The 72,089-nt window shown below is 42.0% G+C and overlaps 1 protein-coding gene across 1 annotated transcript; it reads right to left on the reverse strand.

Moving 5' to 3' along the window:
• Positions 1 to 27,034: 27,034 nt before the first annotated feature.
• LOC103299724 (nuclear RNA export factor 2) lies at positions 27,035 to 37,983 on the reverse strand. Its single transcript, XM_028132753.2, has 21 exons — positions 37,851 to 37,983; positions 37,080 to 37,260; positions 36,697 to 36,847; positions 36,290 to 36,373; positions 36,076 to 36,180; positions 35,881 to 35,961; positions 35,694 to 35,763; positions 35,459 to 35,547; positions 35,233 to 35,340; positions 34,952 to 35,061; positions 33,093 to 33,129; positions 32,516 to 32,587; positions 32,384 to 32,439; positions 32,197 to 32,304; positions 32,018 to 32,076; positions 31,798 to 31,913; positions 31,661 to 31,703; positions 31,038 to 31,110; positions 30,323 to 30,505; positions 27,214 to 27,274; positions 27,035 to 27,079 (listed from the first exon to the last, which is right to left on the reverse strand). Exons 1-21 carry the CDS (start codon positions 37,981 to 37,983, stop codon positions 27,035 to 27,037), a joined length of 1,965 nt encoding a protein of 654 aa, XP_027988554.2.
• Between the last annotated feature and the right edge of the window lie 34,106 nt (positions 37,984 to 72,089).

Here is a 72,089-nt window from a genome sequence, read left to right on the forward strand (position 1 = left end):
GAGGCCCCTTCTGTGCCACAGCACAGCCATGGAGCAGACGCTGAGCTCGCACCACTGCTGGCGACGCGAGCTCAGTGTCCCGCTGGCCCAATCGGCTACCCCAGCCACCCCGAGTCCTGCCCCCCATGCCTCCTGGCCAATTGTGGGCATAGCGAAGGTACAGTCAATTTGCATATTTGTCTATTATTAGGTAGGATGAGTTATCCTGTCTAATTTTTACCCTTCAGTTTAACACCAGAGAAACAGAGGAACACATGCACATACGCATACTCACTCCACACAGGTAGAAAGGAATTGTAGTTGTTTTCCCCAAGTGAGTATGTTCTGAAGGTAATGAGAGTCTGGGAATGATCAGAGATAAGAGTGGGTGGACAAATGGACTCAGTCTAGCAGTACCTTTTATATGTGGGTTGAATAAATCAATGGTTATGAGACTCAGCTTTGGGAGTCATTATCAACAAATGAAACTGTATATACACTTTCAATCTTTATATACAGATATACACATGCATATATGTAATAGATAAAATTTTCATATACATTTAGAACTATTCATATATGTTAGTATATTTAATTAATATATATACAATTTTCAAACATATTTAAGACTTCATTTTTTTCCTTTTTATTGAATTTATTAAGGTGACACTGGTTAACAAAATTATATAGACTTTAGGTGCACATTCTACAACACATTATCTGTACACTGTATTATGTGTTCACTACCCCAAGTCAAGTATCTGTCAGGACTATTCATTTCATATTATCTGTCACTACAAAAATTGATACCTTTCCTTTGCAGCAAAAGTAACATACTGAGATAATCATCACCTGCTGGCCAGATCCAGAACTACATCTCTCAACATTTCTGGGAGGTTATGCAAGCATTCAGGGAGGGTGGGTCCCCTGGTCTGACCCACCAGACAAGGCTTGCTAGAAGTTTGAATAAGATAGGCAGACCTTCCTGCAGAATCAGATGCTCTCTTATTCTCTCAGCTTCTGGCAGGAAGTTCCACATCTCTCTCATGAAGAGAAAGCTGTTAGCATGAGGGTGTGTGTGTGTGTGTGTGTGTGTGTGTGTGTGTGTGTGTGTGTGGCACAATTTTTGGTCATATCCTTTTAGACATATTTGTTTTATCCAAATACTTACACATATCCATAGGAATAGTATCAATAATAACGAATTATATTGTACACATATCATGTAACCAGTTTTTTTTGTTTTTTAAATATATTTTTATTGATTTCAGAGAGGAAGGGAGAGGGAGAGAGAGAAACATCAATGATGAGAGAGAATCATTGATTGGCTGTCTCTTGCATGCCCCTTACTAGGGATCGAGCCTGCAACCCGCGCATGTGCCCTGACCAGGAATTGAACAGTGACCTCCATAGGTTGATGCTCAACCACAGCAACACCATCTGGGCATAACCATTGTGGTGTATTTTTTTTCTTTACAATTAACTGGGAATTCATTTCTAGGCCAGTAGATTGATATGAAATCAGTTTCTGGGGTTGGATCATAAGGTTTTTTTGTCCTGTTTTCACAAATTTATTTCATTTACTCCCTAAATTATAAAACTAATTTTGTTTGTAATTAATAGAAATGAGACAATAAAGATATGTATATGTGGAAACTGAAATGATCATGTATTCACCTTCTTTCTCTCTACTGAGATATTCTTTGTTAATGGCGTGGAGCACATTCTGCAGATGCTTTTCTCAAATATTTATGTACAAAATACATGCAGATGCATAATATGTATGAGAAGATGTACACATTTTTTGTATGTGTTAAAATGAGATGACAGGAAACTTTATCAAGCAATTTACCTTTTTAAGCTAAGGATAAAATTACCTGTAATTTATTTGTATGTTTATTGTTGGGGCATCTTTCATAAGTTTAATTGCATTCCTATAGCTTTCTATGAGATTTTTTTTTCATTTTCATTTATTTACATTTTTCTTGGTTCAAGAGAGTTTCTGAGATATATGTGAATAATTCCCTCTCTAAATTTTTCATACATCTTGTAATCTTTAAGTCTCATTGATTTTTATAATGAAATCAGTACAGTTCATTGTCAAAGCTTTGAAAATTGTTTATGCTGAGTTAAGGAATGAATCATGATTCTATTTTATATACTTTTTAATAATCTCCATTCAAAGTAGAATTTGTTCATTTTGCCAAATGAATATTTTTCTTTGGAAAATAAAATTAAAATTGGAGGTCGGTGCCATCTGGTGACCGAATCCAGAATTGCAGCTTTGCACCACCTTTAGCAAGATGTTTAGGAAGGAGTGCAACAGGGAAAGAAAGAGGGCTTCCCTTGTGGAAAACCACCAAAGGAAACCTTCTAGGCCTTATCTAACAAAAGAAGTATTAAGTGGTGATGCAGACAGAACCCATGGATATAAATCCTGTGACAGGAAGTTTCATTTGGCCCTTCTCTCAAAACAAAGGCATGTGTGTAGTTATAAATATAAATGGTTTGTAACCTTTTTATTTTACAACTAGAGGCCCAAAGCACAAAATTCATGCAAGAGTAGGCCTTCACAGCCCCAGCTTCATCCAGAGTACAGATGGTCATTTCACTGTTTGGCCTTTCAGTAGATTTGCATATTACGCTTTTATTATTATCAATATAGTTATCATCTTTTAATGTACAGAGTTATATGCTAACATAATTAGTTTGGTAAATAGAAATATAATTAGGTTTATCTTATGTTGTCATAATTCTGTCTTAGTTATTATGCAATTAAAAATCAGTGTAGCTGTGGCCCGGTTCCATTGGTTGGGCGTCATCTGGTGCACCAGGAGGCTGCCAGGGTTCTCTTTCTGGTCAAGGGCACATGCCTGAGTTGTGGTCTAGATCCAAGGTTGGGGACATGTAGGAGGCAGCAGATCAATGTTTCTCTCTCACATTGGTATTTTATCTCTCTCTTCATATCCCTTCCTTTCTAAAAATGAATAAACTATGATTTAAAAAAATCAGTGTACATGTTCCCCCAAGCCCCTGGAAAAACTATGAGACATACATTTATAAGATAAATTATTTTGTATCTCTTCTCTTCAATTTATATTTCCCACCTCAACATAACCACTGAATATATTTGTTAATATTCTCTAGGTAGGTTTGTTTATATTTTAAATATTGATATATGTATACTTATGAAAATATATATTCTTCAAAATTAGATCATGTTGTATATAATGTTCTGTATCTTATTTATATAATTACTAGAGGCCTGGTGCATGAAATTCATGCACTGGGGAGGGGGGTGTTCCTCAGCCTGGCCTGCAACCTCTCCGAACTGGGACCCCTCGGGGGATGTCCGACTGCTGATTTAGGGATCGGGCCTAAACCAGCAGTTGGACATCCCTCTCACAATCTGGGACCACTGGCTCCTAACCACTTGCCTGCCTGATCTCCCCTAACTGCCTCTGCTTGCTGGCCTGATCACCCCCAACTGCCCTCCTCTGCCATCCTGATTGCTCCCTAACTGCACTCCCCTACTGGCCTGATCACCCCCTAACTGCTTGCTCCCCCATGCCGGCCTGATCGTGCCCCTAGCTGCTTGTTCCCCCATGCCAGCCTGATGTCGCCCCTAACTGCTTGCTCCCCTGCTGGCCTGATCACCCCTAACCGCCTCTGCCTTGGCCCCTACCACTGTGGCTTTGTCCAGAAGGAAGTCGGAAGAGAAACCAAGATGGCGGCATAGGTAAACACCTGAACTTGCTGCCTTGCACAACCACTTCAAAACTACAACTAAAAGACAAAACGGACATCATCCAGAACCACAGGAAGGCTGGCTGAGTGGAAATTCTACAACTAGAAGGAAAGAGAAAAGCACACTGAGACTCAGAGGAGATGTGGAAGTAAAGTGCTAAGGTACAGAGGCGCGCACATGGAAAGGGCTGGCAACTGAGGACGTGGTTGTCTTTTTCAATTGGGAGGGAGATACAAGCTCCCGAATGCTCTGAACTCTAGTTCCGGGCGAGACTCTGGTGACCCAGACTCATACGGGGAGAAACTGGACTGTCTGGCTTTGGGCGGAACTTGAGGGGGGCTTTCTCTCAGAGGTGCTTGCAGTGATTACCGTGGGACACTGAGACCCAGGGGCCTCTTAGGGCAGGGCTGATGATCAGTCATTGATGTTTGCTCTGCCCTGTTAATTCCCTGAGACCCTGCCCCACCCAATTTACAACCCCACCCCAGCTGTGAGCAGAGGCTTTTACATATGAATGGCCTGGCCCTTTGCAATCTAAAATTACCTAAAAAACTGCAGCTGGGTCAGAAAGCCCCAGAACTTCCAAAAGAAAGCCCAAGGCTCCACAGCAGCTTGCATTGCTTCACAGCTGGGCTTCTTCTGGGAACCTCCAAACCTCAAACAAAGAAGAGGAATCTACAGATCTCTCCATAGCTCCTGCTGGGTGGCCTCAGGCAAAGTCTAAATTTGCACCTCCTTGGAGATCCAAGAGCCAGTGTACCCAGTGGTCAGAGTGGGACCATCCAGATTACAACTCCTCAAATCCATAAGGGCACACTCAAGGGGCAGACTCAGTGAGCACCAAAGCCCCACTGAAGCAAGTTTTGCCGCTTAAGGGTGTCTCCAACACAGAAGTTCTCCCATCGTAGACACAGCTGGTCCTCACAGACAATTGGCCTGGAGGTCAATTCCTCCCAGTGATACCAACAACAATCAAGGCTTAACTACAACAAGACTGTGCACACAGTCCACAAAGGGGTGCACCAAGAGTGTCCACCTCAGGTAATTAGGGAGGCTGAGCCACTGGGCTCTATAGGACACCTAGCACACAAAGCCACTCTATCAACTCAGGGAAGCAGCCAAAGTGTGGAGACAAAGAAACAGGTCACAAATGACAGAAATGGAGGAAAGCAAAGTACTGGATATAGAGTTCAAAACCACAGTTATAAGGTTACTCAAGAATCTTCTAGAAACCGCTGATAAAGTTAGTGAGACCCTCAAGGATATGAAAAAGGACCAACTAGAAATTAAGCATACACTGACTGAAATAAAAAATATTATACAGAGACCCAACAGCAGACTAGAGGATCACAAGAATCAAGTCAAATATTTGAAATACAAAGAAGCAAAAAACACCCAAACAGAAAAGCAAAAAAGAAAAAATAATCCAAAAATATGAAGATAGTGTAAGGAGCCTCTGGGACAACTTCAAGTGTACCAACATCAGAATTATGGGGGTGCCAGAAGAAGAGAGAGAGCAAGACACTGAAAACCTATTTGAAGAAATAATGACTGAAAACTTCCCCTACCTGGTGAAAGAAATAGACTTACAAGTCCAGGAAGTATAGAGAACCCCAAACAAAAGGAATCTAAAGAGGACCACACCAAGACACATCATAATTAAAATGCCAAGGGCAAAAGACAAAGAGAGAATATTAAAAGCAGCAAGAGAAAAACAGTTAGTTACCTACAAGGGAGCACCCATACAATTGTCAGCTGATTTCTCAACAGAAATTATTCAGGCCAGATGGGAGTGGCAGGAAATATTCAAAGTGATGAATAGCAAGAACCTTCAACCAAAATTACTCTACCCAGCAAAGCTATCGTTCAGAATTGAAGGTCAGAAAAGAGCTTCACAGATAAGATAAAGCTAAAGGAGTTCATCACTGCCAAGCCAGTATTATATGAAATCATGAAGGGTATTCTTTAAGAAGAGGAAGAAGAAAAAGGTAAAGATAAAAATTATGAACAACAAATACATATCTAACAACAAGTGAATCTAAAAATCAAGTGAATAAAAAATATGATGAAAAGAATAAACTGGTGAATATAATAGAATCAGGGGCATAGAAAGGGAGTGAACTGACAATTCTCGGGGGGAAGAGGGTGCGGAAGGTGCGGGAAGAGACTGGACAAAAATCGTACACATATGGATGAGGACAGTGGGTGGAGGGGGTAAGGGAAGAGGGTGGGGTGGGAACTGGTGGAGGGGAACTATGGGGGGGGGGAAAGAGGAACAACTGTAATAATCTGAACAATAAAGATTTATTAAACATAAAAAAATAAAAATAAAAAACAGAAGGAAGTCAGATGTCCAGAAGATGTCCAGTTCATCTGGTCTAATTAGCATATTACCCTTTTATTAGTATAGATATATCTCAAAACTTTTATTACATTTCTTTAATTTTAGGTGTGGTTGAGCAATCCTATATAATAGAAGCCTAATATGCTAAGTGTCTGGTCGACTGGTCGGCCATTCAACCAATCAAAGTGTAATATGCTAATGATATGCTAAGGCCACTCAACTGCTCACTATGACATGCACTGACCACCAGGGGGCAGATGTTCCAACTGGTAGGTTAGCTTGCTGCTGGGGTCTGGGAAATCGGGACTGAGAGAGATGGGCCAGACATGCCCTGGATCCCTCCCACAGTCCCTCCCCTGCTGGCCAACCTCCAGTATCCCTCCCCGTCCCTGATTGTGCACTGGTGGGGTCTCTCAGACAGGTCTGTGCTCTCTCGCAATACTGGACCCCTTGGGGGATATCAGAGAGCTGGTTTTGGCCCAATCCTGCAGGCCAGGCCGAAGGATCCCACTGGTGCACAAATTTGTGCACTGGGCCTCTAGTTTTACATATGTTCGATTGCCATTCATTTTCCTTCTTTGAATCACCTTTGAATCACTGTGTATATGTGTACATGACTCTTTCCATTAGTCAAATTTACTTACATGGAAATTAATGGCATATTAATTATGTGTAAATTATGTTGCAAATGTGTTATGTCTAGTGCAGAACCCTGCCTCTGCACTGATCCTGTATCTACCTCATTTCCTCCTGCATAGACACTTTATGGGTGCTCTACTGGGAAGAGGGTGGTCTGGCATCCATACTGGACTTACTACTACTGAGCTGTGACTGGTTCCTTCTGTCTTCAGGGAGATGACATATATTGGGAACCCACTGTTTACTTCTGAGATCCAGGCCACTGCTCAAGGAGCATTACATGTGTGTGCATTGTGGACCTTTTGCTCTGACCTTAATCAGTTTTGTCCACTGGCTTTCTCAGCATAGAATTGTAGCCATTTAACGAAGGTAGCTCATAATATGAATTATATATCCTACCTAATAAAAGGGTAATATGCAAATAGCCATCACTCCACTACGCCCACGATTGAGCTGGCGGGAGGCTGGGGGGTGGGACTCAGGGTGGCCTATCCGGCTGTTGAGAGGCACCGGATGCTTTTGGCCAGGTGCACGAGTGGACACCCAGCTCCCCTGCCATTGCAAGTGGGGAGCTGGGTGTCTGCTCCGGCTCCAGGCCAAAAGCCCCTGCCGGAGGCTTTTGGCCTGGTGCACCAGCGGACCCCCTGCCATTGATTGCAGGGAGCTGGGGGTTTCTTCAGCCTGGTACACCAGCAGACCCCCTGCGATTGATCACCTGGGCAGGGAGCTGGGGGTCTGCTTTCAGCCTGGGCAGGAGCGGACACCCTGCGATTGATTGTAGGGAGCTGAGGGTCCACTCCTGCCCAAGAGGCTTTCGGTCTGGGCAGGCCTGGGCAGGGGCTGAGGGAGCTGGAGGGGCCTGCCCAGGCCTAAAGCTTCGGCCAGAGGCTTTAGGCCTGGGCAGGGCCCAGCCCTCCATTGGTGTGAACTATAGAGAAAACACCTTTTCTGACTGCACATTGGCTAAGCTTCCTGTATGCCACTGGTAATATTCTTAGTAACTTGGGTAACACGAATCCAAAAAGGTGATCTAGGGTTTTTCCACCACACTTCTGGAAAAAAAAATGAAGGTCCGCTGCTGGAAGGCTAAGAAATGTCATATCCTGCCCTAGCCAGTTTGACTTAGTGAATAATGCCTTGGCCTGCCGACAGCAGGGTCTGGGTTCATTCTGATCAAAGGCATGTACCTAGGTTGTGGGCTCCTCCCTGGCTGGGGCCCAGATCAGGGCTCATGCAGGAGGCAACCTATCAAAGTGTTTCTCTCTGTCTTTCCCTTTCTCTTCCACATTTTCTAAAAGTCAATGGAAACATACCCTCAGGTGAGGATAGAAACCCTACCTAATAAAATAGTAATATGCAAATCGACCGCACCTTCGCTATGCCAAGCCATGCCCACCAGACAAAGCCACGCTCACCAGCCAATCAGGGCGAGTATGCAAATTACCCAACAAAGATGGCGGTTAATTTGCATACACTGAGGGAGGGAGGGAGGAGTGAAGACTGAAGACAACTTAGAAGTAAGAGGGAGGAAAAGCAGAAAGCAAGGTGGCTGCCAGAGGGAAAGCCAGGGCGGGGCAGAGTGCAGCGGGGCGGGGTGGAGTGGGGCGGAGCAGGGCAGAGCTGGACGGGCGGCAGCGGCGCGCGGGTGCAGGCCGGTGGCCGAAACGGCGGCGGCAGCAGCGGCTGCAGCGGCCGCTTGCAGGATTCTTCCTGCAAATGGGCTACTAGTAGATAAATAAATGCATATCCTATGAAAGACACATCTTGAAAATGGCTAAAGAAAGTTGTCATTTTTTCTTGGTGAAGGGACTGCAGTCTGTGTTGATGAAAACACCTTGGTGGCTGCGGTGACTAACAGTGGCTGCAGCAGCAGTGAGGTGATGGGGCTGGTGCCTTCCCCTGACCAGTCCAGTTGCCTCCCACAAAGGGAGGCCAGACTGCGGCTTAGGTACGCTCTCTGTGGGGCATGGGCCTAAGCCATCAGTAGGACATCCCCTGAGGGCTCCCAGTATGTGAGAGGGGGCAGGTTGGGTTGAGGGACCCCTGACCCCCAGTGCATGAATTTCGTGCACCGGGCCCCTAGTATTAAAATAAGAAGAAGGAAAAATAGTCATTTCAGAATAGGGGTAATCATTATTTTATTGAAAAGAATGCTCCATAACTTGTATTTGAAAATAACAGTTTTTGGTATTTGACTTAATTAATATGTTAGGATAATCATCTTCTGGTCTGGACTACCACCCCAACCAGTAGATATTCCCCTTAAATACACTGTCCTCTCTTCCCCCTCAGATGTAACTAATAATCAGAATGAGGTGTTTATACATGGTGGGGCAAAGGTATGTTTACAGTTGTTAATGTGGAAAATAATACACTAATTAATAAATAATAATACAAGAATAAGGTCTGTGTTTCATGTACTCACAACTGTATACCTACTTTTGCCCCACTCTGTACTCGCCATAAATTGCTTTATACTTTTACTGTAAATGAAGCTATCCTTTAAGTGTTACATATATTTCATACTGTTTAATATATTATATATATATATATATATATATATATATATATATATATATGGACATCATTATTTATTTGTGCTTCACAGATACTGGTTTTGTCTTATTATTTAAGAAATACACTTTGTAAAGCTCTAACTGTCATAGATAATGATTCTTCTGATGGATCTGGGCAAAGTAAATCTAAAACCTTTTGGAAAGGATTTACCATTATATATGCTATTAAGAACATTTGTGGGGAGTTGAAGATGGCTGCCGACGGGAAGGCAGACTGCAAGATAGTGCATGTGTGAGAGAACAAAACAAGAGTGTGTGGTCGCAAGGTGAGTGTTTATTTGTGAGTTGAGGGACAGCTATACTCCAAGGGACTGTAGGGGACTGCCAGACGGGGTTCCCCTGACCAGGCAGCCTCCACTGCTGCTGATATCCCTCCCAGAGCATCCGGCTCTGACACAGTGACTGCGCCATCTGGAAGGAGAGAGTGGATGTTATCGGAAGCCTAAAAATCTCGGGAATCTACAACACCACCCAGTGAACACCTGCAAACCCAGGAACACCGGACCCCAAGCAATGCAAATATGCAAACTCGAGGTTCTCTGCACTTTCTCACAAAAAGGTCAAATTTCACCTAGGATAAGGTGAGGTCTGTTGTCCAGGCAGGAGAGAGAAACATGCACAATGGGAGCTAGAGGATCCGGGGAAGTCTGCGCCCCCCAAAAAATCCACGGTCCTTGGGGCTAGAGTGATCAGTGAATGTGGAAGGGGATCTGTAGGGCTGCTAACAGAAGGCAACTCTAAAAAGCATCCCATAGATCAGTGATGGTGAACCTATGACACGCGTGTCAGCACTGACACGCATAGCTATTTCTGATGACACGTGGCCGCTAAGGCGGCCGCATGCCAAGGATGAAACATTTGCTGCTCCTGAGGATGAAACATTTGCGAAATAATGTTTTTTCCTCAAAGTGACACACTACCCAAGTTATGCTCAGTTTTTTGGCGGAGTTTGACACACCCAGCTCAAAAGGTTGCCCATCACTGAAATAGAGTTTCCCAGACAACCAAAAAAATAAAGGAATTCACAACCACTAAACTGGCCTTTAAGGAATATTAAAGGGTTTTCTTTATGCAGAAAAGAGAAGGCTGTAACCAGAAATAAGAAAGTACAGGAAAGAAAAAAAATAACACTTGTAGAGGCAAATATATATTAATCACAGTGAATTGATCACTTAAAAAGTTAATATGAAGATTAAAAGAAAACAATAGCAAAATTAACTATAGCTACAATAAATAATCAGGATACATAAAACAAAAAATATAAAACATGATTCCAAAAATATAAAGAGTAGAGGGGTTAGTAAAAATTAGTGCTTGTGGAATCTGATTGAACTTAAATGCCTATGACCTTAAAATAGACTGCCAGAGATATAGATATATATGAACCTCATCATAACTGTGAATAAAAAACATGCAAAAATGAAGAAAAAGGGATCTAATCAACACACTAAATAAAACAAACAAATCAAAAGGAAATAGATCAAGAGAAGATAGGAATAGCAAAGAAAAACCAAAAAACAATTAACAAAATGACAAAAGCACATGGTAGCAATAATTACTTTAAGTATAAATGAACTAAATGCTCAAATCAAAAGGCATAAGATGGGAGAGATTAAAAATGGCATCAGAGTAAGTGGATGCTACACAGACATGCTTCTAGGACCAAACTGTAATTACAACTAAAATACATTAAAAAAAAAACCACAGAAAAAAGACAACAACACCATTGTGAATAATCAACTGAAGACTAGCTGGAGAGAAGCCTGATAATCAAGGAGGGAAAGTGGGGACTGCATAGAGACTGGTAGGAAAGGCAGAGGTGTGGAAGGGCTAACCATGATCCCATAGACAACAGCTGAAGTTCCAGAGATATATTTAAGCTGTGGGGGGTTGCCACTGAGAACTCTAGGGTCTATTACCCAAGCTGGGCCCCCCAGAAGAGAGCACAAGAACTGAGAAAGGTGCCCACATAACATCTGGCTGTGAAAAGCAGCAGAGTTGCTGTATGTCAGGGAGAGATGGCTGGCCAATGTAAAAAATTTTGAGTGTAGCCACTCACCTTTGGCTCCTATAGAGGGAGGGTAGAGTATACTGGATCTGTGTAAGTATAAGCCATGATGGGGGCTCTGGGGGTTAGAGCTTGGAAGGCAGACACCCTGGTTTCCTGTGCTGAGTCAATCTCTAACATTGCAGAGGTCATCATTTTTCTCAGGCAAAACTTTGCTATCCAGGCAGTTTTTGCCTGGGGGAAAGACAGTTGACCAATCCTATTGGAAAACCCCTTGCCTCACCCTGTGGAGTGTAAGACACCCATTAAAAGACTGAGAATAACAATTAGCCTCCAGGCAGAAACTATTGCCCTACCCTGTTGGAAAACCTCTCACCCCACCTGTGGACAATTGCTTAAGGCTACTCAAGACTGAATCCAATCAGTCTTCAGACAGAAGTGGGGCTCTGGAGGCTTTGAGTCATTGCCTGATCTAATTAGTCAAAAACTGTATTTGGATCCCCACCACAGACACTGCCCCAGATGGTTCAGGGAGGTGGATGCCAGCAGGACCTTGCACCCTCTCCCCCATCCCCCCCCCCCCGCCACAGACACCATCCTGGACCACTCAGCAAGGCAAAAGCCAGCGGGACCCCAAGCGACTGCAGCTGACACCAGCAGCACTGGCTCAGGAGCAGGGGAAGGGAGTACAGCTCAGAACAGGGACAATCGAAGCATCAGACTCAAGGCAGACCCAGCCACTGAGCTAAGGAGTCCCTAACCACTGGACTACTAGGGACTTCAACTTCTTGGACCTCAATCAGGTTGCCCAGGGCCAGAAAGTGACAGTGACTCGCATTCGCTTGCACTAGAGAAGTACCCAGGAGGCCCCAAATAGGCACACCAAGGGACCAGATTCAACAATATCAGAGCAAAATCCAGTGAGCCCACAAATAGTGGACCCAAAGCACCTATATAACAGTTGGCATGATGACATTGAGTTGAACCTCACTGGAAGCAAGTCAGAGGGGAGATACATCCCATGAATGTGATATCAACAATGAAATCCAAATTACAACAGGAGAGCCCAAATAACACACACATTCCTAGAGCATCCAGCTCAGGAGAACAAAGAGACTGCTCCATTGGACCCCTCAAGACACTTTCTACGTAAGGCCATCCCACAAAGACTAGGAGGCATAACAATTCTATCTAATACAGAGAAGCAAATACAAAGAGACAGCTAAAATGGGGAGAAAAAGAAACAACCCCCAAAGGAAAGAAAATAAGGAATCTCCAGAAAAAGAAGTAAATGAAATGGAGGTAAGCAACCTATCAGACATAGAGTTCAAAGCAATAGTTATAAATATGCTTAAGGAAATTAGTGCAAATTACAACATCATGAAAAGGGAAGTAGAGACCATGAACAAGGACCAGACAGAAATGAAGAATGTTATATTTGACATCAATAACACACTAGAAGGTATTAAAAGTAGACTGGATGAAGCAGAGGATTGAATTAGTGATTTGGAAGACAAGGTAGAAATAGATACCCAATTGGAGCAGCAAATAGAAAAAAGAATTAAAAAGCAGTAAGATACTTTAAGGGAGCTCTGGGACAACATGAAACATAACAACATCCACATTATAGGAATACCAGAAGAATAAGAGGGTGAGCAAGTAACAGAGAAGCTGTTTAAGGAAATAATGACAGAAAAGTTCCCCAACATGGTGAAGGAAAATGTCACACAAGTTCAGGAGGTACAGAGAGTCCCAATCAAGATGAACCCAAAGAGACCCAGACTTAGACACATCATAATTAAAATGAAAAACATTAAAGACAAAGAAATGATCTTAAAAGTGGCAAGAGTCAGAATATTGCCTACTAATGAGTTCCCATTAGAATGTCAGCTGACTTCTCAATGGAAACACTTCAGGTCAGAAGGGATTGGCATGAAGCACACAAAGTGATGAAAAGCAAGGGCCTAAATCCAACACTACTATATCCAGCAATGCTATCACTTAAAATTGAAGATGAAATAAAAAGCTTTTCAGACATATATATATATATATATATATATATATATATATATATATAAAGGAGTACATTACAACCAAACCAGTAATGCAAGAAATGTTAAAGGGACTGCTTTAAGAAGACAAGGAGAGAGAAGGATCATAGGCATAAAGAAAATAAAAATTGCAATAAATAAATACCTATCAATAATAACCTTAAATGTAAATGGATTAAATGGTCCAGTCAAAAGACATAGGGTGACTGAATGGATAAGAAAACATGACCCATATATAAGCTGTCTACAAGAGACTTACGTCAGAATAAAAGATACACACAGACTGAGAGTGAAAGGATGGAAAAATATATTAAATGTAAATTAAAAGGATAAAAAAGTTGGGGTAGCAATATTCATATCAGAGAAAAATAGACTTCAAAACAAAGACCATATAATAGATAAAGAAGGCCACTTCATAATACTAAAGGGAATGATTCAACAAGAAAATATAACCCTTGTAAACATATATGCACCCAATAGGAGCACCCAAGTACATTTAAAAAACTGTTGATAGACTTTAAGGGAGAGATTGACAGCAATACAATCATAGTAAGGAATTTTAACACCCCACTGACATCGCTGGACAGATCTTTCAGACAAAAAATTACAAGGAAACAGAGCCCTTAAATGACACACTAGTTCAGATGGATCTAACTGATATTTACAGAATATTTCACCCCAAAGCAACAGAATATACATTATTCTCAAGTACACATGGAACCTTTTCAAAAATAGACCACATAACAAGTCTATACAAATTCTAGAAGATTGATATAATACCAAGCATCTTCTCAAATCACAATGTCATGAAGTTAGAAAACAGCTACAATAATAATAATAATAATAAAACAACTCAAAAACACTCAAATACATGGAGGCTAAATAGCATGTTATTAAATGGGTTACTGGTGAGATGAAGCAAGAAAATAAAAACTTCCTGGAAACAAGTGAAAATGAACACACAACAACCCAAAACCTATGGGACATGGCAAAAGCATTCCTGAGAGGGAAATTCATAGCACTCTAGGCCTGCCTCAATAAACAAGAAAAAGAACTAATAAATTATCTAACCCTACAACTACATGAATTAGAAAGAGAACAGTAAGAAAAGCCCAGAGGGATGAAGGAAATAATAAAGATCAGAGTGGAAATAGAGACTAAATGATATAGAGACCAAAAAAACAACAACAAAAACAAAACAAAACAAAAAAAACACACAAACAAACAAAAAACACAACAGTACAAAGGATCAATAAATCCAAGAGCTGGTTCTTTGAAAAGATACACAAAATTGATGAACCTCTAGCCAGACTCATCAAGAAAAAAAGGGTCGAAATAAATAAAATCAGAAATGAAAGAGGCGATATAACAACGGATATCACAGAAATACAAAACATTGTAAGCATGTACTATGAAAAGCAAAATGCCAACAAATTGGACAACCTGGGCAAAATGGACAAATTCCTAGAAACACACAATCTTCCAAAACTCAATCAGGAAGAATCATAAAACCTGATACCTGCAAATGAAATTGAAGCAGTAATTCAAAAACTTCCAGCAAACAAAAGTTCTGGGTCAGATGGCTTCACAGGTGAATTTTATCAAACTTTCAAAGAAGAACTAACATATCCTCCTCAAACAATTACAAAACATTCAAGAGGAAGGAAGATTTTCAAGCTCTTTTAACAAGATCAGCATTATCCTAATTCCAAAATCAGATAAAGACACTACACAGAACGAAAATTATGGGCCAATATCCCTGATGAATATAGATGCTAAAACCCTCATCAAAATATTAGCAAATAAGATCCAGCAATACATTAAAAAGATCATTCACCATGATCAAATGTGATTTATTCTGGATGAAAGGTTGGTACAATGTTTGCAAATCAATAAATGTGATACATCACATAAACAAAATGAAGGATAAAAGTCACATAATCATATCAATAGATGCAGAAAAAGCATTCAACAATATCTAGCACCCATTTATGATAAAAATCTCAGCAAAATGGGAATAGAGGGATCATACCTCAACATAATAAAGGCCATATATGAAAAAACCTACAGCAAACATCATACTCAATGGGCAAAAAATTAAAGTGTTTCCCTTAAGATCAAGAACAACACAGGGATGTCTGTTTCACCACTCTTATTCAACATATTGCTGGAAGTCCTAGCCACAGCAATCAGACAAGAAAAAAAAAAGGCATCCAAATTGGAACAGAGGAAGGAAAACTGTCATTATTCGCAGATTACATGACATTGTACATAGAAAACCTTGAAGACTCCACCATAAAACTACTAGATCTAATAAATGAATTCAGCAAAGTAGTAGGATACAAAATTAATATCCAGAAATCAGTGGCATTTTTTTTATTTTTCATTTTTTCATGAACAGTGGCATTTTTATATACTAATAATGAACTTTGAGAAAAACTAAGAAAACAATATCATTTACCATTGCAACAAAAACAAAAAATAAGGTACCTAGAAATAAACTTAACCAAGGAGGTAAAATACCTGTACTCAAAAAACTAAAGGACATTGAAAAAAGAAATAGAGGAAGATACAAAGTGAAAGCATATACCATGTCCATGGATTGAAATGATTAACATAATTAAGATGTCAAAACTACCCAAAGCAATTTGTAGATCAACACAATTCCTATTAAAATACCATATGGCATATTTCAGAGATCTAGAATAAATACTTCAAAAATGTATAAGGAACCAAAAAAATACCTCTAAAAGCCTCAGAAAATTTGAGAAAGAAGAACAAAGTTGGAGGGATCACAATACTAAATATCAAACTGTACTACAAAGCCATTGTAATTGAAACAGCCTGGACTTACACAAGAACATGCATATAGATCAATGGAATAGAACAGACACCCCAGAAATTAACCAACGCCTTTATGGTCAATTAATATTTGACAAAGGAAGCAAGAGCATGCAATAGAGTAAAAACCAGTCTCTTTAATAAATGGTGTTGGGAAAATTAAAGAGGTACACAAATAAGTGAAACTACAACATACACAAGAATAAACTCAAGAATAAACATGAAAGACTTAAATGTAAGTCACGAAACCATAAAAATCCTAGAAGAAACCACAGGCAGTCACATCTCAGACATCTCTGATAGCAATATGTTTGCTGATATATATCTCCAAGGGCAATGGAAACAAAGAAAAAATAAACAAATTGAACTACATCCAACTTAAAAGCTTCTGCACAGAAGACATCAACAAAATGAAAAGGAGTCCCACAGTATGGGAGAACACACTTGCCAACAATACATCTGGTAATGGATTAATTTTCAAAATATATAAAGAACTTATACAGCTCAACATCAGAAGACAAACAACCCAATTAAAAATTGGGCAAAGGACCTGAATAGACACTTCTCTAAAGATTACATACAGATGGCGAAGAGAGATATGAAAAAGTACTCAATGTCACTAATGATCAGAGAGATGCAAACTAAAACTATAATGAGGTATCTCCTCGCACCTGCCAGAATGGCTACCATCAACAAATCAACAAACAATAAATGCTGGTGAGGATAATTAGAAAAGGGAACCCTAGTGCACTGTTGGTGGGAATGCAGAACGGTGTGGCCACTGTGGAAAAATTATGCTAAGTGAAATAAGCCAGTCATAGAAATACAAATACCATATAATCTTGCTTATTTGTGGAGTCTAATGAGCAAAATAAACAAAATAAAACCAGAGGCATGGAGCATTGGATCATACTGAGGGATGTCAAAGAGGAGGGGGGTGTGAGAGACTGGATAAAATAAGGTGAATAGATTAGCCAAAGAACATATATGCATAGGCCAGGGTAACAGACAACAATGTGGTAAAGGCTATGGTGGGGGATGGGAGGGGGCTGGGTCCAGGGGTTGGGAGGAGCTCAGCAAAGAGGGAAGGAAATGGGGGACATCTGTAATAGTGTCAACAATCAAAATAAATTTTAAAAAAGAAGCTGGAACCCCCCCAAAAAATAACAATCTAAATTTACACCTTAAGAAACTAGAAAAAGAGGAACAAACAAAACCCACAATGAATAGAATACAGGAAATAATAAAGATCAAAGTGGAAATAGATAAAATAGAAAATATTAATGAAAATAAGAGGTGTTCTTTGAAAGGATAAGTAAAATTGACAAGCCTTAGCAAGACTCATTAAGAAAAAGAGAGAGAGAACACAAATAAAACTAGAAATGAAAGAGAAGAAATTATGATTGACACCAAAGAAATACAAAGGATCATTAAAGAATACTATAACCAATTATATTCCAACAAATGGGGAAAATCTAGAAGAAATTGATAAATTTCTAAACACATAAAACCTTCCAAGACTAAAATAAGAAGAAACAGAGAATCTGAACAGACCAATTATTAGTAGTGAATTTGAAGCAGTAATAATAATATAAAAAACTCCAAACAAACAAAAGCCTAGGACCAGCAGGTTGCCACAGGTGAATTCTATCAAACATTTAAATAACTTATAACTACCCTTCTTAAGCGATTCCAAGATATGTTGAACCAGCCCTGTGCCCCTGGAATGAAACCCACTTGATTGTGATGTGTTATTTTTTTAAATGTATTGTTGTATTTGATTTGCTAGTATTTTGTTTAGGATTTTTGCATCTGTATTCATCAGAGACATTGGTCTGTAGTTTTGTTTTCTTCTTCTAAAAATATATTTTTATTGATTTCAGAGAGAAAGGGAGAGGGAGAGAGAGACAGAAACATCAATGATTAGAGAGAATCATTGATCGGCTGCCTCCTGCACACCCTCTACTGGGGATCGACCCCGAAACCCGAGCATGTGCCCTTGACTGGTATTGAACCTGGGACTCTCCAGTCTGCACACCAATGCTCTATCCTCTGAGCAAAATAGCTAGGGCATGTAGTGTTCTTCTTTTGTGCTATCCTTGCCAGGTTTTGGTACCAGGGTTATGTTGACTTCATAAAATGTGTTAGGAAGTATTGCTTCTTCTTCAGTTTTTTGGAAGAATTTGAGGAGTATTAAATCTTCTTTGAATGTTTGGTAGAATCCACTGGTGAAGCCATCTGCTCCTAGACTTTTATTTTTTGGGATATTTTTAGATGGTTGTTTCAATTCCTCATTGCTGATTGATATATTTAGATTTTGCAGTTCTTTTTTTTTTTATTTGATCAAAACTCCATTTCCCAGTTTAATAATAATAGTAAACAACTCAAGTTTCTTCCGTCACAAGCGTGATGAGATACAGTCTTGTTGTCATGTATAAAAGGGACACTATTGGAGATTAGGTAAGCATCTGGACTATATTAGGTTCTGAGGATTTTATATCAGGTAAGAGCCACATGTACTTTAAAAACCTTAGAATTTACACAGCATTTACTTTAACCAGTCTAACCCTCAATTTATGGGGTAGTTCTCATATCATATCTGGAATTATTTACAGTTGTCCCTTGAACATGGGTCCACTCTATATTGGATTTTTTTTCCAATTTTTTTAATTAAGGTATTATATGTGTACATATTTTGCCATTGCCACCCCCCACCCCACTCCCATATATGCCCTCACCCCCCAGAGTTTTGCATCCATTGGTTATGCTTATATGCATGCATACAAGTCCTTTGATTGATCTCTTATCTCCCCCACCTCTCCCTAACTTTCCCCCTGTAATTTGACAGTCTGTGTGATGCTTTACTGTCTCTGTATCTATCTTTTTGTTCAAGTTTATAATGTTCTTTATTACCCATAAATGAGTGAGATCATGTGATATTTTTCTTTCATTGACTGACTTATTTCACTTAACATAATGTTCTCCAATTCCATCCAGGTTGCTGCAAATGATGAGAATTCCTTCTTTTTTATGGCAGCATAGTATTCCATTGTGTAGATGTACCACAGTTTTCTGATCCAGTCATCTGCTGACGGGCACCTAGGCTGTTTCCAAATCTTAGCTATGGTGAATTGTGCTGCTATGAACATAGGGGTGCATATATCCTTTCTGATTGGTGTTTCTAGTTTCTTGGTATATATTCCCAGGAGTGGGATTACTGGGTCAAATGGGAGTTCCATTTTCAGTTTTTTGAGGAAGCTCCATACTGTTCTCCACAGTGACTGCACCAGTCTGCATTCCCACCAGCAGTGCACGAGGGTTCCTTTTTCTCCGCATCCTCGCCAACACTTGTAGTTTGTTGATTTGTTGATGATAGCCATTCTGACAGGTGTGAGATGGTACCGCATTGTTGTTTTGATTTGCATCTCTCGGATAATTAGTGACGTTGAGCATGTTTTCATGTGTCTCTTGGCCTTCCTTCTGTCTTCTTTTGAAAAGCTTCTATTTAGGTCTGTTGCCCATTTCTTTATTGGATCATTTATCTTCCTTTTATTAAGTTGTATAAGCTGCATGTAGATGTTGGAGATCAAACCTTTATCAGTGATAGCATTTGCAAATATGTTCTCCCATGCAGTAGGCCTTCTTGTTGTTTTGTTAATGGTTTCTTTTGCTGTGAAAAAGCTTTTTATTTTGATGTAGTCCCATTTGTTAATTTTCTCTTTAGCTTCCATTGCCCTAGGGGCAGTGTCAGTGAAGAATTTCTTTTGGCATATGTCTGAGATTTTGCTACTTGTGGATTGCTCTAGTATTTTTATGGTTTCCCATCTTATGTTTAAGTCCTGTATCCATTTTGAGTTTATTTTTGTGTATGGCGTAAGTTGGTGATCAAGCTTCATTTTTTTGCATGTATCTGTCCAATTTTCCCAACACCATTTATTGAAGAGACTGTCTTGACTCCATTGTATGTTCATGCCTCCTTTGTCAAATATTAATTGAGCATAGTGGTTTGGGTCAATATCTGGATTCTCTATTCTGTTCCACTGATCTATATGTCTGTTCTTGTGCCAGTACCAGGCTGTTTTGAGAACAGTGGCTTTGTAATACAGCTTGAAATCTGGTATTGAGATCCCTCCTACTTTATTCTTCTTTCGCAGGATTGCTGTGGCTATTCGGGGTCTTTTTTTATTCCAGATGAATTTTTGGAGAGTTCTTTCAAGGTCGGTGAAATATGCCTTTGGTATTTTAATGGGGAGTGCATTGAATCTATAGATTGCTTTGGGTAGTATGGACATTTTAATGATGTTGATTCTACCAATCCATGAACATGGTATGTTCTTCCATCTGTTTACGTCTTCCTCTATCTCTTTTTTCAGTGTCCTGTAGTTTTCCGTGTATAGGTCTTTTACCTCCTTAGTTAAGTTTATTCCTAGGTATCTTAATTTTTTTGGTGCGATGGTAAATGGAATTGCCTTTTTAGTCTCTCTGTCTGTAAGTTCACTATTGGTGTATAGAAAGGCCATAGATTTCTTGGCGTTAATTTTGTATCCTGCTACATTGCCAAATTCATTTATTAAGTCTATTAGTTTTTTGACGGAGTCTTTCGGATTTTTTATGTACAATATCATGTCGTCTGCAAATAAAGACAGCTTTACTTGTTCTTTTCCAATTTGGATGCCTTTTATTTCTTCTTCTTGTCTAATTGCAATGGCTAATACTTCCAGTACTATGTCAAACAGGAGTGGTGAGAGTGGGCATCCCTGTCTTGTTCCTGTTCTTAGGGGAAATGTTTTTAGTTTTTGTTCATTGAGTATGATGTTTGCTGTGGGTTTATCATATATAGCTTTTATTATGTTGAGGTATGAGCCTTCTATTCCCACCTTGTTGAGAGTTTTTATCAAGAAAGGGTGTTGGATTTTGTCAAATGCTTTTTCTGCATCAATTGATATGACTATGTGATTTTTATCTCTCAATTTGTTTATGTGATGTATCACGTTTATTGATTTGCGGATATTATACCATCCTTGCATTCCTGGGATAAATCCTACTTGGCCATGGTGTATGATCTTTCTGATGTACTGCTGGAGCCGATTTGCTAGAATTTTGTTGAGGATTTTGGCATCTACGTTCATGAGGAATATTGGTCTGTAATTCTCTTTCATTGTGTTGTCTTTATCTGGTTTTGGTATTAGGGTGATGCTGGCTTCATAGAAGGAGCTTGGAAGTGTTCCTTCCTCTTGAATTTTTTGGAATAGTCTGAGGAGGATAGGTTTTAGTTCTTCCTTGAATGTTTGGTAAAACTCTCCTGTGAAGCCATCAGGCCCCGGGCTTTTGTTTGCCGGAAGCTTCTTGATGACTGCTTCAATTTCGTCCATAGTTATTGGCCTATTGAGCTCTTTAGATTCTTCTTGATTGATTTTTGGAAGGTTATATTTTTCTAGGAATATGTCCATTTCCTCCAGGTTGTCCAGTTTGTTGGAATAGAGTTGTTCGTAGTATTTTGTAACAATCCTTTGTATCTCAGCGGGGTCTGTTTTTATTTCACCTCTTTCATTTCTGATTTTGTTTATTTGGGTCCTCTCTCTTTGCTTCTTGGTGAGCCTGGCTAGAGGTCCATCAATCTTGTTTATCCTTTCAAAGAACCAGCTCTTGGTTTTGTTGATCTTTTGTATTGTTTCTTTGGTCTCTATGTCATTTATCTCCGCTCTGATCTTTGTTATTTCCTTCCTTCTGGTTACACTGGGCTTTTCTTGCTGCTCTTTTTCTAGCTCTTTGAGTTGTAGGGTTAAGTAATTTATTACCATTGATTCTTGTTTTTTGCAATAGGCTTGTAGAGCTATGAACTTCCCTCTCAAGACTGCTTTCACTGTGTCCCATAGATTTTGGATTGTTGTGTTTTCATTGTCATTTGTTGCCATGATGTTTTTTATTTCTTCCTTGATCTCTCTGGTGACCCAGTCATGGTTTAATAGCATGCTGTTTAGTCTCCAAGTGTTTGATTTCTTTGGATTGTATTTATTGTAGTTGATTTCCAGTTTTATGCCACTGTGATCTGAGAAGACGCTTGATATAATTTCTATCTTCTTGAATTTGAAGAGACTTTGCCTGTGACCCAGCATATGGTCTATCTTTGAAAATGACCCATGTGCACTTGAGAAGAATGTATATTCTGTGGCTTTGGGGTGAAATGTTCTAAAGATGTCAATTAATTCCATCTGGTCTAGTGATTCATTTAGGATTGCTGTTTCTTTGCTGATTTTTTGTTTAGAGTATTTGTCCAGTGGTGATAGTGGGGTATTAAAGTCTCCTACTATGATTGTATTGCTATTAATCTCTCCCTTGAAATCTTCCAGGAGTTTTTTTATGTATTTGGGTGCTCCTATATTGGGAGCGTATATGTTTACCAGAATTATTTCTTCTTGTTGGATTTCTCCCTTTAGTATTATGAAGTGGCCTTCTTTATCTCTTGTTATGGCATTTACTTTGAGGTCTATTTTGTCAGATATAAGTATTGCTACCCCAGCTTTTTTTTCATTTCCATTTGCCTGAAAGATATTTTTCCATCCCTTCACTTTCAATCTGTGTGAGTCTCTTGTTCTGAGGTGGGTCTCTTGTAGACAGCATATATATGGGTCGTGTTTTTTTTATCCATTCAGCTACTCGATATCTTTTGATTGGAGCATTTAGTCCATTTACATTTAAAGATATTACTGAAAGGTATTTGTTTGTGGTCATATCTATTTTTGTGTCTATATTCCTTCTTACCTGTTTATTTCTTCTTTTTACAGTATTCCCTTTAGCAATTCTTGCATTGCTGGTTTGGTGGTGATAAACTCCTTAAGCCTTTTTTTATCTGCAAAGCTCCTGATTTCCCCTTCAATTTTGATTGATAGTCTTGCTGGATATAGTATTCTTGGATTCAGTCCTTTGCTTTGCAACACTTTGTATACCTCCGTCCATTCACTTCTAGCTTGTTGTGTTTCTGTTGAGTAATCATTTGACAATCTGATGGGTGTTCCTTTGTAGGTAACTCTCTGTCTCTCTCTTGCCGCCTTTAAGATTCTCTATCATTTATATTTGCCATTGAAATTATGACATGTCTTGGTGTGGGTCTTTTGGGGTTGATCCTGCTTGGGACTCTCTGTACTTGCGTAACTTTTATCTTTCCCATATCAGGGAAGTTTTCTGTCATTATTTCTTCAAATAGATTTTCTAATCCCTGCTGCTCTTCTTGTCCTTCTGGCAGCCCTATTATACGCATATTACTTCGTTTCATGTTGTCCCGAAGCTCCCTTAGGCTTTCCTCCTGCTTTTTAATTTTTTTCTCCAATTGCTGTTGAGATTGAGCTTGTTTCTGTACCTGATCTTCTAACTCACTAATTCGGTCCTCTGCTTCTTGTAGTCTACTGTTGAAACTTTCCATGGTGTTTTTGATTGTAGCTATATCACTTTTCATTTCTTCCTGATTCTTGCATAAGTTGTTTATTTTCTCATCCATCCGATGTATAAATTCCACGACCATTACTCTAAACTCCTTTTTGGTCATGTTGCAAGCTTCAGTTTCACTGATTTCCTTTCTTGGCGACTCCACATTTTCTTTCCTCTGTGAGTTATTTCGTTTCCCCATTCTGGCTATCACCAGAAAGCTCAAGCTTCTGTTTGCGTGGACCTGGGCCGTGTGCTGTGGGGACTTCACTCCACCCGAGTTTCACTGAAGTGCTCTGACACTAGGACGTGTGGCTGCCTTTGGTTGGTGGGAACCAGACTTGCCCAGGGTCAGTGTCCCCAGTGTTCCGTGTGGTCTCGTGTGCACACTTAGATTCAGGGGCCCTGTCTGCACCACACTGTTGGTATGTGCCGAAAATGAGATCCTTAGCATGTGCCAGGAGTCAGAGTTTCCCTGTGTCTGCACCAAGACTCGAGTGTCAGAGTCTCTGTTGCCTTGTGCGGTTTCTCGTTGAGACTCAGGGTCCCTATGTGTGCATGCACCAACAATTGGGGTCGCTGGCTCTTAGTGTGAATGCGCTGTGAGTCAGGGATCCCAGGCAGCTGTGTCCAGCGTGCCAAATTCCCTGAAGTGGAGCTGCGACCTGTGTGTGCTCTCTCTACTGAGCCAAACCGGCTTGGGCGCACACTCTTGATTTCCTGAAGGTGAGCTGGCTCTGTGCACTCTACCGGAGTCCCGGAAGGGGGGCGGAGTCTGTCATGCGCGCCAAATTCCCCAAAGGGAAAGCCCCTCTGTGCAAGCTCTAAGATTCCCTGAAGGGAGAGCTGTGACCCGCAAGCCAAATTCCCCCAAATTCTCCGAAGGGGAGCCCTCTGTGCACACTGACAGATTTCCCCAACAGGGAGCTGATTCTCTCCTGTGCGCGCGCGTGCCAAATTCCCTGAGGGGGAGCGAGTCCCTGCGCAAAGCTCTGCAGCTTGGGCGAGAGGCGGATCTATCAGTTAAAATGGCGCTGTCTGCGCGCCTGCGGGGAGGGGGTAGGCTCTTTGACTCACGGAATTCTGCCGGGATGTCTGGATTCTTGTTGTTTGTTGGTCTGAAGTTGTGATAGCAGTTCTCTGTCCCCAGTGGCTGCAGGGTCCTGGTTTGTGTCAGAAGCCAGGATCCGAGTCTCAGGCAGCTCTGTTTCTCAAGATGGCGTGGTCTCCGTGTCCGCACCAGCCGCTGAGAAGTGTCTGCTTTGTGCGCGGGGCTCCGCCGTCTAGGACTGCCCGGTTAGGCAGCCCCTTGGAAGACGTGCAGAATCTAACTGACCCTAGCTTATACACACACACACCACACACGTCTACACTCTTCTCTATGGGTTCCTCACTCACACTCTCTCTCTCCCTACCTTCCTGCCGGTCGCCATCTTTAATCCTCAGATTTTGCAGTTCTTTGTGATTCAGTCTAGGAAGGTTATATATTTTTCAGAACTTACCCATTTCTTCTAGGTTATTGAATTTGGTGGCATATGGTCTTTCATAGTATTCTTCTGTGATCCTTTGTATTTCTCTGGGGTCTGTGGTAACTTCTTTTTTATTTCTGGTTTTATTTGAATATTTTCTCTTTTTTCTTTATTGAGTCTAACAAGCGGTTTGTCAATTTTATTATTTTTTTCTAAGAACCAGCTCTCTGTTGCATTATTTTGTATAGCCTTTTTGTTCTCTGTTTCACTTAATTCTGCTCTAATTTTTATTATTTTTCTTCGGCTGACTTAGGGCTGATTTTGTTTTTCTTTTTTCTAGTTCTTTAAGAATTAATGTTAAGTTGTTTACTTAGGATTTTTTTGTACCTTGAGATATGCCAGTAATAATATAAACTTTCCTCTTATTACTGCTTTTGTTGTATCCCAACATTTTTGACATGTTCTATTGTCATTCTCATTTATCTCTATATATCTCTTGATCTATTCTTTTATTTCTTCTTTGACCCAGATGTTTTTTAGTAGCATGTTGTTTAATCTTCACATATTTGTGTTTCTTTCCACTTCCTTTTTGCAGTTGATTTATACTTTCAAAGCAATGTGCTTAAATAATATGCTTGGTATGATTTCAATCTTCTTAAATTTGTTAAGAAGAGGTTGTGGAAAAATAGGAACCATAATTCACTGCTGATGAGAATATAAACTAGTACAGCCACTATGGAAAACAGTATGGATGTTTCTCAAAAAATTAAGAATAGAGTTACCATATGATCTAGCAACCCCTCTTCTGGGTATTTACTGGAAATATTTGAAAACATTTGTTTGCAAAGATATATGCACCCCTTTGCTCATTGCACCATTATTCATGGTGGCCAAGACATGGGAAAAAAAAGTGTCCTTCGATAGATGACTGGATAAAGAAGATGTGATACATATATACAATGGAATACTACTCAGCCATAAGAACAGATAATGCCGTCATTTGTGACAATAAGAATGGATCCCAAGAATAACATGCTAAGCAAAATAAGTCAGACAGATAAAAGTCCCACAGGACTGACCATAATCTGAGATTCCATGTTATTGTTATTTGTTTGGAAATGAAAACAAAGGGCTGAACCCCTCAAGCACATGGACACAGAGCACCCAGTGTCAGCTATCTGAGAAATGAAGTGGGAAAACTGGCTGACTCTCCCTCACTCTCAGGTGCTGAAAGGCGGGGGGGGGGGGGCTTTACAGTGGACAGATGAAAAGATAAACATAAGCATGGTGAGAGGTGTGAAAAGGCCCATTTACCAATCACCCGTGTACAAATTGTAAACTTGTTCACAGTATGGTCTTTGAAAACATTCAGATTATTTAGAAGAAGTAAAACATATGAGTCCCCTCTTCCTTCCTTCCACAGCCCCTTTGTACAAGGTCCCAAGCCTGCTTCTGCAGACCTCCAGATAGAGCATCTCACTGATTCATACTGTCTCCAAAGGCCAATCTCTGGAAGCACTATGTGTCCATTCTCATTAGAATCTATTGACAAACTGCCTATGTAGTCAAGCCTGATGTGTCTGCTAGAGACTGCCAGAGTGAATGGGGGAGCTGGGGATGGAGAGGGAAGGGCCTTTCAGTCCTGGACCCATTGCTCATGGTTGGGTACAGGAAGAGAGATCCAAGACACATAACATACAATGTGTAACACCACTCTTTATTATGAAGAAAAAAAAAACAATACAACCACAGTGATCATGAATGGGAAGAATAAACAGAACAAATGGCAGTTCAGGTGGTTAGGTAACTTTGGCTTCTTGGTCAGCCAGGCCTCCAGCCCCAGTCACGGGTATGGCCTTAGGCAGCAGAAAAGAGAAATGATGTGGATGAAGACAAAGATGACATCCAAGAGCACACCTACAAGCACCCAGTGTCAGCTATCTGATTGGGTAACTTTTTAAGGGATTTGTTCGAAGGCCTCCTCTGGGATCTTGCCCTGGGTCTGGAGAGGAGGAGTCAGGGTGTCAGAAGAGCCAGCTCCCTGAGTTTTAGTCCAGGGCACCAACCTCCACCTTCTTGGCCTCCCCCAAGGCCCAGAAACATCTATCTTTAACCCACTTGATACCCAGACCTCACCTTGAGCGTAGCGAAGACCTGAGCAGCTTTGATGTAGTCCCACTCATTGTCCTGAAGGCACCTGGAGTGGGAGAAGATCGAGTGATCTCCATCAGTACCACAGTACAGACACACCGACCATGCAATGCCACCACTAAACCTATGCCAGTAAATCTATGCTGGGATACATGTACCAGAATGAGCACTATGTGTAATGAGGAAGAAAGACCTAGTGAAAACCAAAACGTCTGTCACTAGCATTCATTCCCACTAGAATGAAAAACAGAGATGTTCAAAAGATGAAGTGAGCTTAATATACAGTATATTGATAAAGAAAGATGTTCAAGAAAATAACAAGCCCTAGCCAGTTTTGCTCAGTGGATAGAGCATCAGCCTGTGGGCTGAAGGGTCCCAGATTCGATTCCAGTCAAGGGCACATGCCCGGGCTGAGGCTCGATCCCCAGTGGGGGGCATGCAGGAGGCAGCTAATCAGTGATTCTCTCTCCTCATTGATGTTTCTATCTCTCCCTCTGCCTTCCTCTCTGAAATCAATAAAAATATTTTTAAAAAATAAAATAACAAATGAAAATTTAGAAAATATGTTTTCAATGGTGTTTTATGGCATTCACCATTTTAAAGTGTACAATGCAGTACTTTTTAGTATATAACAAGAATGTGCAACCATCACAAGTATTTAATTCCAAAATATTTTCATTACCTCACAAGGAAACTCCTTAAGCATAAGAGATCACTTTCTATTCCACCCCTTTCCCTAGACCAGGGGTGGGGAATGTCCAGTCAGAGGGCTGTATAAGGCCTGAGAAATCATTTGGTCTGGCCCTGCCAAGGCATTAGGAGTTAGTTAATTAAATGTTTGACCAAATACAGCAGGCTAATTTTTAAGTTGATAATCTTGTATGGTCCATGAATGATGTTATAAATATCCAAATGGCCCTTGGCAGAAAAAAGGTTCCCTGCCCCTGCCCTAGACCCTGGAAATCACAAATCTATTTTCAGTATCTATGGATTTGACTGTATTGGACATTTCATGTAAACAAAATCACACATATGTGACCTTTTGTGACTGGCTTCTTTCACTTAGTGTAATGTCTTCTAGGTTTGTCTATGGCATGATGCATATAAAAATTGTGTTCTTTTTATGACTGAATAATATTCTACTATATGGATATACCAGATTTCTTCATTTATTCATGAGCTAAAAGACATCTGGGTTGTTTCCACTCTTTGGTTGTTAGGAGGAATGCTGTTATAAACCTTCCTGTACAATCTTTTGCATGAATCTATGTTTTCATTGTTCTTATTATTTACTTAGGAGTGAGATTACCTGTTCATATGCATTTTGAGGAACTTCCAAAAAGTTTTCCACAGTGAATGTTGCACTCTATATTTGTACCAGTAACATATGAAAATTCTAATATCTTCACTTCCTCATCTACACTTACGTTCCATTTCACTCAAAAGCCATCTTTTTTTAAAAAATATATATATATTTTATTGATTTTTTACATAGAGGAAGGGAGAGGGTTAGAGAGTTAGAAACATCAATGAGAGAGAAACATCAATCAGCTGCCTCTTGCACACCCCCCATTGGGGATGTGCCTGCAACCAAGGTACATGCCCTTGACCGGAATTGAACCTGGGACCCTTTAGTCTACAGGCTGACGCTCTATCCACTGAGCCAAACCGGGTTAGGGCTCAAAAGCCATCTTAATGTGTATGAAGTGGTATCTCCTCCTTGTTTGACTTGAATTTCCCTAATGACTAATGATGATGAGCATATTTTCATGTGCTTGTTGGTCATTTGTATGTCATCTTTAGAGAAATTTTGATTTAAATCATTTCCCCATTTTCAAATTGGGTTGTCTCGTTAGTGGTTTCAGATATTCTGGAAAGTATATCTTATCAGATATGAGATCTGCAAATATGTTCTCCCATTATGTGGGTTGTAGTTTCACTTTCTTGATAGTGTCCTTTGAATGCACAACAAATTTTAATTTTGATGAAGTGCAATTTGTTTGTTTCTTTGGTTGCTTGTACATTAGGTGTCATATATAAGAAACCATTGCCTAATTCAAGGTCATGAAGTTATACACCTATGTTTTATCCTAAGAGTTTTCATATCTATAGACCTTACATTAGGTCTTTGATCAATTATGAGTAATATTTGTACATGGTGTTTGGTAAGGGTCAAAATTCATTTTTTTGAGTGTAGATATATACAGGTGTCCCAGCTCAATTTGTTGAAAATACTATTTTTTTTCTCAAAAAAATTGGCATCTAATTGAAAATCAATTGACTATAAATGTCACGGTTTATTTCTGGACTCTCAGTTCTATTGCATTGACTATATGTATAACCAAATGTTAGTAGCAGTGTGTCTTGATTATAACAACTTTATAGTAAGCTTTGAAATTCTGGAGATTAAGAATTATGACACCTCCAATGTTATTCTTCCCTTTTACTATTGTTGTTAGTATTCTAAGTCCGCTGCATTTCCATGTGAATTTTATGATAACCATATCAATTTCTTGAAAGGAGCCAGTTAAAATTTTGATAGGAATGGTGTTAGATCTGTGGACCAGTTTGAATAGTATTACCATCTTAACAACACTAAGTCTTGCAAATCATAAACATGGCATGTCGTTTCATTTTTTTTGTCTTACTTAATTCATTCCAAAAATATTCTGAAGATTTTAAAGCATAAGTTTTTCACTGCTTTAGTCTTATTTTAGTCTTATTTTTATTCTATTATAAATGAAATTATTTTCTTATTTCATTTTAAAATAGTTCATTGTAGAAATAGAAACACAAATGATTTTTGTATATTGATCTTGTGCTGTGAAACTGTGCAAAACCTGTTTGTTTATTCTAATAGTTTCTTGGTGGATTCCTTAGGATTTTCCATATACAAGATCATGTCATCTGAGCATTACACTATTTTTAAAACTCTTTACATATCACCATAAAATTAGGATACTTTCGTCATGGGCCTACTATTTTTGGAAGCAAAATATCAAATGCTTCTTTTTCCAAATTGCCTATGTGTTTCCATTATTCAGCCCCATACTGCCCGAAGTACCTCTTACCTTTGAGAACACCCAATACTCACTTTTGAGACCACTGCGGTTTCATGCCAGACTGGATGGAGAAAACCTGCACCATTTCCTTCTGCTCCTGGGAGAAGGTGGGCACAGTGCTGCAGGAAGGTGTGGGCACTGGGATGGAGATTGCCCTCTGAGCCTCATTCAGGTTGGCATCCCTCACAAACAGCTCATCATTCACAATGAACATACTGGGGAAAAATGATACCTCAGACAACTGATGAATGGACAACCCCACACCCTCAACAATTATCCTGCTTCCACTGCCACTCAGCAACCAGATTCCTCCCATACCCACCTGTTATCTGCTCCCCAGATTCCTCTTCCCTTCCCACATCCCAACCCTTGGAGAGATTGCCTACCAGCTTCACTAGATTTGTACCCCTAGCCCCATTGCATTTACTCAGTGAAACAGCCCAAGGGAGAGGACAGTTAATCCCATTTTCAGAGGAAGACATAGGTCACAGAGAGGGTCATGTGATTTCACTCAGGGACAAATCTAGTGAGTGTTGGCGCCATGAAGAGAACCTGAAAGAAACCTGAAACACTTTCAGTGTTCTAACTCCAGAGCCCACGCTCTTAACCCCTATGCAGGACTGTTCCTTGGATCAACCTGCTGGCTTCCCGCAACACTGAGAAAACCCTGAGAACAGGCACTGCCACATTCCCACAGCCCTGAGCCCAGGTTGGGCTGTATGTTCCCACCCAGAGCATAACACTCACCTGGAATCGCTGGCAGGGATAGTGATGAAGGTCCGGGTGAAGGCACGCACAGAACCCTGAGACCTTCCTTCCACTTCAACAACAACAAACAACAATACCCCCTTGGAGTCACACTCACTCAGCATTCCCAAGTCAGGGTGGGACTGCATACTCATGCCCAAGGAGACAACTATTCTCTGGGAGTCAGGGTGCGGGGAATTGGGAGGGCAACATTAGTAGAAATCTGCTTCTACTGAGAAGGAACCTACAATGTGCTGGGCCCTGGGACAACCACTTCACTAGTTCATTTGATTCATTTTTGGAAGCCACCCAAGAGGTGTATTTTGTTATCCCCATTTTGCAAATGAGGAAAATGAGAAGTTAGGTAATGGACCTATTTTGCACAGACAGGATCTGGGATGATAGCCATCAAACCCCACATTTGTGTACTCATCACCCCAGCTGTGCAGGGCTGATAGGCATGGATGCAGGTCAGACCAGGCTGGTTTGGGGGCAGTCTGGAGGCAGGAGAACATGGAGGGAATAATGAAGGAATCAAGGAAGCTGTGAGAGTTCTGAGAGGTAGCCCAGCCTGGAGGAGGGAGCAGTGGGGGACCTGGGGAGGGGTCTCTACACACACTCACCTTCCTTGAACACCCCATTGACACAGAAGCAGAGCATCCTTTCCTACAAAGTAAGGGCATAGGTGATCAGTCTCTACCAACACCTCCTGCCACCTGCATCTTTCTGGGCCTACAGGAGGGAGGAAAAGGGTGCTCACCGACTGCAACCACATATCCACCACAAAGGAGTTGAGGTCATGCTGAGTTTTGGGAAACACACAGAGAGAGCTCACAATGTCACGTTTTGTACGTTTCAGCAGCTGAAAACGCAGGTCTGAAGGGGAAGGACAGAAAAGTTCAGGGTTGCCACATTCTGGGGCCTATGACTGACCCTTCATGCCCCCTTTCCCTGCCCAATCCTCCCCATCCCACACGCACTGGGGTCCTGGAGGTTCTTCATATTCCTGTTATCCTTGAAGTACTCAAACAAGCTGCTTCTAGGAGAAAACACAAAACAGGATGTGGAGGTCCAGACAGTGAGGGTGTTTCCATGAGGTGGCAGATTTCTGCTAGGGAGACAACACGCCTCAAATGAGAGTCTGAACTGTGATACTCACGTGGCTGGGTTGTCTTGGATGAAGGGAATGGTCAAAGAGAAGCAGGCATCATCGTGATAAGCACCGAGGAGACTCTGTCTGTCTCCAGAGTCATAGATCAAGTAATATCTGTGAGGGGACAATGAAGACAGTGTACCTCTATGGACTGGATCTCAAAAGGGACTTTAAAACTTTCAGGGGTTCTTACTGTTGCAGGAATTGCAGGACTTGAGTCTTCATATCATCTAATCCTTTATAGCTTTCCTGGAATCAAAGACATTTGAGATCATGTGGCTGATAAAGCCTCTCTTACAATAGCCCAAGTGTTGTTTTTCCTCACCTTTATTAAGGGCTTTACCAAGTAGGGTCTGTCAATGTCAGTGGTAATTGGTGGGGGCAAATCCTGGCCATCCTGGAGAAGAGAAGATAAGTTAGCAATGAGGACCAGGAAGGTGGTCTTGGATGATTAGCGGAAAGGATGTGCCAAGGAAATGGTGAAGGTCAGAGGTCTGTAGTAATAGTTCCCTGGAAATTCCATGGGCAAGATTCCAGTGTACATCTGCATCATGAGGTCCTGGAAGTCGCTACTATTTTATGTAATTTGTGAGTGTGAGTGTGAGTGTGAGTGTGTGTGTGTGTGTGCGCGCGTGTGTGTGGGTGTGTGTCTGTTTCTCTCTCTCTTTCCCTCCCTCTGTATTCCCTCCCCAGATTGCTTCGTCTTTCTCTGTCTCTCCTTCCCTCTCTGTGTGTGGGTACATTTTTGCAGAGATCATTTCATGTCTTTTTTTAGAGATCCATGTTCCCCACAATGGAGAAGGCTCTGATGCAAACATGTAATCTAAGCAAGACACAAAGGGCTTGAGGGCAGGTGTGGAGGTTGTCAATGTAAGTAAGAGATGATGAATGTAGGCACTTACCAAGCGTAACAACTTGGGGAAGTATTTCCTGATGGCGCTGTCCAAATGCAAAAAGAAAGAAGTGGTTGATAGTTTGGGTTGCAATGCTTCCATTTACTTAAAACACTGATGTAATGAACAGAGACGGGTGTTCTGCCCACCCAGAATCCCCTTTGCCCGCCTCAGCCTCACATTTCAAGGCTTCTGGGTCCACTTCCCTGCTGAGCACTGACCATCTGCCATATGGAATCTCTGAAACACAGTCTCCTCACCTCTCTCCACACCTTCACATTCATATTACCTCCCTTCCTTCCTGCTCCCTCACCTTTTCCCTCCATCCCTCCCTCCCTCTCCATCCTCCTGGTTAACTCCTGCCTAGAAGGCCCTGCCTCCTTCCTCAGTGCCACAACCCTCAGCATTTGGATCCCAGACTCCAGAGCTCCTTCTCCCTCCCTGCCTCCCTTTCCTTCTTCCAGGCCACCACTGATGGCTCCAGAGAGAAGAGGGAATGCGGTGGTGGCCTAGGGCTCTGCCACCTCACTGGGGATCCAGCATCCTGCCATGAACAGGACATGCCCCAGGGATGGCCCAGGACCCTAGGGCAAGGGGGTGATGGAGGGAGGGATTAGGAGACAGGGAGTGGAAGGGGGAAGGATGAAGACAGAAAGAGAGTGAAAATAGGAGATTGGGAAGACATCGAAGTGTAGAGACAAAGGACAAGGAAAAAGAAAAAGTAAAGGGAAGGGAAAGAAGCTCTGCCCTGGCAGTGGGGGTGGGTCAGAGAAGAAGAAAAGAGAAAAGGGGCATGGCTCCCCTGTAGCAGCCCTTTCCTTCTTCTGCCCCTGGCTGGCCCTGGGTCTCCAAGCAGGAATGGAAAGCATGTGTCTGTTAGCCTGTTAGAATGTTCGTTGAGCCTTTGTCACCTGTGGGAGCTCAATGTGAACTGGGCATGGGAAACACACCACCCACAGGATCAGGAGACCTTCCCAGAAGGAGTAAAGGGCCAGGCTGCAGCTCAGCTTAACCTTGGGGATCTGTGGCCCACTCATATAAAAACCACCTTCTCTCTTCATGGCCCCTGTGCATCTTTGTCTGTCTTAGTTGGTTTCTTTTCTGAGGAATCCTACCCATGTCAGGCTACCCAGGGCTCCTCTGAAGGACCGGGCAGGTGTGATGTCTGTAGGGAGGACCAGTGACCCTGAGAGGACTCTCCTTCTGTCTCCTCAAACCCCTCTGCTGTCTGCCTTCCACTGCTGCCTCAAAAGGTCCTCTGCTCATTGCTAGTGGCTCACTTCTGGACCCTTTACTAGGGAACTCTGGATTTTACCAAATATGGCCCATCCCTGGTATTACACTGAAGAAATGAATGTGGCCTGGGACCTTGGCATGGGGTGGGAAAGTCCCCACGTTGACCTGGGATTTGAGGGAGAACCTTTATGTGCAAGGGAAAGAAGGTGCCTCCCAGAATAGGTTAGGGATACTTTGTATCATATCAGAAACAGGAAAGACTATCTCAGCATGAATCTGGGGTGGAAGAAGTTTATCAGACCAGATCAGCAGTCTCTGCCTCAAGGCTCAATACTCCTAGTCCTGGGTTGTGGTGGAGCCCTGCATCCTAGAGCTCATTTTGGTGGGCATCCTGGAGAAAACTAGATGCAAAATCAGGAACCAGATCGCAGACCATGAGAACAGGTGAGCATGTCAGAGGAAGGGGAAGAGACCTCTTAGCAGAGGTGAGGGACATAGAGAAGAGAAGGTGGGGCCTTTAGTCTTTCCAGAGGACCAGGGCTGCCACCATCAGTGACATGGCACTGTCAGGGGTAGTTCATGCTCCCAGGAGTCAAAGGACCCCAGGAATGATGAGAGGGGCTCACACTGACCTGACATAGGTAAACTGGCTTTCGAAGTTGTCACACAAAGGGTTCCCTTCCAGCCACAGCTCTTCAAGTTTCAGGCCTTTGATTTTGCACAACTCCCAGGTAGAGTTAAGCTGAGAAATATGGGGGGAAACTGAAAAATAGTCCAAGGAAAAAGGGACATACCAGCTCCTGAACCCACAGCCCACTCCCTTCCCCACAGGTACCTTCACTTACTTCCTGTCATCACTCTGATGAACACTACCACCCATATCAACCCAACTTTGATCTGTCCCTCTTCTCACCTCATTTTTGGAAAGGTTCAGGATTTTGACTGTGGGTACCATCTGTGTAATATCAGACAGGCCATCCAGTTGGTACAGTCTGTTGTTGCGCAAGTTCAGAGACAACAGCTTTGGGGAAGAAGAGTTAGAGTGATGCTTACCATCTAGGACCTTGGAGACAAATCTGCCCACTGTCCCATCTGTTCCACCCCCTACTGTAACACCAGCACTGGGTCTAAGGCCTCACCTCAGGGAAATCCTTTTCAATGATCTGCAGGGTGGCAGCCATGCAGTTTCTCCGGTTCAGGATTATATCAATATCAAGGTGTGCAAATCCTTCAAGAATGTGAGAGCGGGGAATCACAAAGCTAATAAGGGTCCAAGAGCAGCACCAACCCCTCCTTCATTACCATCTTTAAGCCTCCCTCCCAGGCAGAAATCTCTGTCCTCATCTGCTCTAAAATTATTGCTGCCAGCAGTACCTGGGTCATAGAGGAAACTCCGGAGGTCAAGAGCTTTCTGAGAGATATCATATCGTTTTCTCATGGCTAGCTGCAGAGGGAGATGGAGAGATAGCTCTGAGGCTGTGGTGTGGACAAGGAAATCGGGGCTGGAGGAGGAACAGGTGGTTCTGAATGTGGGCACACATATGCCTTGAGTTTGCATTACCTTTAGCTGTTCCATTTCTTCTGGCGCCAGCTTATCCCGCACAGAGAAGGGTACAGCAGAAGTATTGACAAAGATAGCTATCTGCAGAAAGAAGAGGCGGGGTTAGCACCAGGAACTCTAGTCCTACAGAAGGTGACCAGCTCTGCATGTCCTCTTGCCCCAAGACTCAGTACAGATAATGACCTCGACACACACCTTCCAGTTTTCCTCATCACAAATCTTGTAGCTGACATCCTTCAATGCATAGGCAGCACGAGCATCCTGGACAAAGAACTGGGCCCTGTTTTTCACGTAGTGAAACTACAGGAATTGAAACAATAGCAATAGTATCAGAGGCCATGGACCCCAGGTGAGCCAGGTCTCTCCCCATTTCCTATGCCCCTCATGTGGCTTCACTGTCCTCTCTTACCTCCACTGGAGTGAAGGGGACACTGCAATGGCTCTGGATGGAATCCATTAGCCATGTCTTGTCATACTTTGTTCCATAGGGAATCTAAGGGTCAAAAGAAGGCACAAAGACAGGAGAAACAACATGGAACTAAGCCTAGAGAACAGACCTAACACAGTGTTCTTTCCCAACCTTCTACTCAGGTTTATTTATTTATTTCTTTTCTTCTACTCAGCTTTAAAGGGCTTCTAAAGAAGAGACCCTGGACATGATTTCTTATCTTTGTTCTAAATGTGGATTTCCTAAAACCTGTTTTTCTTCATTCAAAATCTCTCCTCCAAGTGATCCGTGTAAGGTGTTTAATGTGGTCTTCCTTTTATAAGGTTCCAGGATACCCCATTTAGCACAGAACTTGCCAGGACACTCACTGTGATCTTGAACCATCTCCCTGTGATTTCATCCTGTGTGTTCTCCATTTCTCTTTCCAGAGGTTTTCCACCTCTCCACACAGTAATATCAATACAGCCTTCATTATGCAATTTCATTTCTCTTTTGTTGCGTTGGACGGCATAGGGAGCACTGCAGGGGGTGCGGGGAGAAGTGGAAAGAAAAAGCGTGGCCATGAATGCTAAGTCTTCTATACATCCTTCATCTCTGACACCAGGACTACAATTAGGATTGCTCAATCATGATTTCACTTCTAACATTCTTCAGTTTTCCAATGAGAAAAGAAAAGGAAAACCATGGACAGTGAAATAGTTGCACAGCTCCATGGGATGCTACATGCAAACCAGGCTGCCCAGTTACTTACTGTCTGACTGGGTACCTCTGGACTCCCCTCTTCTCCATGTATCCATCATCCTTCAGGACGTGTGGAGGCTGAAGCTCATATCCACCATGTTGATAACGACAGGTCCTGTTGCCAAAATTACCTCGCAAAGAATCCCAATCTTTCTCTGTTCCTTGAGGTGAGCTATCACTATCATCATCTTCTGAAACAAGGAACAAAAATACAAGTTTAGAGACATGTCTGTATCCAATTACCATGTTCCACATCTTAGGATAACACTATGACATGGCAACAAAGTGCTACCTGTCCTAAGAGATCAATCCCACAAACCCCAGAAAGGAAAATCCTCTGCCTGTCCAGATAGGAGAGCCTTACTGACAGATGGTGCTATCAGGGGAGAAATAGTTCAGGATGAGGAAGGAGGAGCAATAGCAGGAGGAGGAGGGGAGGAAAGAGGAGGAGAAAGAGGTAACTGTGTGAACCTTTTAAATATGGTGCAAAATTTATAAAGAATAGAGGTGTGTCCATGGGTTAGACTAGATGCCAGCCATACATCAGGAAGGCATATGAATCTTGCCTCTCTCAGAGTTCTCTGACAACCCCTCCAATACATGGAAAGCACCCTCTCTCATGCTTCCCAAACCCAATCACCCACCACACTGATTCCACTAACACTCAGCAAGCTGTGCTTCCTTTGCCAGTGTAGTACAAGTTTTAATGTCAGATGGAGCAGAGGTAGCAGCCTCCTAAACTGTCTTCCTCCATCCTGCCTTGCCCCCAACAAAACTCTACTTGAAATATCCAGAGTGAGCTTTCTCTTTGCCCAGTCTGAAATGCCTTTGAGTTCAGGAGACAGCTCTTCCAATCTCAGCTCTTCTGTAACAAGGGTCTGAATGACAAACTGGAATGATGTTTCAACTACCATTTCCAAATCTCCAGGGATTCTTCTTTTCTCTTTCTGCTATGGATTTCTAATTTGATCCCGCTATGGTCAGAGAACATACCCTGTGTCATTTCAGTTATTTTTGAACTTGTGGAGGTTTGTTTGATGGCATAGAAGATGGCCTGTCTTGGTGAATGTTACAGAGATACTTGAAAAATATTGTACTCTGGGGCTGTTGTATAGAGTGTTCTATTTGTCACATAGATCCTGTTATTTTATTGACTTATTCAGATCTCCTATATGCTGATTTTCTTTCTAGTAATTCTATCACTTGCAGAGAGGGGGTGTTGAAGGCCCCAACTAATTTGTGGACTTCACTGTTTCTCCTTTTGGCTCCATCAGTTTTTGCTTTGTTTACTTTTTGGCTCTGTTGTTTGGTGCATACACACTTAGGTCCATTTATTCTTCCTGGTGAATTGGTCCTTATATCATTGTGTGATGCGTCTCTTTGATAAGTCTCTTGTAAATTTTATACTTTGTTGGAGAATGTAGCCACAGGTATGCACATAAAATATCTTGGTTATATTGCACTCTGTATTCACTCCTAGGAGTTGTGTTGCTGTCCATCCCTCCCCACACAAATACTCCCACGAACATATGTAATTCACTATGTGGAAGAATTTGGAAATTTTTTGGCACCTACAGAAATTAGGTAGTTTCAATTGTCTCTCTCATATGTGGATTCACTAAGGGTATTTTATTTTTACCACATTCAACCGAAACAGTGTACCAGCAGACAACAACACTGGTGGTTTGGGGAGACAAGAAGATTATAGGAATTAGACTGTTAGAAACCAGCTTCCTTTGGGTCTCATATTTAATGTTCTCTAGGTTTGTGTGTTGTACATTAATTACTCCATATTGCCTCAGGGCCACTTATGAGTAAAAATCCATTCACTGCTGATTATTCCAAGATGTACTGATGACAACGAGGCTTCAGATAACTCCACTGTGGAGTCATTGCTGTCACTGTGTGGCCCACTGTTAGGACAATCCTGTAACTCACAGCCTTTTAGACCTTCCATGGGTGGCACTGGCAGTGAAATTGCGATAGTCTTATCTCTTATATCCTTGATTTTTTAAAATATGTTGTTTAATGGATATTGAGAGAGAGAGAGAGAGAGAGAGAGAGAGAGAGAGAGAGAGAGATGGATGTGAGAGAAAAGTATAGATTGGTTGCCTCCCACATGCACCGCAACCTGGGATCCAACCTGCAACAAAGTTATTGAACCCACAATCTTTTGATGTGACAGATGATGCTTGTCTAACCAAATGAGCCACATGGGTAGGAAACACATTCTATTTTTTTTTATTGTTGACACACTGTGATTTTTATTTGCATTTCTATATTGGTTAGTGATGTTTCCTTCTATTCCTTGTTTGTGGTATTTTTTTTTTAATTATGAAATGGTGTTGAATCATGTGAAATGTTAACAGCTGACATCAGAATCTTCGTCCATATACCCATTTTTCTTTCATTTTTCAGGGGACTTGTAACAATAATAACATATATTCTTCCCTTGCTAATGTTTATGCTTGCCATACGTTCCTAGGAATGGTTGCCATTCAAACCCTGACCAAGCCACCTCAAATCCTTTGCCCAGAACCAATAATGTGTAACTCTGTGTTAGGGCCAAAGTAAGCCCTGGGATGAGACTCGCTCAAAGGCTCTTAAGGCAGTGATGGGTACGGTGTCTGGGACCAACTGGGACCAAGATGCCTAGAACTCCAGCCGTATGTCGAAGAGACCCATCATTGCACACAGTTCCCCTGTACTGTCTCTCTTTTCTCAGACTCGATGGGAACTATTTCTAACAGGTGCGCGGTGGTATCTCACTGTAGTTCTGTCTTGCATTTCCCTAATAGCTAGTGAATTTGAATATCTTTTCATGTATCTGTTGGCCATTCGAATGTCTTCTTGGGAGAGGTGTCTGTTCAGGTCCTCTGCCCATTTTTTAATAGGATTGTTTGTTTAGTGTTGAGTTGTATGAGTTCTTCATATATTTTGAATATCAACTCCTTGTCAGAGCTATTATTTGCAAATGTCATCGATCATTTGTTTAGTTGCCTTTTTGTTTTGTTGTTGATTTCTTTTGCTGTGGAGAAGCATTTTAGTTGGATATAGTCCCATTCATTTGTTTTGGCCTTTACTTCCCTTCCCTTGAGGTCAACTTCAACACTGAAATTTTAAGGTGGTTCTCAGACTTGTTTAAACAATTCAGCCACATGAAGAGATTGCAATAACACTAGTACCAGTCTACACCCACAACAATTAAAGCAGAATAGGGGTCAGATATAGCCAAACACATTTTTAAACTCTCCAGATGACTGTAGTGTGAAACTGAGGTTGAAAACCACTGTGTTAAAATATCAGCTTTTGGTTTATGCTTGCCATACATTCCTAGGAATGCTTGCCATTTCATTTTGCTAACTTTCAACTCAGTGTTGTTTTGGGGAGCTATTGATTGCATTAGCTTAGATCAGAGACTGGTGAACTATGGCCCATAGGCCAAACCTGACATATCCTGATTTTTGGAGCCTGTAAGATAAGAATGTGTTTTACATATTTTAATGTTTGCAAAATGAAAATAATAATGTTTTTAAGAAGTTAAAATTATTTGAAATTCAGATGTCAGCATCCATACATAAAGTTTTAATGCAACACAGCCATACTGTTTCTATTGCAGCTTTCACTTCACAAAAGCAGAATTGCATAGTTACAACAGAGACCAAAGGACCACAGAGCCTCAAATATTTATGATCTGACCCTTTCCAGAAGACGTTTGTTTAGCAATGGCTTAGAGCCAGTGTCCTTAGAGCAATTGCACAGTAACTCTGGTAAATGGCTGGAGATCCCTTTGACAAATCCCAGGAAGATTTACTGTAGATATTTGAAACTTCACTGTAGGGTCTTTCCTAAGTAGTCCATTCCTTCATGGCTTTCTGAGTCAGGTGTGGGAATTGAGTAAAGACCATCATGCGCCATCAATATGGCTCAAATCCCCAGATCTAGAGTTAATATGTATTATGTTTTATTTTTTAATGAAATTTATTGAGGAGACATTGGTTAATATGATCATAAAGGATTCATGTGTGGGTTTCTATGTTACAAGATCTGTATATTGCACTGTGTGCTTCCCACCCAAAGTCAAATCATTTTCCATCGCCATATATTTGGCCCCCTTCAATCCTCACAACAGCCCTTCCCTCTGGCAACCACAATACTGCTGTTTGTGTTAATGAGTTTCAGTTTTATATCCCACATGAGTGAAAACATATGGTTTTAGATTTTTCTGATTGACTTATTTCATTTAGCATAATATTCTCAAGGTCCATCCATGTTGTTGCAAATGGCAGTATTTCATCTTTTCTTACGGCTGGGTAGTATTCCATTGTGTATATGTACCACCTCTTATTTATCTAATCCTCTATCACCGGACACGTTGGTTGTTTCCATGTTTTGGCCACCATGAATAGTGCTGCAATGAACATAGCAGTGCATACAAGTTTTTTCAGGTATATACACAGAAGAGAGATTGCTGGGTCATATGGTAGCTCTATTCTTAATTTTTTGAGGAACCAGCAGACTGGTTTCCAGAGTGGCTATACCAGTCTACATTCCAACCAGCAGTGAATGAGGGTTCCCTTTTTTCCCACAACCTCCCCAACACTTATTATTACTAATCTTGTGGATAATAGCCATTTTAACATGTGTGAGGTGCTATCCCATTTTAGTTTTTATTTGCATTTCCCTAATTGCTAGTGAGGTTGAACATCTTTTCATATATCTATTGGCTGTTCATATGTCTTTTGGGGAGAGGTGTATTTTCAGGCCTTCTGCCCACTTTTGGATTGGATTGTTTGATTAATGTTGAGTTTTACGAGTTTTTAAAATATTTTGGAAATTAAACCTTTGTCAGAGCTACTGTTTGCAAATATCATTTCCCATCTCGCTGGCTGCTTCTTTGTTTAGTTGTCAGTTTCTTTTGCTGTGCAGAAACTTTTTAGTTTGATATAATCCCATTCATTTATTTTTGCCTTTATTTCCCTTGCCTTTGGGGTCAAGTTCATAAAATGTTCTCTACAACCAAGGTCCATAAGTTTGGCACCTATATTTTCTTCTATGTAACTTATTGTCTTGCATCTTATGTTTAGGTCTTTGATCCATTTTGAATTAACTTTTGTACATGGGGACAAACTATAATCCAGTTTCATTCATTTGCATGTAGCTTTCCAGTTTTCCCAGCAATATTTATTGAAGAGACTATCTTTACTCCAATGTGCATTTCTGGCTCCTTTGTCAAAAATTATCTGTCCATATACATGTGGATTTATAGCTGGATTCGCTATTCTGTTCCATTGATCTGTGTATCTGTTTCTCTGCCAATACCACGCTGTTTTGATTATTTTAGCTCTGTAATAGAATTTGAAGTCAGGTAGCATGATACCTCTAGCTTCGTTCTTTTTTCTAAGGATTTATTTGGCTATTTGCAGTCTTTTGTGGTTCCATACAAATCTGATGATACTTTTTTGTTCTATTTCTTTAAAAAATGACATTTGGGATTTTGATGTGGATTGCATTAAATCTGTATATTGCATTTTAACTATGGTGATTCTTCCAATCCATGAACTCAAGATATTGTGTAGTTTTCAATCTCTTTTAATAATGCTTTGTAGTTTTCAATACATAGGTCTTTTGCATTCTTTGCTAATTTGATTCCTAGGTACTTTATTCTTTTGGTTGCAATTGCCAAAGGAATTGGTTGTGTGTTTTTTGTTTGTTTGTTTTTTTCATTTCATTTTCTGAAGTTTCATTGTTAGTATACAGGAAGAAAATGGATTTTTGTCCCTTAATTTTGTATCCTGCAATTTTAATGTATATGTTTATTGTTAATAATTGTTTTGGATGGAGTCCTTAGAGCTTGCTATATACAAAATTATGTCACTTGCAAAAAATACGAGTTTTACTTCTCCCTTCTCTGTTTGGATGACTTTTATTTCTTTCTCTCTCCTTATTGCTCTGGCTAGGACTTCCAGAACTATATTGAATAAGAGTGGTGAAAGTGGGTGTCCTTTTGTTCCTGATTTTAGAGAAAAGCATGCAGTTTTTCGCCATTGAATATGATATTAGCTGAGGGTTTATCATACATGTCCTTTATTATATTGAGGTACTTCCCTTCTATTCCTAGTTTATTGAGTGTTTTAATCATAAATGGATGTTGTGTCTTATTAAATGCTTTTTCTACATCTATTGATAAGATCATATTATTTTATCCTTTCTTTTGTGAATGTTGTATATTAGATGATTGATTTATGCATGTTGAACCATCCTTGTGTCTCTAGAATGAACGCCACTTGATTATGATGTATTATTTTATTTATGTACTGTTTTATTCCATTTACTAGTATTTTGTTTAGGATTTTTTCATCTGTATTCATCAGAGATATTGGTCTGTAGTTTTTTGTTTTGTTTTGTGTGTTTGTGTGTGTGTGTGTGTGTGTGTGTGTGTGTGTGTGTGTGTGTGTGTGATCTTTTCCAGGTCTTGGTATCAGGGTTATATTTTGGCCTCAGAAAATTTCTTTAAAAGAATTGCTTCTTCTTCAATTTTTTGGAAGAGTTTGAGAAGGATAGGTTTTAAATCTTCTTTGAACATTTGGCAGAATTCACTGGTGAAGCCACCTGGGCCTAACTTTTTTGGGAGAGGCTTTTGATGGTTGTTTCAATATCCTCACTGCTGATCAGTCTATTTAGATTTTCCAATTCTTCATGATTTAGTCTAGGAAGGTTATATATTTCTAGGAACTTATCCATTTCTTCTAGTTTATTGAATTTGGTGGAATTTAGTCTTTAATAGTATTCTAGTATGATTCTTTGTATCTCTGTGATGCCTGTGGTGACTTTCATTTCTGATTTTGTTTATATAGGCCTTTCTCCTTCTTTCTTTAGTGAGTCTAGTCAGGGGGTTGTCAATTTTAGTAATATTTTCAAACCAGCTCTTTGTTATATTAATTTTTTGTATAGTCCTTTTGTTTTCTATTTCATTCTATTATGCTCTAATTTTTATTATTTCCTTTCTTCTGCTGTTTGGATTCCTTTTGTGTTTTTTATGTACTTTAAGATGTAAGTTAGTTTGTTTACTTGGGATTTCTCTGGTTTCTTGAGAAGGCCTGTAATGATATAAACTTCCACCTTATTACTACTTTTACTACATCCCAGACTTTATGATATGTTGTATTGTCATTCTCATTTGTATCCATGTATCTTTTGTTTTTGTTTTTTAAAAAATCTTTATTGTTGAGAGTATTACATATGCCCCTCCCTTCTTTCCCCCTATTGCTACCTCCACCCAAATCTCACCCTGCCCCAGGCCTTCACCATCCTATTGTCTGTGTGCATGTATAATGCTTATCTACACTAATAAAAGAGAAACATGCAAATTGACCATCCCTCCGTTACGCCCACCAGCCAATCAAGAGCGAGTATGCAAATTAACCCAACAAAGATGGCAGCAGCCACAGAACTGGAGCTAGCAGGAGGCTTGGGTTGCCCCCAACGACGGAGGAAGCCAAGCTTCCCACCCGCCCTGGCCGCCACTGAAGGAGTGGCTAAAAAAAAAAATGAGGATCTGGGAGCCTGGGTTACCGGGGGCGACCCAGGCTTCCAGCTGGCCCTGGCCTCTGGGGAATAAAAAGGAAGGGCTGGGAGCCTTGGCCTCCACTCAAATAATGGCTGGGGGCCTGGGTCGCTCTGGGGCATGGCCAGCCTGAAAATGGCCCTCAGCCTCTTACCCAGGCTGGCCACACCCACATGGGGTGAGGATCCCTGCTGGGGGGCTTGGCCAGCCTGCAAACAGCCATCAGCCCCTCACCTATGCTGGCCAGGCATCCCAGTGGGGACCCTCACCCTGAACTGGGATGTGGCCAGCCTGAAAATGGCCCTCATCCCCTCACCCAGGCTGGCCAGGCACCCCAGCAGGACTCCCCACCCTGAAGGGGCTGTGGCCAGCCTTAAAACAGCCATCAGCCCCTCACCCAGGCTGGCCATGCCCCCATGGGGTGAGGGTTCCCTCTGGGGGGCATGGTCAGCTTGCAAACAACCATCAGCCCCTCACCCAGGCTGGCCATGCCCCCGCAGCAGGGACCCTCACCCTATGGGGGCATGGCCAGCCTGGGTGAGGGGCTGATGGCCTGCTAAACACCACAGGCCCCTTGCCCAGTCTGTTCACGCCCCAAGGGAATCCCCACCCTAATCCAGGACACCCTTCAGGGCAAACCAGCCAGCCTCCACGCGTGCACCAGGCCTTTATCTATTCTAATAAAGGGTAATATGCTAATTAGACTGGAAACCTTCCAGACATTCTTCTGGACAAAGCCATGGTGGCAGGGCCAAGGTAGAGATGGTTAGAGGCCAAGAGGGGAGGGCAGTTGTGGGTGATCAGGCCGGTGGGGGCGGTCATTGGGGGTGATCAGGCTGGTGGTGGGGGGCCAGTTGGGGGTGAGCAGGCCATCAGTGGGGATTAGTTGGGGGTGATCAGGACAGCAGGGGGGGCAGTTTGGAGTGAGTAGTCCAGAAGGGGGCAGTTGAGGGTGAGCAGGCCAGTGGGGAAGGAAGGTAGGGGCGAGCAGGCCAGTAGGGGGGCAGTTGGGGGTAAGCAAGTCGGCAGGGGCGGCAGTTGGGGGCAAGCACAGTGGCATGGGGGGCAGTTAGGGGTGATCAGGCTGGTGGCGGGGGGCAGTTGGGGGTGAGCAGGCTGGCAGGCAGGTGAGCTGTTAGGAGCCAGTAGTCCCGGATTGTGAGAGGGATGTCCGACTGCCAGTTTAGGCCCGATCCCTGTTAATTGGCAGTAGGACATCCTTTAAGGGGTCCCAAATTGGAGAGGGTGCAGGCCAGGCTGAGGGACAACCTGCCCCATGCACAAATTTCATGCACCGGGCCACTAGTCCTATATAATAAAAGGCTAATATGCAAATAGATCAAACAGCAGAATAACCGAAATGACTGAACAACTGGTTGCTATGACGTGCACTGACCACCAGGGAGAATGCATGGAACATGGCAGGCATCTGCTGTGGCAGGCTGGAGGAGCAGATGAGTGGGGGCGCCAGACCAAGGTGGGGCACCAGTCGCTGTCATCAGGGTGAGCCTCTGGTGGTTACTGAAAATTCTTTGCTCCTATGCACTGTGGTCCTGCCTGGCACTCAAACTTTCTGCTGGCACCCGGCGCCAGCCCCAATCACTCGGCACCACCAGCAGGTGTGAGTAGCGACTGCCAGCCCCCAATCACCATTCAGGGTTTCTCCACCTCCCCCTGCTCCAGAGAGGCAATCGGGGCAGCAGCTGCCGCTTGCACCCACTGACAGGCTGGCCCCGCTCAGACCCACTGCTGACACCAGCCCCAATCGCTTTGTGTCATCAGTGGATTTGAGCGGAGCCAGTGTCATCAGCATATGGTAGTGGCGGTGGGAGCAGGGTTGCCAGCATACAGGGGACCAGGGATTGTGGCAGGAGGGGCCGAGACCCATCCCTGTGCCCACCACAGCCTTATGGCTCACAATTCCTTTCAAGGTGCACGGATTCATGCACTGGGCCCTTAGTATGCATATAAGTTCATTAGTTAATCTCTCCTGCCCCTCTTCTCCCCTTGCTTCTGAGATTTATCAGTCTATTCTATGCTTCCTTGTCTATGATTATGATTGTATTTTATTCATCAGTTTATTTGTTCGTTAGATTCCTTGTTCATTTATTTTGATTTTTCGATTCAACTGTTGATAGATATGCATTTATTATCATTTTATTGTTCATATTTTTTATCTTCTTTTCTTAGTGAATACATTTTAAGAATGGTGATGGTGAACTACTTTACATCTTTCTCATCTGTCAAGCTCTTTATTTGATCTTCAATTCTAAATGATAGCTTTGCTGGGTAATCTTGGTTGTAGATCCTTGCTTTTCATCGCTTTGAATATTTCTTGTCATGCCCTTCTGGCTTGCAAAGTTTCTGTTGAAAAATTGTGTGGGCACTCCTTTATAGGTAACTAACTGCTTTTTCTCTTGCTGCTTTTAACATTTTCTCTTTGTTTTTAATCTTTGGCATTTTTATTATGATGTATCTTGGTGTGGGCTTTTTGGGGGTCTTTTTATCTGGAATTCTCTGTGCTTCCTGGACTTCTAAGTCTATTTCTTTCACCAGGTAGGGGAAGTTTTCTATCATTATTCCTTCAAATAGGTTTTCAATTTCTTGCTCCCTCTCTTCTCCTTCTGGTACCACCATGATGTGAACATTGGTACTCTTGAGGTTGTCCCAGAAGCTCCTTATACTATTTTAATATTTTTGGGTTCATTTTCTTTTTGCTGTTCTGATTGGGTGTTTTTTTATTCCTCATATTCCAAATCGTTGATTTGATCCTCTGCTCTACTGTTGATTTCATCTACTCTACTGTTGATTCCCTGTAACTTATATTTCATTTCAGTTAGTGTATCCTTAACCCTACCAGACCACTGTACCAATTTTTCGGTAATTTCCGAATCTGCTGCTATACCGCTGTACCTAATTTTTGGTACTTTGCCTAGACCTATTTTCTACAATGTCTCCAAGTTCTATCTTATTCTAACCACTTGTTTGCATGTAACTAACATTTTTCTATATCATGCTGATTTTTTCTCTTTAATGCTCAGGAGCCTAGGTATAGGGGACAGTTAGGTTCAGGGCCTCAGGTCTGGTAGTATTAATTTCTGACTGGTCCTTTTTCATGTCTTTGGTGTTCTCACTAAGATCCTTGAAATTTTCACTAAGTCCCTTAAAGCTCTCAATAAGATCCTTGAGCATACTTATAAGCATTATTTTGAAAACTATATCTAGTAGTTTGCTTGCTCTAATTTCATTCATTTTTTTTTCTGGAAGTTTCTTCTCTTCTTTCATTTGTTTCATGTTTGTTTGTCTCTGCATTTTGTTTGCTTCCCTGTATTTGTTTCTACATATTAGGTAGAGTTGCTATGTCTCCTGGAATTGTTAGAATGGTCTTGTGTAGCAGGTGACCTGTAGAGCCCAGTGGTTCAGCCTACCCAGTCAACTGAACTAGGCACTCTAGGTACGACCTTGTGTGGGCTGTGAGCACTATTCTGTTGTAGTTGAGCTTTTATTGCTGTTGGTGTCACTGGGAAGAATTGACTCACAGGTCAATTGGCTGTGAAGACCAGCTACAACTACAACAGAGAGCTGCTGTGCAAGAGATACCAATATGAAGCAGTATTTACTTCAGTGAAGCTTTGATGCTCACCTAGTCTGCTCCTGCGTGCGTTACTTATGGATGTTGTAGAGTTGTAATCTGGCATCATCTGCAGCTATGCACTGGGTGCACTGGCTCTGGGGTCTCCCAGGAGGTGCAAATGCAGCCACTGCCTGTGCCTTGCCTGGGTCCACCTGACACAAGATACAGAGCAATCTGCAGATGGCTGCTTCTTCTATTGGGCTTAGAGGTGTCCAGGAGAGGCAACTGTGAAGCAAGGCAGGCTACTGCTAGTGCCTGGCCTAGGGCTACTTATGGAGAGATATGGGGCATGCTGAGTCCAGCTGCTACTTGTATGTGAGATTTTTGGGAAGTCTGAAGCCTGAGCCAGGACAGGCCATTCATATGGAAAAGCCACTGAAAACAGCTTGGGTGGGGCTGCAAATTAGGTGGGGCAGTATCTTAGGGATTTATCAGGGTGTGGCGAGCAGCATGGGGTAGGTTGATAGATACTCAGATATGGTACGTTCCAGTCAACTCTGTGGCAGGGGAGGTTTCAGTAAAGGAATAATGACCTCTCCAAGTACTTTTGTCTGAGAGAAAGCTGACCCCTCTCCCCCAGTTCTTGCATTGATGCCAGACAATTTAGATCCTCCCCAAATGTCCCTGGATCCTTTCAAGTTGCTGTTGCAGTGCTGGAGCTCAGAGGAAATGAGTCCAAGTCTACATGTGGGCCCTTTAAGAGGAACTGTCTGGGTATCCGGCTGCCTCCATGTCACTCAGCCACCATCCCTGCTGGTTTTTACAGCCCAAAGTTATAGGGACTTGCCTTCCTGGTATTGGAACAGTGGGCTAATGGTTCTGGTGTGGGTCTGGGATCCCTTGTTCTTCACAGTAAGCCTCATCAGGCAAGATATCTTTCCTGATTAAAAATACACCACACATTGGTGTCAAACCAGGTTGTTCCTTACATCTACCCTTCTTATGAGATTCAATATGGTTTCTTCTTTAATTCTATAGTTGTAGGACTTCCATTCAGCAAGATTTCAGGTGGCTCTGAATGATGGTTGTTCTGTAATTTAGTTGTAATTTTGATGTGGTTGTAGGAGGATGTGAGTATTGCATTTATCTATACTGCCATCGTGTTTCTCACCTTCTCCATATATCTTTTGATCTATTCTTTAATTTCTCCTTTGACCCAATCATTTTTAGTAGTAATTGTTTTTTTTTTTACTAATAAATCTTTATTGTTAAGATTATTACAGGTGTTCCTCATTTTTCCCCCCATAGCTCCCCTCTACCTGGTTCCCACCCCACCCTCTGCCCTTACCTCCCCCCACTGTCCTCATCCATATGTGTACGATTTTTGTCCAGTCTCTTCCCACACCCCCACACCCATTTCCCCTGAGAATTGTCAGTCCAATCCCTTTCTATACCCCAGATCCTATTATATTCACCAGTTTATTCTGTTCATAAGAATTTTTATTCACTTGATTTTTAGATTCATTTGTTGATAGATATGTATTTGTTGTCACTTTGTTGTTCATAGTTTTTATCTTTACCTTTTTCTTCTTCTTCCTCTTCTTTTTTTTCCAATTTTTTTATTAAGGTATTATATGTGTACATATCTTACCATTGCCCCCCGCACCCCACTCCCATATACGCCCTCACCCCCCAGAGTTTTGCGTCCATTGGTTATGTTTATATACATGCATACAAGTCCTTTGGTTGATCTCTTATCTTCCCCACCTCTCCCTAACCTTCCTGCTGTAATTTGACAGACTGTTTGATGCTTTACTGCCTCTGTATCTATCTTTTTGTTCAAGATTATAATGTTCTTTATTATCCATAAATGAGTGGGATCATGTGGTATTTTTCTTTCATTGACTGGCTTATTTCACTCAGCATAATGTTCTCCAATTCCATCCAGGTTGCTGCAAATGGTAAGAATTCCTTCTTTTTTATGGCAGCATAATATTCCATTGTGTAGATGTACCATGGTTTTCTGATCCAGTCATCTGCTGATGGGCACCTAAGCTCTTTCCAGATCTTAGCTATGGTGAATTGTGCTGCTATGAACATAGGGGTGCATATATCCTTTCTTATTGGTGTTCCAAGTTTCTTAGGATATATTCCTAGGAGTAGGATTACTGGGTCAAATGGGAGTTCCATTTTCAGTTTTTTGAGGAAACTCCATACTGTTCTCCACAGTGGCTGCACCAGTCTGCATTCCCACCAGCAGTGCACGAGGGTTCCTTTTACTCCGCATCCTCGCCAACACTTGTCGTTTGTTGATTTGTTGATGATAACCATTCTGACAGGTGTGAGATGGTACCGCATTGTTGTTTTGATTTGCATCTCTCGGATAATTAGTGACGTTGAGCATGTTTTCACGTGTCTCTTGGCCTTCCTTCTGTCTTCTTTGGAAAAGATTCTATTTAGGTCCGTTGCCCATTTTTTTATTGGATCATTTATCTTCCTTTTATTCAGTTGTATAAGTTGCCTGTAGATGTTGGAGATTAAACCTTTATCAGTGATAGCATTTGCAAATAGTTCTCCCATGCAGTGGGCTTTCTTGTTGTTTTGTTGATGGTTTCTTTTGCTGTGAGGAAGCTTTTTATTTTGATGTAGTCCCATTTGTTTATTTTCTCTTTAGCTTCCATTGCCCTAGGGGCAGTATCAGTGAAGAAGTTCTTTTGGCATATGTCTGAGATTTTGCTGCCTGTGGATTCCTCTAGTATTTTTATGGTTTCCCATCTTATGTTTAAGTCCTGTATCCATTTTGAGTTTATTTTTGTGTATGGCGTAAGTTGGTGATCTAGCTTCATTTTTTTGCATGTATCTGTCCAATTTTCCCAACACCATTTATTGAAGAGACTGTCTTTATTCCATTGTATGTTCATGCCTCCTTTGTCAAATATTAATTGAGCATAGTGGTTTGGGTCAATATCTGGATTCTCTATTCTGTTCCATTGATCTATATGTCTGTTCTGGTGCCAGTACCAGGCTATTTTGAGAACAGTGGCTTTGTAATACAGCTTGAAATCTGGTATTGAGATCCCACCTACTTTATTATTAGTTCTCAGGATTGCTGTGGCTATTCGGGGTCTTTTTTTATTCCAGATGAATTTTTGGAGAGTTCTTTCAAGGTCTGTGAAATATGTCGTTGGTATTTTGATGGAGAGTGCATTGAATCTATAGATTGCTTTGGGTAGTATGGACATGTTAATGATGTTGATTCTACCAATCCATGAACATGGTATGTTCTTCCATCTGTTTACGTCTTCCTCTATCTCTTTTTTTCAGTGTCCTGTAGTTTTCCGTGTATAGGTCTTTTACCTCCTTAGTTAAGTTTATTCCTGGGTATCTTAATTTTTTTGGTGCAATGGTAAATGGTATTGCCTTTTTAGTCTCTCTGTCTGTAAGTTCACTATTGGTGTATAGAAAGGCCATAGATTTCTTGGCTTTAATTTTGTATCCTGCTACATTGCCAAATTCATTTATTAAGTCTATTAGTTTTTTGATGGAGTCTTTCGGATTTTTTATGTACAATATCATGTCGTCTGCAAATAAAGACAACTTTACTTGTTCTTTTCCAATTTGGATGCCTTTTATTTCTTCTTCTTGCCTAATTGCGATAGCTAATACTTCCAGTACTATGTCAAACAGGAGTGGTGAGAGTGGGCATCCCTGTCTTGTTCCTGTTCTTAGGGGAAATGGTTTTAGTTTTTGCCCATTGAGTATGATGTTTGCTGTGGGTTTATGATAAATAGCTTTTATTATGTTGAGGTATGAGCCTTCTATTCCCACCTTGTTGAGAGTTTTTATCAAGAAAGGGTGTTGGATTTTGTCAAATGCTTTTTTCTTCATCAATTGATATGACTATGTGATTTTTATCTCTCAATTTGTTAATGTGATGTATCACGTTTATTGATTTGTGGATATTGTACCATCCTTGCATTCCTGGGATAAATCCTACTTGGTCATGGTGTATGATCTTTCTGATGAACTGCTGGAGCCGATTTGCTAGAATTTTGTTGAGGATTTTGGCATCTATGTTCATGAGGGATATTGGTCTGTAATTCTTTTTCATTGTGTTGTCTTTATCTGGTTTTGGTATTAGGGTGATGCTGGCTTCATAGAAGGAGCTTGGAAGTGTTCCTTCCTCTTGAATTTTTTGGAATAGTCTGAGGAGGATAGGTTTTAGTTCTTCCTTGAATGTTTGGTAAAACTCTCCTGTGAAGGTGTCTGGCCCTGGGCTTTTGTTTGCCGGAAGCTTTTTGATGACTGCTTCAATTTTGTCCATAGTTACTGGCCTATTGAGCTGTTTAGATTCTTCCTGATTGATTTCTGGAAGGTTATATTTTTCTAGGAATATGTCCATTTCCTCCAGGTTGTCCAGTTTGTTGCAATAGAGTTGTTCGTAGTATTTTGTAACAATCCTTTGTATCTCAGCGGGGTCTGTTGTTATTTCACCTGTTTCATTTCTGATTTTGTTTATTTGGGTCCTCTCTCTTTGCTTCTTGGTGAGCCTGGCTAGAGGTCCATCAATATTGTTTATCCTTTCAAAGAACCAGCTCTTGGTTTTGTTGATCTTTTGTATTGTTTCTTTGGTGTCTATGTCATTTATCTCCGCTCTGATCTTTGTTATTTCCTTCCTTCTGGTTTCACTGGGCTTTTCTTGCTGCTCTTTTTCTAGCTCTTTGAGTTGTAAGGTTAGGTAATTTATTACCATTGTTTCTTGTTTTTTGCAATAGGTTTGTAGAGCTGTGAACTTCCCTCTCAAGACTGCTTTCGCTGTGTCCCATAGATTTTGGATTATTGTGTTTTCATTGTCATTTGTTGCCATGATGTTTTTTATTTCTTCCTTGATCTCTCTGGTGACCCAGTCCTTGTTTAATAGCATGCTGTTTAGTCTCCATGTGTTTGATTTCTTTGGATTGTATTTATTGTAGTTGATTTCCAGTTTTATGCCACTGTGATCTGAGAATACGCTTGATATAATTTCTATCTTCTTGAATTTGAAGAGACTTTGCCTGTGACGCAGCATATGGTCTATCTTTGAAAATGACCCATGTGCACTTGAGAAGAATGTATATTCTGTGGCTTTGGGGTGAAATGTTCTGAAGATGTCAAGTAATTCCATCTGATCTAGTGAGTCATTTAGGATTGATGTTTCTTTGCTGATTTTTTGTTTAGAGTATTTGTCCAATGGTGATAGTGGGGTATTAAAATCTCCTACTATGATTGTATTGCTATTAATATCTCCCGTGATATCCTCCAGGAGTTTTTTTTTTATGTATTTGGGTGCTCCTATATTGGGTGCGTATATGTTAACCAGAATTATTTCTTCTTGTTGGATTTCTCCCTTTAGTACTATGAAGTGGCCTTCCTTATCTCTTGTTATGGCATTTACTTTGAGGTCTATTTTGTCAGATATAAGTATTGCTACCCCAGCTTTTTTTTCATTTCCATTTGCCTGAAAGATATTTTTCCATCCCTTCACTTTCAATCTGTGTGAGTCTCTCGTTCTGAGGTGGGTCTCTTGAAGACAGCATATATATGGGTCATGTTTTTTTATCCATTCAGCCACTCGATGTCTTTTGATTGGAGCATTTAGTCCGTTTACATTTAAAGTTATTACTGAAAGGTATTTGTTTGTAGTCATTTCTATTTTTGTGTCTGTATTCCTTCTTACCTGTTTATTTCTTCTTTTTACAATATTCTCTTTAGCATTTCTTGCATTGCTGGTTTGGTGGTGATAAACTCCCTGAGCCTTTTTTTTTTTCTGCGAAGCTCCTGATTTCCCCTTCAATTTTGATTGATAGTCTTGCTGGATATAGTATTCTTGGATTCAGTCCTTTGCTTTGCAACACTTTGTATACCTCCTTCCATTCACTTCTAGCTTGTTGTGTTTCTGTTGAGTAATCATTTGACAATCTGATGGGTGTTCCTTTGTAGGTAACTCTCTGTCTCTCTCTTGCCGCCTTTAAGATTCTCTCTTTATCATTTATATTTGCCATTGAAATTATGACATGTCTTGGTGTGGGTCTTTTGGGGTTGATCCTGCTGGGGACTCTCTGTACTTGCGTAACTTTAATCTTTCCCATATCTGGGAACTTCTTCCTCTTCTTAAAGAATACCCTTCAGCATTTCATATAACACTGGTTTGGCGGTGATGACTTGCTTTAGCTTTTTCTTATTTATGAAGTTCTTGATCTGAACTTCAATTCTAAATGATAGCTTTGCTGGGTAGAGTAATCTTGGTTATAGGTTCTTGCTATTCATCACTTTGAATATTTCTTGCCATTCCCTACTGGCCTGAAGAGTTTCTGTTGAGAAATCAGCTGACAGTCGTACGGGTACTCCCTTGTAGGTAACTAACTGTTTTTCTCTTGCTGCTTTTATTTTTTAATTTTTTTCCAATTTTTTATTAAGGTATTATATGTGTACATATCTTACCATTGCCCCCCCATCCCACTCCCATATATGCCCTCACCCCCCAGAGGTTTGCGTCCATTGGTTATGCTTATATGCATGCATGCATACAAGTCCTTTGATTGATCTCTTATCTTCCCCACCTCTCCCTAACCTTCCTGATGTAATTTGACAGACTGTTTGATGCTTTACTGCCTCTGTATCTATCTTTTTGTTCAAGTTTTTAATGTTCTTTATTATCCATAAATGAGTGAGATCATGTGGTATTTTTCTTTCATTGACTGGCTTATTTCACTCAGCATAATGTTCTCCAATTCCATCCAGGTTGCTGCAAATGGTAAGAATTCCTTCTTTTTTATGGCAGCATAATATTCCATTGTGTAGATGTACCATAGTTTTCTGATCCAGTCATTCTGTTCCATTGATCTATATGTCTGTTCTTGTGCCAGTACCAGGCTGTTTTGAGAATAGTGGCTTTGTAATATAGTTTGAAATCTGGTATTGAGATCCCTCCTACTTTATTCTTCTTTCTCAGGATTGCTGTGGCTATTCGGGGTCTTTTTTTATTCCAGATGAATTTTTGGAGAATTCTTTCAAGGTCTGTGAAATATGCCGTTGGTATTTCAATGGGGAGTGCATTGAATCTATAGATTGCTTTGGATAGTATGGACATTTTAATGATGTTGATTCTGCCAATCCATGAACATGGTATGTTCTTCCATCTGTTTATGTCTTCCTCTATCTCTTTTTTCAGTGTCCTGTAGTTTTCTGCGTATAGGTCTTTTACCTCCTTCGTTATGTTTATTCCTAGGTATCTTAAATTTTTTGGTGCGATGGTAAATGGGATTGCCTTTTTAGTCTCTCTTTCTGTAAGTTCACTATTGGTGTATAGAAAGGCCATAGATTTCTTGGCGTTAATTTTGACAACCTGGAGGAAATGGACATATTCCTAGAAAAATATAACCTTCCAAAAGTCAATCAAGAAGAATATAAACAGCTCAATAGGCCAATAACTATGGACGAAATTGAAGCAGTCATCAAGAAGCTTCTGGCAAACAAAAGCCCGGGGCCTGATGGCTTCACAGTAGAGTTTTACCAAACATTCAAGGAAGAACTAAAACCTATCCTCCTCAGACTATTCCAAATAAATCAAGAGGAAGGAACACTTCCAAGCTCCTTCTATGAAGCCAGCATCACCCTAATACCAAAACCAGATAAAGACAACACAATGAAAGAGAATTACAGACCAATATCCCTCATGAACATAGATGCCAAAATCCTCAACAAAATTCTAGCAAATCGGCTCCAGCAGTTCATCAGAAAGATCATACACCATGACCAAGTAGGATTTATCCCAGGAATGCAAGGATGGTACAATATCCACAAATCAATAAACGTGATACATCACATAAACAAATTGAGAGATAAAAATCACATAGTCATATCAATTGATGCAGAAAAAGCATTTGACAAAATCCAACACCCTTTCTTGATAAAAACTCTCAACAAGGTGGGAATAGAAGGCTCATACCTCAACATAATAAAAGCTATATATGATAAACCCACAGCAAACATCATACTCAATGGGCAAAAACTAAAACATTTCCCCTAAGAACAGGAACAAGACAGGGATGCCCACTCTCACCACTCCTGTTTGACATAGTACTGAAAGTATTAGCCATTGCAATTAGACAAGAAGAAGAAATAAAAGGCATCCAAATTGGAAAAGAACAAGTAAAGCTGTCTTTTTTTGCAGACGACATGATATTGTACATAAAAAATCTGAAAGACTCCGTCAGAAAACTAATAGACTTAATAAATGAACTCTTGCTGCTTTTAATATTCTCTCTTTGTATTTTGCCCTTGGCATTTTAATTATGACATGTCTTGGTGTGGTCCTCTTTGAATTCCTTTTGTTTGGGTTTCTCCACATTTCCTGGACTTGTAAGTCTATTTCACCAGATAGGGAAAGTTTTCTGTCATTATTTCTTCATATAGGTTTTCAATATCTTGCTCTCTCTCTTCTTCTAGCACCCTCATAATTCGGATGTTGGTGTGCTTGAAGTTGTCCCAGAGGCTCCTTACACTATCTTCATATTTTTTTATTCTTTTTGCTTTTTGCTTTTCTGGTTGGGTGTTTTTTGCTTCTTCGTATTTCAAATCTTTGACTTGATTCTTGTGATCCTCTAGTCTGCTGTTGGATCTCTGTATATTATTCTTTATTTCAGTCAGTGTATGCTTAATTTCTAGTTGGTCCTTTTTCATATCCTTGAAGGTCTCACTAAATTTATCGGTGGTTTCTAGAAGATTCTTGAATAACCTTATAACCATGGTTTTGAACTCTATATCCGGTAGTTTGTTTTCCTCCATTTCTGTCATTTGTGACCTGTTTCTTTGTCTCTGCATTTTGGCTGCTTCCCTGTGTTGATAGAGTGGCTTTGTGTGCTAGGTGTCCTATAGGGCCCAGTGGCTCAGCCTCCCTAATTACCTGAGGTGGACACTCTTGGTGCACCCCTTTGTGGGCTGTGAGCACAGTCTTATTGTAGTTAAGCCTTGATTGTCACTGGGAGGAATTGACCTCCAGGCCAGTTAGCTGTGAGGATCAGTTGTGTCTCTATGATGGGAGAACTTCTATGCTGGAGACACCCTTATGGAGCAAGATTTGCTTCAGTGGGGCTTTGGTGCTGAGTCTGCCCCCTGAGTGTGTCTCTTATGGATCTGAAGAGTTGTATTCTGAATGGTCTCTCTCTGACCCCTGGGTATATTGGCTCCTGGATCTCAAAGGAGAGAGGCCACCCTGCAGGAGCTACAGAGAGATCTGCGGATTCCTTATCTTTGTTTGGGGTTTGGAGGTGCCCAGATGAGTCCCAGCTCTGAAGCAATGCAAGCTTCGAGCCTTGGGTCTTCTTTTGGAGGCTCTGGGGCTCTTTGACCCAGCTGCAGTACATTAGGGTTCAGATTGCAAAGGGCCAGGCCATTCATATACAAAAGCCTCTATGCACAAATTGGGTGTGGTGGGTTCTCAGTGAATCACCAGGGTGGAGCAAACAGCAATGGCTGCCAGTCAGCCCTGCCTGGAAGAGGTCCTGTGTCTCTGTGTCCCGGGGCACCGTGCAGGAACAATGATCGCTGCAAGCACCTCTGAGAGAAAGCTGCCCTCGAGTTCCGCCTGATGCCAGACAGTCCAGTTTCTCTCTGTATGAGTCTGGGTCCCCAGAGTCCTACCTGGAACTGGAGTTCAGAGCAGTCGGAAGCTTGTGTCTCCCTCCTGATTGAAAAAGACAACAGCATACTCAGTTGCCAGCCCTTTCTGCGCTCACTCCTCCATACCTCTGCACTTCACTTCTGCACCTCAGCTCCTCCTCCCCCAAGTCTCAGTGTGCTTTTCTCTTTCCTTCTAGTTGTATAATTTCCACTCAGCCAGCCTTCCTGTGGTTCTGGATGATACCCGTTTTGTCTTTTAGTTGTAGTTTTGAAGTGGTTGTGTGAGGCACCAAGTTCAGGTGTTTACCTATGCTGCCATCTTGGTTTCTCCAGTAATTGTTTAATCTCCACGTATTTGTTGGTTTCTTTACTTCCTTTTGGTAGTTGATTTCTAATTTCAAGGCATCATGTCAAAGAATATGCTTGGTATAATTTCAATCTTCTTGAATTTGTTAATGCTAGTTTTGTGACACGTCATATGGTCTATCCTTGAGAATGTTCCATGTGCACTGGAGAATAATGTATAATATGATCTTCTGGGATGAAAGATTCTCTAAATGTCAATTATGTCCATTTGGTCTAGTGTTTCATTTAAGGCCAATATTTCTTTAGTGATTTTCTGCTTGATCTATCTAGAGTTGTCAATGGAGTATTAAGGTGCCCAAATATGGTTGTGTTTTGATCTGTTTCTCCCTTTAGTTCTGAGTCATTGTTTTATATATTTCACTAGAGGCCCAGTGCACAAATTCGTGCACAGATGGGGTCCCTTGGCCTGACCGGCAATCAGTGCCGATTGGGGCAGTGGGAGGTTGGCCGGGGTGAGGGATAGGAGGAGGAACCATGAGAGGTTGGCCAGCCAGAGGGAGGGGCCGCGGGAGGTTGGCTGCCCCAATCGGGGCCATTGGGCTGGCCAGTCAGGGGGGAGGGGCTGCGGGAGGTTGGCTGTGGGAGTGTACTGACCACCAGGGGACAGCTCATGCGTTGAGCATCTGCCCCTTGGTGGTCAGTGTGCATCATAGTGACCAGTTGACTGGTCGTTCACTCGTTCAGTTGTTCATTTGCTTAGGTTTTTATATATACATAGATTGTTCTAAGGTTGGTGCATATATATTTAAAATATTGTTTACTTGATGTAATGTCCCCTTTATCATTATAAAATGTTCATCTTTGTCTATTGTTATCTTGAAAACTGTTTTGTTAGATATAAATATGGCTACACCTGCTTTTCTGTGGGTGTTATTTGCTTAGAGAATCATTTTCCACCCTTTAATTTTTTAATATGTTTTTATTTATTTTATAGAGAGAGGGAGGGAGAGGAGGAGAGAGCTTTCACTGAATAGATCTATTTTCTATGCAGATGGCACTGAATCACAAGATTTTAACCTCCGTGATCTCCCAGACTTGACCTCCAAGGCTTTGGTAAGACAGTACAGGCACACTGCTTAGCTTTGCTTTCACTGTAATGGCAACCTTCACTGTATGGCGACCCTGTATTTCCATGGTATCCCTCCCCACAAGTGCACCACTTGGAGAACAATCACAAAGGCAACATCAATGAGAGTAATATCAATCAGCTGCTTCCTGCACACCCCCTACTGTGGATCAAGCCCACACCCAGGCATGTGCCCTTACCGGGAATTGAACCAGTGACCTCTTGGTGCATCAGACAACACACAACCAACTGAGCCACTATGGCTGGGCCATTTTCCACCCTTTTACTTTGAATCTATCTTTGTCTTTGTAGCTTAGATGTATCTCTTGTATGGTTGGGTTTGTTGTTTGATCCACTCTGCCACTCTTTAGTAAAGTAGTCATTTTGTTCATTAATTTATTTTCTGAGTGCAATGAATTGTCTGTCTGTATTTTCTTGCATCTCATTTAGTATTTTCAGAACTGCAATCTTTAAATCTGACATTTCCATGTGTTCCAGCTTGCTTTCTGGGGATTTTTCATTTTCTTAGTTTTCTCTTTACCATGGTCATTCATGGTATTTTCTGGTTTCCTTTGTCTAGGCATGAATGTATGTATATATTAATGGACCTTCTCTAGTAGCTTTCATTGAATAGATCTATTTTCTATGCAGATGGCACTGAATCACAAGATTTTAACCTCCGTGATCTCCCAGACTTGACCTCCAAGGCTTTGGTAAGACAGTACAGCCACGCTGCTTAGCTTTGCCTTCACTGTAATGGCGACCTTCACTGTAATGGCGACCCTGTATTTCCATGGTATCCCTCCCTGCAAGTGCACCACTTGGAGAACAATCACAAAGGCAAATAATGGTTCTACTGCAATAAGTCTCGGATTACAGATAATGTGCCCCTCAACACCACACCAAGGGAAACAGGAGGCATTTTAGAAGTCTAGGGGGTGGCAGTACTCTGTGGCTCCTTTTCTTTCTCTGAAACACCATTGGCCGGCAGTAGACAGCTGTGCCATAGAACCCCTGTGCTCTGTCCTTATCCAGGTTTCTCTGCTGCCTCATTCACTGTTCACTCTGCTCACCCTGCTGGAGTGCCCACTGTGACTCTCTGTTTCTCCCAGCTGAAGTAAGTGCCTGCTACCCCAGGCTTCCTCCCCTCTCCAGGCCAAGCCATAAGCTCCAAGCTGCAGTACTGTGTCTATGGCTGTCTCAGTTTTTTTCATTCCTTTCCTCCTTTTTTATTCCTGGTTGCCCACTTTTAGATGTTTTAATGTGAGAGTCTGTCAGGCATGCCTCTATATTGAATAGGGAATTCTTGTTGAGTTATAGTTGGTTAACTTGTTGAAATTTCAGGGGGAAAGGCCAAGAGGATCTCTCATGACACCATAAATCTGATGTCACCTCTATTTTCTTATTTTTTATTATAATTATACTAATGGCCCGGTGCACGGATTTGTTCACACTGGAAGGAAATTAAGAGGAATGGCTGTGTAAGGGCATGTCTACCCTCTCCCCCTAACATTTCAGCAAAACAACCACCTGTAATTCAACAAAGAACTCCCTGCTCAACATAAAAGCATGCCTGAGAGACCTGCACACTAGAACAACTAAGGTTGTTCAACAACTAAGGTTAAATATGGAATAAGCAGGGAGGCAAGAGAAGGGAGGGAAGCCAAACACTACTACAGCACAGCAGTGTGTCTGAAGCGCAGCTGGGAACTGACAGCAGCAGTCTCAGGCATTTTCATCAGCGGGTCTGGACCAACAGAGAACTAACCTGGCAATTAGCTTACTATTGGAATAGCCACTGGAGCAGCGGCATTGTGTGGTCACGCACACAAACAGTGAGAGTATCTGAACCTTCAGGGCATGTTGTGAATGGGATCTGAATTGCATGCATGAGCTCCTAGTCAGCAGACACCCTCCCCATGGCTGGGCCTGGCTGCCAGCTTTCAGGCAAAGAAAGTAGATCACAGAGCCCTGTCACCGATTAGACTCCCAAATCTCGCCTCCTGTTGCCCTTGGAGTTGTTTCCAGTAGTGTATTATCTGTAGGCTAAGAACTGTTGCAGTAGAACACAGTTTCTCTCTGTGACTGAACCCCAGCAGGAGTGCTTGGGCTGGACCTGTGGAGGTCAGGGGTAACTATTACTGTGAGGGAAAAACAAATCTCACCCGCAAGCAGCAGAGGTGGTACAGCCCTATGGAAGCCGCAGAGGCTCAAAACTGTGAGGCCACAGATGAAAAATAAAAAATAAAAAATCTTACAATTCAGTGCTGTCTACTGGAACCGAGTAGAAAAACCTCCTCAGAGATTAATGGGAAAACAAAGGAGAACAACAAACACCATGAATAACCACAACAACAATGATGACCAGAAAGAAAATGAAAAATCACCAGAAAACAGGCTGAAACATATGGAATTATGCAAGTTGAGTGACAGAGATTTCAAGATTGCAGTTTTGAAAATACTCAATGCGATGTGAGAAAATACTGACAAGCAATTCAGTTCACTCAGAAAACAAATCAATGAACAAAATGAGTTTTCTCCAAAGAAATTGATTTTTTTTTAAGAAAGAATATAACAGAAATCCTGGAAATGAAGCAGGCAATTAAAGAAATTAAGAGTGAGCTGATGAGCATAGAAAACAGAACCAACCAGTTAGAGGAAAGAACTAGTGATATTGAAGAGAGAAATCAAGAAATGATGCAGAAGGAAGAAGAGAAAGACCTGAGAATAAAAAAATATGAAATAGCCCTATGAGACCTCTCTGATTCCATAAAAAAAAATCATCAGAATCATAAGCATAGTGGAGGAGGAAGAGAGAGAGTATGGAATGGAGAGACTATTAAAACAAATAATGGATGAGAACTTCTCAAATCTATGGAAAGAACTAGATCCTCAAATCCAAGAAGCAAATAGAACACCACATTACCTCAATCCAAAGAGGCCCTCTCCAAGGAATTTGATACTGAAGCTGTCAAAAGTAGTGACAAAGAAAAAATACTCAAAGCATCCAGGGAAAAGAAGGAAGTGACCTATAAAGGAAAACCCATCAGAATTTCACCCGACTTCTCAGCAGAAACTCTACAAGCCATAAGAGAGTGGAACCAAATATTCAAACATCTGGAAGACAGAAATTACCAGCCACGCATATTATATACAGCAAAATTACCCTTTAAATATGAAGAAGAAATAATAGCATTTCCAGACATACAGAAGCTGAGGGATTTTATCACTAGAAAATCTCCATTGCAGGAAATACTCAAAGGAGTTATTCTACTTGAAACAAAGAACATAAAGTCATAACACTACCAGTACGGTTGCCAAAAACTCACAGCATGAACAGGGATAATTTGTGACAATAAAAACATACAACGGGAAGAGGGACAGGTATGAACAGGCAAAGGAAGATGAAGATCAGATGTACACAAAAGGGAAAAAAACTATGGTATATATGTAACTTCACTTTTTATAAAACTAATGACAACCACACACAGAAATTCCCCAAACAAAATATATAGCTTTAAAAAAGGAGAGAAGAAACAGAGGAAATATGTATAGAATACCACCAAACAAAAACAACAGATAGGAGAGATTAAAAATGGCAGCAGAGTAGGTGGATGCTGCATGGACATGCTCCCAGGCACAAGCTGGAATTACAATTGAAATATGGAAAGGCTTCCTGAATAATCAACATAAAACTTGCAGGAGAGAACCCTGATACCCAAGGACCAAAGGTGGAGACTGGTAGGAGGAATGGAGATGTGAAAAGGCTGGTTGGGCACCCACAGACAGCAACTGACATCCCAGAGAGATATCTCAGCTGTGGGGGTGCCACTGAGAACTCTGGGATCTAATCCCCAAACTGGGCTCCTCAGCAAAAAGCACCAAACTGAGAAGGGTACCCACATAACATCTACTTGTGAAAAGCAGTGGGGTGCTATCTCTAGGGAGTGGCAGCTGAAAGTTCGGCACCCTCTTGAAGGGCCAACACACAAAAATTCCCTGTGGAGCCACCCACCTTGTTCTCTGACAGAGGGAGGGTGAAGTGGACTGAAGCTGTGAATGCAGGACTCGGAACTCGGGGTGATAGAGCTTGGAAGGCAGACAGGCCAAGTTTCTGGGACTGAGTCATTCCCTCACAAAGCAGAGGACATCTTTCACACATAGACATTTGTCTTGTCTGGGGGAAGACAGTCGACACCCTATTGGAAAACACCTTGCCCTGAGGCCACTTAAGAGATTAAAAGTAACAATTAGCCTCCAGGCAGAAGCAACTGCCACACCCTGTTGGAAAAAAACTCTCACTGCACCTGAGGACGATTGCCTGGGGGCAATTCAATTCAGAATCCTATTAGTCTGTAGATCAGTGGTTCTCAACCTTTCTAATGCCGAAATCCTTTAATACAGTTCCTCATGTTGTGGTGACCCCCAACCATAAAATTATTTTCATTGCTACTTCATAACTGTAATTTTGCTACTGTTATGAATCGTAATGTAAATATCTGTGTTTTCTGATGGTCTTAGGCTCTACGGCACAACCCACAGGTTGAGAACTGCTAGCAGTGTTGCCTAAGACCTAAGGCGACACTGCTAGCAGTTCTCAACCTGTGGGTTGTGCCGTAGAGCCTAAGACCATCAGAAAACACAGATATTTACATTACGATTCATAACAGTAGCAAAATTACAGTTATGAAGTAGCAACGAAAATAATTTTATGGTTGGGGGTCACCACAACATGAGGAACTGTATTAAAGGGTCCCGGCATTAGAAAGATTGACAACGACTGCTGAAGATAGAGGCAGTCTCTGGAGGCTTTAAGTCTTTGCCTGATCCAATTAGTGAGAAACAGCCTTTAACACTGTCCTGCACTAGAGATTGAGAGGTGTGGAGGATCTACCTAATACATAGTCACAAACTGAAACAGACAACCAAAATGAGGAAACAAAGACACAACCCCCAAATGAAAGAACTAGAGAATTCTCTAGAAGAAGAGATAAATGAAGCAGAGATAAGAAATTTATCTGGCCCTAGCTGGTTTGGCTCAAGGGATAGAGTGTCGGCCTGTGGACTGGAGTCCCAGGTTCAAATCCAGCCAAGGGCACATCCTGGGTTGGGGGCTCAATCCCCAGTAGGGGCCATACAGGAGGCAGCTGATCAATTATTCTTTCTCATCATTGATGTTTCTATCTCTCTCTCCCTCTCCCTTCCTCCCTGAAATCAATAAAAATATATTTAAAAAAAAGAAATTTATCTGAAACAGAGTTCAGTGTAATGATGGTAAAGATGCTCAACAGTATAAAAGATAGTTATAGTAACTATGAGAAAAGAAAGGTCTGAGATAAAGAATGACATAACAAAATAAAGAACACCTTGGAAGGAATACACATCAGATTAGGGGAATCTGAGGATTGAATCAGTGAATTAGAAGACAGAGTTGAAAATATCACTCAATTAGAGAACCAAAAAGAAAAAAAAGACAATTAAAAAACAAGAGGGACAGCTTAAGGGAGCTGTGGGACAATGTGAAACGTAACAATATTAGAATAGCAGGTATGCCAGAAGATGCAGAAAAAGAGAAAGAAATAGAGAATGTGTTTGAAGAAGTGATGGTAGAAAACTTCCCTAACCTGGTAAAGGAAAAAGTCACACAAGTTCAGGAGGCAAAGAGAACTCCAAACAAGAAGAACCTAAATAGACCCATCATAATCAAAATGCTAAAAATTAAAGACAAAGAATCTTAAAGGCAGCAAGAGAAAAGAGAACTGTTATGTACAAAGGAGTACCCATAAGGCTGACACCTGATTTCTCATCAGAAACTACAGGCCAGAAGGGAATGGCATGAAGTACTCAAGGTAATGGAAAGCAAGGATCTGAGACCAAGATTACTATATCCAGCAAGGCTATCATTCAAAATAGATAGTCAAATAAAGAGCTTCCCAGACAAAAAAAAAGGCTAAAAACGTTCATCACCACCAAGCCAGCATTACAAGAAATTCTAAAGGAATTGCTGTAAGGGATTGCTGAGAAGAAGAAACAGAGAGAGAAATCTAGCCATAAAGAATTAAAATGGCTATAAATAAGCACCTCTCAATAATAACCCTAAATGTAAATGGATTAAATGCTCCAATCAAAAGGTGTAGGGTAGCTGAAAGGATGACCCAACTATATCCTGTCCACAAGAGACCCACCTCAAAACAAAAGACACACACAGGATGAAAGTGAAGTGATGAAAAAAATTTCCATGCAAGTGGAAAAGAAAAAAAAAGCTGGAGTAGCAATACTCATATCCGACAAAATAGACTTTTAAAATGAAGGCCATCACAAGAGACAACAAAGGTTACTACATAATACTAAAGGGATCGATCCAACAAGAGGATATAACCCTGGTAAACATTTCTGCTCCCAATATAGGTGCACCTAAATATATAAAAACAACTTCTAGAGGACTTTAATGGAGAGATTGACAGCAATACATTCATAGTAGGAGACATCAACACCCCCTCTGACTTCCTTGGACAGATATTCCAGAGAAAAACTTAACAAGGAAACTGAGACTCTAAAGGACACACTGGATCAGATGGATTTAATAGACATTTATAGGACATTTCACCCCAAAGCAGCAGAATATACATTCTTCTCAAGTGCACATGGATCATTCACAAAGATAGACCACATGTTAGGACACAAAACAAGTCTCTACAAGTTCAAGAAGATTGAAATCATATCAAGCATCTTCTCAAATCACAGTGGAATGAAATTAGTAATCTACTACAGTAAAAACACCCCAAAACACTCAAATACATGGAGGTTAAATAGCATGTAATTAAGCAATGAGTGGGTTACCAATGAGATCAAGAAAGAAAGCAAAAACTTCCTGGAAACAAATGCAAATGAACACACAACAACCCTAAATCGCTGGGACACAGCAAAAGCAGTCCTGAGAGGGAATTTCATAACACTACAGGCATACCTCAAGAAACAAGAAAAATCAGTAATAAACCATTTAACCCTACAACTTAAAGAACTAGGAAGATAACAAGAAAAGCCCAGAGTAAGTACAAGGAAGGAAATAATAAAGATTAGAGCAGAAATAAATAACATAGAGACAAAAAATATATATATACAAAAAATCAATAAAACCAAGAGCTGGTTCTTTGAAATGATAAACAAAATTGATAAACCATTAGCCAGACTCATCAAGAAACAAAGAGTGAGGACCCAAATAAATAAAACCAGAAATGAAGTGGAGAAGTAACCATGGACACCACAGAAATACAAAGAATTGTAAGAAAATACTATGAATAATACTATGAAAATAATATGCCAACAAGCTAGATACTGTGGATGAAATAGACAAATTCCTAGAAAAATGCAATCTCCCAAAACTGAATCAGGAAGAGTAAAAAACCTGAATAGGCCAATGAAAACTGATGAAATAGAAACAGTAATCACAAATCTCCCACCCAACAAAAGCCCAGGTCCAGATGGCTTCACAGGGGAGTTTTTCCCAACATTCAAAGAAGAACTAACACCCTATACTTCTCAAACTATTTCAGAAAATTTAAGAGAAAGTAACATTTCCAAACTCTTTTTATGAGGCCAGCATTACCCTAATTCCAAAACCAGATAAAAACACTACAAAGAAAGGGAATTACAGGCCAATATCCCTGATGAACATAGATGCTAAAATCCTCAACAAAATATTAGCAAATTGCACCCAGCAATATACTAAAAAGATCATACACCATGATCAAATGGGATTTATTCCAGGAATGCAAGCCTGGTACAATATTCGTAAATCAATAAACGTGATACATCACATAAACAAATTGAAAGACAAAAATCACATGATCATATCAATAGACACAGAAAAAGCATTTGACAAAATCGAATACCCATTTTTGATAAAAACTCTCAGCAAAGTTGGAACAGAGGGAGCATATCTCAACATGATAAAGGCCATACATGACAAACCTACAGCCAACATCATATTCAATGGGCAAAAACTAAATCCATTCCCCTAAGAACAGGAACAAGACAGGGATGCCCACTTTCACCACTCCTGTTCGACATAGTACTGGAAGTGCTAGCCACAGTGATCAGACAAGAAGAAGAAATAAAAGGCATCCAAATTGGAAAAGAAGATGTAAAATTGTCATTATTCGCAATCACATGACATAGAAAACCCCAAAGACTCCATAGAAAAACTACTAGATTTAATAAATGAATTAGGCAATGTAGCAGGATATAAAATTAACACCCAGAAATCTATGGCTTTTTTATACACCAATAATTAACTCACAGAAAGAGAAACAAACAAACAAAAAAAAAACAATCCTGTTTACTATTGCACCGAAAAAATTAAGATACCTAGGAATAAATGTAACTAAGGAGGTAAATGAGCTGTACTCAGAAAACTACAGGACATTGAAAAAAGAGATAGAGGAAGATATAAACAAATGAAAGAATATACCATGTTCATGGATTCATAGAATCAACATCATTAAAATGTCCATACTACCCAAAGCAATCTATAGATTCAATGCAATCCCCATTAAGATACCAAGAAAATATTTCAGAGACCATGAACAAACTCTCCAAAAATTCATATGGAATGAAAAAAAGACCCCGAATAGCTGCAGCAATCCTGAGAAAGAAGAACAAAGATGGAGGGATCACCATACCAGATATCTATATCCTATCTAATAATAGAGTAGTATACAAATTAACCATACCTCCGTGACAAAAATGGCGGCCCCCATAGCCACAAGATGGCGGCGACCAGTATGCTCAGCCCCGCCGGAGTTCCCCAGTCCCAGGGAGGGCTGCCTCTGAGAGCAGGGCAGCCCGGGTGTCCAGCGGGAAGGTGCCGGGGACCCCATGCTACCATCCCCTCCCAGAAGCAGCCCCAGGTGTCAGGCTGGGAGGCGTCTGTACCCCACGCCGCCATCGCCTCCCAGAGGCAGCACGGGGTGGGAGGCAGTCCGGCGGGGAGGTGCCAGCAACCCAATGCCGCCAACCCCTCCGGGAGGCCGCCCGGGGTGTCCTGATGGGAGGCGTCCCCGCCCCCACGCCGCCAACCCCTCCGGGAGCCAGCCCGGGGTGTCCCGCTGGGAGGCGTCCGTGCCCCCACGCCGCCATCCCCTCCCGGAGGCAGCCCGGGGTGTCCGGATGGGAGGCGTCCAGGACCCCACACTGCCATCCCCTCCCAGAAGCAGCCCGGGGTGTCTGGATGGGAGGCGCCCTCAACCCCACGCTGCCATCCCCTCCCAGAGGCAACCCGGGGTGTCTGGATGGGAGGCGCCCTCAACCCCACGCCGCCAACCCCTCCCAGAGGCAGCCCTAGGTGTCTGGCTGGGAGGCACCCGCGCCCCCCAGGGAGCGAGTCAAGTACTGATGATTCTACCAAAGGAAAAGTTTAGAGAAAGAGAGGATAGAAAAGGAATAGAAGGAGAGAAGTAAGAAAGGACAAAAGATGAAACATCAAGAAAAAGAAAGAGAAGAAAAAAAGGAAGAAACAACCACAGGATATCACCTTTCCAAGTCTCATGAAATTCCTGTTTAAGGAGTTTATTTTATGACTCTTTTAGTTTGGGTTTACATTTTTACTGTTTTGTCAAGACCACAGTAGGTACACTGTCCAATATGTTTTTTTTAAATAAATTTTATTGATTTTTTACAGAGAGGAAGGGAAAAGGATAGAGACTAGAAACATCTGTGAGAGAGAAACATCGATCAGCTGCTTTCTGCAGTATGTGCCCCCAACCAAGGTACATGCCCTTGACCAGAATCGAACCCGGGACCCTGAGTCTGCAGGCTGACACTCCATCCACTGAGCCAAACCTGTTATAGCTGTCCAATATGTTAAAGAAAAAACCCTATCTAATAAAGAGAGAATATGCAGGGGAGGGCATTTGGGGATGACCGGGCTGTCAGGGGAGAACAGTTGGAGATGATCTGGCTGGCAGGCGAGCAGTTAGGTGTCGATCAGGCTGGCAGGGGAGTGGTTAGGGCAGTGATGGCGAACCTATGACACGCGTGTCAGCACTGACACATGTAGCCATTTCTGATGACACGCGGCAGCATGCTGAGGATGAAACATTTGCTGCTCTTGAGGATGAAACATTTGCGACTAGAGTCTTGGAGTTAGTTTTTTCCTCAAAGTGACACACTACCCGAGTTATGCTCAGTTTTTTGGCGAAGTTTGACACACTAAGCTCTAAAGGTTGCCCATCACTGGGTTAGGGGGTGTTCAGGCTGGCAGGCAGAAGTGGTTAGGGGCAATCAGGCAGGCAGGCGAGCAGTTGGGAGCCAGCAGTCCCGGATTGTGAAAGGGATGTCTGACTGCCTCTTTAGGCCCGATCCCTGTCGGGCCTAAAGAGGCAGTCAGACATCCCCCAAGGGGTCCCAGATTGGAGACTATGCAGGTTGGGCTGAGGGACACCCTCCCCCAGTGCACGAATTTCATGCACCGGGCCTCTAGTATATATATAAAGAGGTAATATTCAAATTAGACCTGTACACGGTAATGGTCACGACCAGACAGGAGGAGGTTGTGCGCACAAGCAGGTGTGGTGGGTGGGGACTTGCAGCGCCCGTGACCTACCCATCACAGTGTGAGTGGCCCCAAGTGGGCAGCACGTTCCATCAGCTGCCTGCCCAGCGCACGCACATGCAGGTGAAGTTGCCATCACCTGCTTTCCCGCAGGCCTGAGCCCCCAAGTAGCTGGATATGAGCTGGTGATCCCAAGGGCCTGACATCCGGCAGTGGAGGCAGCATTGGGCCTGGGGACTGGCAAACGGGCAGAAGATGGCCATGATTGGGCCGGTCACTATGACGCCTACTATATAGCCAGCAAACCACCGATCAGGGGCTGGGTCCAGTGTCCAACCTAGCAGCCCCTCCCCCCTGCTGGCCTGCCCCTGATCAGACTCTCCCATCCCAATCAAGAGCAGGCTGCACAAAGCCTGGACCCTTCCTGGCAGCCCTGAGTCCGTGTCGTTGAGAATTCTGATGGCCCTGCCCAGAGTAGAGGTGCCTGACGGGCAGGGACAGGGACCACAGGCCTCTAGGAAGCACCACAGAGTTGGCAAGGAGAGGAGAGGGTCTGCAGAGGGGGAGGAGGTGAAGCCAGCAGACATCATCCCAGAATCTAGTCCTTCCCCCCAGAGGCAGCAAGACCTAAACCCAGAACCCCAGCCCGAATCAGAAGAGCCCAACGGAGGCTTCAGGAAGTTCTACGCAGAGCTGTGCGTTGAAAACAAGAGATTTTGTGAGGCCCTGATGGAGATCATGCTGCTGGCTGGTGCAGCTCAAGGTGGAGCTGGAGCACACCACACAGAGGCAGGAGAGCTTTGCACAGAGGCCGGCCCTCCTGGAGCTAGAAAGATTTGAGTGCTGGGCCCTGAAGTGCAAGGCCACTGAGCTGGAATAGGAGCTGAAGGGCCTGTCCAATCTCCGGGCTGACAACCAGCACCTCAAGGATGAGAATGCGGCCCTGATCCTCGTCATCAGCAAACTGTCCAAGTGACCCCGGAGGACTTGCCCCTGTACCCTCATTTACACAGCTGCTTCTGCCACATGTTACCCTTCCCCTGTGTAAACATGAGTGACAGGGCTGCCGGGGAGTCTCTGAGAAGCCATAACCTCCCTTCAGGACCTCTGGGCTGGGAGGGGAGTTCAGAGCCCACAGGAGCCAAGGGATCCATCTGAGGCCAGGATGGAGATGGGAGGCTGAACCAGGTAGGGGGACCAGGGCTGTAGGCAGGACCAGGAAGGAACCGAGGAAAAGGAAGTGCCAGGATGAGTAACCAGGTCCAGAGTGGCCACCCAGAGGTCCACTCTCACATGTGCTGTCACCAGTCACCCCTCCAGCCCCTGAGCAGGGATCCGAGAATGTGCCAAGCATCCCACTGGCCTGGGCCAGGTGGGCCTGTATATAGGGTCCATGTGCAATAGGGAGGGATGTCTCCTATTTTTTGCTGTCCCCTCCCCAATGCTGTCCTGGGCAGGGGGGGAAGGTATTTTTGAGACATAGCTCAGGCACCACAAATAAAAGTCATGAAGTTGCCAAAAAAAAAAAAAACAAGAGTGGGCCAGCCAATCAAACGTCCCTACTTTCCCACTCCCTGCCCTGGCCAGCCCCACCCTCGATCAGCCTGCCCCACCACATTAAGCCCGCAGCCCCTTCCCAAGGCTGCCAACCCCTGACTGCACCCCTCACCCCAATACGGTGTGGGGCCAGCTGGCCAATCTCCTGCAGCCCCTCCCCCTGCCAGGCCCCACCCCAGATCAGCCCCCCCCTACCCCAATCCCCACCCCAATTAGGGGCAGGGCTGGCCGGCCAACCACCCATGGCTCCTCCCCCAGGCTGCTGACCCCCAATAGGCACCCCCCACCCCATTCGAGGGTGTGGCCAGCCCACTGACCACAGTCCCTCCCCATGGCCAGCCTTGACCCCAATCGGCCTCCCAATCCCAATCAGGCTGGCAAGGGGGGCAGTAGGGGGAGATCAGGCTGGCAGGGGGGCAGTTGGGGCCACTCAGGCTGGCAGGAGGCACAGTTGGGGGCAAACAGGCTGGCAGTTGGGGGCGATCAGGCTGGTAGACAGAATGGTTAGGGGTGATCAGGCAGGCAGGCAGGTGAGCGGTTAGGAGCCAGCAGTCTGACATCCCCTGAGGGGTCCGGGATTGGAGAGGGTGCAGGCCAGGCTGAGGGACTCCCCACCTCCTGTGCATGAATTTTGTGCACTGGGCCTCTAGTCAAGCTATATTACAAAGCCACTATTCT

The sequence above is a fragment of the Eptesicus fuscus genome, chromosome 1 (assembly GCF_027574615.1).
Source record: "Eptesicus fuscus isolate TK198812 chromosome 1, DD_ASM_mEF_20220401, whole genome shotgun sequence".
Taxonomy (NCBI): Eukaryota; Metazoa; Chordata; class Mammalia; order Chiroptera; family Vespertilionidae; genus Eptesicus; species Eptesicus fuscus.

What these genes read in the sequence shown, in the direction of transcription:
- LOC103299724 (XM_028132753.2), bottom strand. Translation starts at nt 37,983, where the DNA reads ATGGTAGTTGAAACATCATTCCAGTTTGTCATTCAGACCCTTGTTACA. An exon ending in GCTCACTCTGGATATTTCAA is followed by an intron (nt 37,261 to 37,850) that starts GTAGAGTTTTGT and finishes TCCTTGTTTCAG; the next exon opens with AAGATGATGATAGTGATAGC. An exon ending in GGAGATGGTTCAAGATCACA is followed by an intron (nt 36,374 to 36,696) that starts GTGAGTGTCCTG and finishes TTTGACCCTTAG; the next exon opens with ATTCCCTATGGAACAAAGTA.